The 72,089-nt window shown below is 40.8% G+C and overlaps 3 protein-coding genes across 3 annotated transcripts in view; all 3 read left to right on the forward strand.

Moving 5' to 3' along the window:
- The window catches only part of LOC139458994 (DNA polymerase iota-like), an 18,346-nt gene extending 11,792 nt beyond the window's left edge, over window positions 1-6,554 (forward strand). The window contains exons 8-9 of the mRNA XM_071240438.1: window positions 660-790; window positions 4,618-6,554. Of these exons, the coding sequence (XP_071096539.1) occupies window positions 660-790; window positions 4,618-6,554 (2,068 nt within the window). The remainder of the gene's footprint in view (window positions 1-659; window positions 791-4,617) is intronic.
- A 33,359-nt stretch (window positions 6,555-39,913) lies between these two features.
- On the forward strand, window positions 39,914-46,667 carry LOC139459005 (uncharacterized). The gene is made up of 3 exons (XM_071240449.1): window positions 39,914-40,228; window positions 43,426-43,669; window positions 46,288-46,667. The coding sequence occupies exons 1-3, from the start codon at window positions 39,914-39,916 to the stop codon at window positions 46,665-46,667; spliced, it is 939 nt and encodes a 312-aa protein (XP_071096550.1).
- A 21,912-nt stretch (window positions 46,668-68,579) lies between these two features.
- Window positions 68,580-72,089, forward strand: part of LOC139453884 (uncharacterized) — a 7,836-nt gene continuing 4,326 nt past the window's right edge. The window contains exons 1-3 of the mRNA XM_071235336.1: window positions 68,580-68,722; window positions 68,815-68,914; window positions 71,405-71,488. Of these exons, the coding sequence (XP_071091437.1) occupies window positions 68,580-68,722; window positions 68,815-68,914; window positions 71,405-71,488 (327 nt within the window). The remainder of the gene's footprint in view (window positions 68,723-68,814; window positions 68,915-71,404; window positions 71,489-72,089) is intronic.

The following is a 72,089-nucleotide window of genomic DNA, read 5'->3' on the forward strand; positions in this document are numbered from 1 at the left end:
TGAGTGCGGCGTTGAACAAAAAACCCAACAACATATGATGTCTAAGCAACGGTTCATCATATAGCTGGAATATTGCTGAGTGCGGCGTTGAACAACAAAGAAACAACATATGATGTCTCAGCAACGGTTTATCATATAGCTGGAATATTGCTGATTGCGGCGTTGAACAACAACATTCATTCCAATTTTCAGTTTGCGTAGTTCTGCTGTAGAAGGGGCAGTCGGGTAGCCTGGTGTTTAAAGCGTTCGCTCGTCACGCCGAAGGCCCGGGTTCAATTCCTGACACGGGTACAATGTGTGAAGCCCATTTCTGGTGTCCCCTGCCGTGATATTGCTGGAATATTGCTAAAAGCGGCGTAAAAGTACACTCACTCACTCACTCACTCACTCACTCTGTTGTAGGAGGATTGACTACCGGATTAGTATATACATATCAACTTTTTTATATTGAAATTATTTTTTTTCCATTCTGGGAATGTTTTGTACTAATTGCTTAGACATGATGTCATACATGTAGCAGGCTATTCAGTATTGTCATGGAACTTGCATGTTTTCATTCTCAGTTCTGAAAGTTCCTGCCTGCCAAGGTTTTCCAGTAAAAGTAATCTCCGTCTCCGTACCTGATGTCGAAATGTATGTGCTTTGTATTTGGAGTGTAGGCTGGTAGAGGATGGTCGGACTCCACACACGTTCAGGCTGACAGTGCGGAGAGCAGAGTATTCGAAGTACACCAAAAGAGAGAGCAAGCAATGTCCTGTGCCAGCACACGTCTTCCAGAAAGTGGGAAAGGGTCAGTTTAAGAACAGTTTCTTGTCTTATTCTTTAATCTCATATGCTATCATGACAGAACAGATCCCTTCTTCGTCTGTTTGTCCTGAAAACTGACTACAAGACCACAATAAAGTAATCTTAAGGTTTCATTGATTAATCTACAATGATCCATTAACTGTTTATCATGTTTGGTGCAACACAAGGGTGCTATGAAGCCAAGTTTTTGTTTCAGACACACATTTGCATAACATCTGAAAAGTGAACGTTGTGCGGGAATTTGTTTTATTGAACAGCTTTTCGGAAACTGTGTGCAAACAAAATGCTGCCTAATATGTGAACGTCAAAAATATGTATCAAATGGATTTGTATGCATATGTATTCCCATGTTGCACCAAGCATAAGTGAGTGAGTTGCGTTTAACGCCGTTTTTAACAGTATTCCAGTTATAACACGGCGTGTCAGCTTAATGTGGAAGGAATGCCTGAAGTGATGCAGGTCTCTGACCTTTACTACTTTTGTGAAACCCATGAGCACTGGTATGGTGCTGACAAACCTTGAAACATTATCGGGGCGAACCAGGATTCAAACTCACAATCATAGGTTTCTGGCGTGCCCAAGGGACGCAACTCTGCCCAGCTAATCACAGCACTTTAGATGACTGGGCCACACGTTCCCCCGTACCAAGCATCAGCAGTTATTGGTTCATTGTAGATTAATACCTAGTTTAGCGTTAAATGAGTGTTTATTGAAAGTTGTATACAAAATACATGTACTAATACATGTATTTATGAAAAGGCCCTTGGCCAGTGACGATGCTTAAACGCAACATGTATATACACAATGTGTACACTTTACATTATACATACATGTATATATATACTGTAAAACAGGAAATTAATGCGAGCAGAATATTAATGTGAAAAATGAGAGTGACGGAAAGTTGGGGTCCCGCAAACCAGCGCACTCACACCACAGGTGAGGGCGGCTTTTTGTGTGCTTTGTCCTTATTTGTATTTTGACAATTATGTATTTAATTGTCTTTCGTGTATCCCAACCTTGTGATGCATGCTTACAAATACTGGAATTAGGTCACGCGCCTAATGCATACTTTAAGTAGGCTTGCTCTGGGATATACGGTCTGAATGAAATTAATTTCCCTCTTTTCGACTGTTTAACCTGATCTAAGATTAAGCTCACGCGGATACAGTGTTCTCATCCGCTGCGGCGATGAAATACTTATCCAGTGGGGCCGTTTGGAGTCACCAATCGTTTTGGCAATGACGATTGAGCCTTACGGTATGCGCTTGACAGTGCTTTGGTATTCCTATAGGGTAACGCCTAGCTAGGTGCATGCGCATCGAGTGCTTCCGCCTTGGTGTTTACTTCCGCTGGTCGGAAGGAACGCTAGCAGTCAGGATTCGGGTTGTAGGTGCTCCCCACCGCCTACTGTGGTAGTCAGCCTCGGTATAACAGTGGTAACGTATTACTTAATGTAATTTGTAGAATTTTACTATTCGGAATATTCTATAAGTAATACGTTACCACTGGGCTGCTGCCCGCCCGTCCGACCCCCGAGCACTTGCTCTCGCAAGAGACAAGAGTGAAGGGTGTCACATGGCAGCTAGGTGGCTACGCACGTGCTGCATGAGGTAATTGAGATCTCTGTGTTAGATTTCGCTATAGCAGCAGTTGTGGGAGACAACAGCCTCGGTATAACAGTGGTAACGTATTACTGATAGAATATTCCGAATAGGAAAATTCTACAAAATTTATGCGCATTAATTTTTTCAAATAACAAAGTCACCTACACAAAGTGAAGTTGAGTAGTGGTCAGTTCACATCCTGTAAAGCAGCCCAGATTGGCGCCAGCCACAAATTATCCCATCAGTGTCCTTTACAAGCTTGACAAGAGCAGACTTGAGCCAACATGCATGAATGGGTTTCATGACACTAATCCGCAGGTCAACAGGAGTGTGAGGATTGTCACCTGATCGAAGATTTGATACACTGATCTGTTTTCTACTCCTTTACATCTAACGTATATACTAGTACCAACAGACTGTCAACTAAAACAACACTAACACAATGATAGCTGCAAGGAAACCATTCTCACGCTTGGCCATCAAACATACGGGCAATTAGCTTAAATAATATTAAAAAAAGGAAGGAATCTCACACTGAAAAAACATGGACAGGGGATTTAATGTGCACAGTTATTTTATTTATCTCTGTCTACTCACAGTTCCGGCTCAAAACGTCATTTGAAACAAATGAAGCGATTTCAGGTAAGGCTTTTATTTACGTAGGTTACATTAATTAAAATAACACAGAACATAAATCTGCATAATTTTTAAGGAAAGGGTGTGGGCACTCGCATTTTTAAAATGCGCATTTATGTCTAAAATCAAGAGCTTGCATTATTTACATGTCGCATTAAATTCCTGATTTACAGTATACTGTAAATCTTGAAATTAATGCGAGCGTGAATTAAATGCGAAAAATGCGAGTGGTCTTTGCTCGCATTTTTAAACATCACATTTATATCAACAATAAGACTTTTTCGATAGCAAAAATACCAACTTAGACATGTATTCCACACCACTGTTTATTGAGTAGCACTTGTATATGAAGTATACAAACTGTGTCATTCAAACACTAATTACGTCCTGTGAATTGTCACTGCTGGGGTCAAGACAAGAGTTCTACTCACTTATGTCATCACTGATCACACCTGCAAGTCCAGACAGATGCCACCCTTTGTTCTTTGCGACTGCGTCAAAGGCCTACACGAGCCAGCACGCATGTATTGTTTTTGCGGAAGTACTTTACTCAGCGCTAATAAGCGGTGCTATGTGGTGTGTGATTGGATAAATGTAAGGTTGGATTAAGTTGAGGATTCTAAACCTGACTGAAGACATCTTTAGATAGAAATCCACTGATGCTTGAGAGGAGGGGATGTCGCATTCATATTGAGTCGTATTTTTGGCTAGGGTCTAGTGGTCACATTCTTTTGGAGACTCATTAATTTCACGATTTACAGTATACTGTAAATCATGAAATCAAAGCGAGCATGAATTAACTGCAAAAAATGCGAGTGGTCTTTGCTCACAATAATAAAATCACATTTATATCAACAATAAGACATTTTGGTTAGCAGAAATACCAACTTAGACATACGCTAAAAACAAACAACTATGTATTCCACATCACTGTTTATTGAGCAGCACTTGTAACAAGTATATAAACAATGTCATTCAAGCACTAATTACATCCTGTGAATTGTCAGTGCTGGGTTCAAGACATGAGTTCTACTCATGTACTCTACTCACGCTAATAAGCGGTGCTATTCGGTGTGTGATTGGATTAATGTAAGGTTGGATTAAGGTGAGGATTCTCCTGTAAACCTGACAGAGGACATTTTGTTTAGATATAAATCCACTGATGCTTGAGAGGAGGGGGTGTCGCATTCATAGTGAGTTGCATTTTTGGCTAGGGGTCAGCGGTCACATTCTTTTGGAGACGCATTAATTTCCCGTTTTACAGTATATTTGTGTGTGTGTGTGACGTCAGACGGTGAGTGCATGATGAATGACATAGTACATTGTGCACCTCAGTATGCAGTTATCATATACACAGCAGTAAAAGACGATAAAACTCCGAATGTTTTGCAAATTGCAGCACTATCTGGCATTCTTTATTGTCAACGTCCTTTCGTGCTCACTGGCGTTCTTTATTGTAAACGTCCTTTCATGCTCACTGACGTTCTTTCGTACACATTGTTATTTCTTTTCTTATGACGAATACCTTTGTTGACCAGGTTAAGATATTTTATTGTCATCATTGCAGGTGATGTCTCGTTTGCCCATGAGTTCCTGAGAAAAACATCTATGTCTCTGTTTGAGAAAATTATCAATGTGAAACAACCTTTCCATCTCACTTTGATCAATGTTGCCTTTGCAAAACTGCAGCAAAAATCCAAAAGTGACATCAGTAGCTTTTTCCAACTCCCTCGAGGACATGAGAGGATGGGTGTAGAGAGGGAGGTACCATCCCAGATGGATGTGGATGAGGAACTCTCGCTGGGACCTGTGAAGAACAAGATCAGTGAACACTCTTCAAGGGAGAGTAGTACACTGAATACGGAGATTTGTCATTTGAATGATCAATATGTTGGTCTAGCTGGAAAGAGTTTGGAAAGCCTAGTTATGTCAGATAATGATACTAACATATCACTGAATCAGTCAGATCAACTTAATGCTGTAGTCAAAGATGCTAACAGTTTGTCACCACACGTGAAATCTGACAAGGGTAAAATTGATTTCTTCAAGAGAAAAGGGACTTCAAAAATGGATGGATTTTACAAAGCTTCAGATCTGTTACCTTTGAATACATTTGAAAGTAATGAATGGCCAGGAATACTGTCCACAAGGGAAAAACATTTTAAGGAACTCAGTTCAACTTCTGATTCTAAAGAAGAAACTCATTGTAGTAAGGCTGATGTTCATAGTGTAGAAATCTCATCTCTATCAAGCACCACTGCCTATGAGGACCATGGCCTTTTTCCACCCCCAATGGACCAGACCGTGGGTCGTACTGCATCACTTCCTGATGGTATTGATGCAGACGTGTTTCATCAGCTGCCACCAGACATGCAACAGGATATCCTAGCTGACTGTCGATCAACAAGGTCAGGACTTTACACATCAGATCACTCCACTGGACAAGAAAGAGGAAGAAGACAAATGAAAAGAAGACAAAATAACTCATTACGACCATCTGGACCTGTTAGCTTACCTATGTCTGACATTGCTAGGGATGAGTGTTCCAATGGGTTAAGAACTCCTGAAAAAGGAGCTATTGATTCCACTGATAATGTCAGCCCCTTCAAGAAGAAAAAGAGGCTGTTCAGTCCAAGTAAGTCTTGGGCCACTGCTTTGACAGAAGCTGATGATAATAATAACATGTTTACTGATTCAGAGAACATGAGTAAGGCAGACTGTGCTGCTGCTGCTGCTGCTGCTGCTGATGATGATGATGATGATGATTACGATGACAATATGCTCATACCAACATGTAACAATAGTGATCAGGTTGCCAGTGGAAAGGTCAGTGAACGGAATATTACTCCGGGATCATCATCAGTCATTCTGCCATGGATTGATAGGATTGATTGTGAGAGCACTGTGTATAAGGTAAGTCATGCAGCTGGTGATTCATTATTCAGCAACAGTCACAATTCAGCAGATTTCATTGAAAGTAGAAAGTCAAAGACTCATGTGACAATACCCAAATATTCCTCAGCAACATCAACACAACCACCACCAACTACACCACCGGCAGCAACAATTAAATCAGCTTCAACAACAAAATCAGCATCAACAACACCTTCAGCACCTGCCAGACAATTGGTATCAACAGCACTGCAAAAGTGCATAACAGCAGCAGAATCAACGACAACTTTATCAGCATCTCCTTGTCACAGTCGACGAACATTGGTTGCAGAAGCTGAAGGAGACACCAGTACCTCAGAGCCTGTGTTCAAGATGATGACGGGTCCAGCTCCTTCTGTACCACCCAATACAGATCCTGAAGTGTTCCGATCACTCCCCATTGAGATTCAAGCAGAGTTGGCTCTTCAGTGGGAATTCAAAAATATGAGAAGTGCCACCTCACACATGGGCAGAATTAGAGAATCAAAGAAGAAAAGTCCAAAGAGTTCCAAGAACACAATGCCAAAGTCCACAACATTGTTTAAATTTTTTAGAAGTGGAAATAAAAAATGATTTATTATCAATCTCTTCTCTTTTGATCCTGTTTATCATTAAATCTTTGAAAGGCATTTAGAAGTGATACACATAAGGAAGACAATTTATGGACCAGACAATCCAGAGATTGACATCATGAGCATGACTTGGTTGATGCATGTCATCGATCCCAATTGCGTGGAACGATGCTCATGATATTAATCACGGGACTCGATTATTTACCGACCACCTTCATTAAGCTGGAATATTGCTGAGTGTGGTGTTCAACAACATTCCAGCCAACCAACCAACCAACCAACCACATATGCTTAACCCGAGTGGACCTGAGTGCTGGTGGCTTATTTTCTCAAGTCTTGGTTTCTTGCAGTTCACCATCAGATAGCCAGCCCACTGCTGCGTACAACATCACTCACACTTCGTTACATGTCACTGGGCTTTACCATGTAGGGGCGTTCGGATGGCCTAGTGGTTAAAGCGTTTGCTCGTCATGCCACAGACCCGGGTTCGATTCCCAACATGGGTACAATGTGTGAAGCCCATTTCTGGTGTCCCCCGCCGTGATATTGCTGGAATATTACTAAAAGCAGCGTAAAACCATACTCACTCAATCGCTTTACCATGCATCTTATGGTACTTGCAATATACGAACAATAACAGTTAATACGTTAATGTATCGATTTTATTCCCATTGAAGTACAGAAAAATCCTAATATGACACCATCTGTGTTTTCCGGGAGTTTATCCTTATCAACATACTAGTATGTTGGCTATTACATGATTTGAATCATTTGGACAATATGCAGTTAATGATTCACCATTTCTGGTATGAACGGGCACACGTTGAGCACTGTTAGGCTGAATCGTATTTCGATTAGTTGTGATAAAGCTATTCCAATAGACATACTGAGCAGATAGATTGCTGCATCTGTACGACGGGTTGTGCTCGGATCTCCACCACTCCTGTAATTATCGACTGGTTTGTTCAATGATTTGGTGTCAATAATATTGTTAATGGGTTGTATGATAGATTTATATATACGTGGTATGGCAAACTGTCTGTCATAATGAAGTACGAGCTTCCCCGTGAGGTCCGGATAGTTGTTAAGAAAGTATGGGCCCAAACCGTTGGACATTGAGGCTGCAATCGCTTCCATTTCGAACCCTGATGGACATTGTTCGAAGTACACAAACACAATCAGTGTCAAGAGACTATTGCCGTCACCGGTTATGCCTCTATGCGTGTGCTTAAACCATCCACGGATTACAAAGTCAGATACTGTACTTACGTTGTAAATACCAGTGCGGAAGTCATGAATGTTCAATACATCAGGGTCGAGTATAGGAACTTGTTCTCCAGGTACAATACCTAAAATGATCTCTACTGTGAATGGTATCATGTTAGCTGTCTTACCTTCCCCCTCTATCTTTATAGGACATGTGCTGGTAATAACATCCCCTAATTCACAGACACTCATAGTGGACGTAAGTGGACGCATGTTTAGTGGTGTGAAACCCAACCCCCATGCCTTCATGTCTTGATTCCATATCAAAATACTCATGTCAAACGGATTATAAAAGAATAAGTCCTTTTTCTGATGATCGCCTTCTATCGTGTCAGTGCAAACCCCTGGTGTTGTCAGGTCGTTGTTACACTGGTAGCAATGGATATTGGCGTAAATCTTCAGCGGCTGTGATACAGGTCTGATGTAGGAAGTGTAGGCTAAACATTCCTGTGCGAGTTCAGTAGAACTGGTGTTGGGACATGACTGTATGGCTCCCATCACACAAGGCCGTCCTCCAACATCTGTGGGTCTCTCGACTCTGGTCTCGCATAGGCCAGCTCTTATCTTGGCAACCAATGTATCAAAGACGGCGGGAAAGACTGCACATAACACCCGAGCGTCCCATCCTCTCGGGGATTTCGCACCATTGCATACTGCACAGAAGATGTTCCGATAATTCAAGCCTGAAATCGAAAACTTACGGTAATAAATTACAACCAATCCATGTCATTTAATTGGCTAACCAGGCGAATCGTATCGTTGAATTTAAGTATTAACAATTAAATAAGCCTGTTAAGTTATTATTGTTGACTTAAATATTTATAAGAACTATAGAAGTATAAGATATATGGTTGAACTAATTCTTTATTACAACTAGGAGCGACGTTTCGGTTTGGGTTCTAACACCGTTATCAAGCAAGTGATGTACAGAGTATGGTTGACAAGTACATGTACAGATAGAGTAGATTTAAGATGTACATGTAGTTACACTAGAGTTGAGAAGCTTGTTATGTACACAAAAGGGTAAACATATTGACCGGTGAAGTCAATAACATCGGTAATATAAACACAAGGATGAAGCCAGACATATAAACAAACGGATTATGACTGATTGGGGACTTTGAGTTGAGTTGATGGTACGCCGGGGGTATGTAATAGACTTGGTCACGGTTGATTGATGGCTTCATAGAGTTGTTTTTTTCATTTTGAAGTTTTTGAGGTTGGTGGTGAGGGCTTTGATTTTCTCCCACTGCATGCTGTGGCTGGGGTTATCACGGATATGGTCTGATAGACCTGACTTAGAGTCATGTTTGGAGACTGAGAAACTTCACATGCTTGTTGCCACATAAAGTTGTACAAGAGGTTCAAATATGAAACTAGCGATGACGCCATCAGATGGATCCCCCATGACCCTATGATATCCATCAGATATTGATCCCATCTACGTCAACACAGACGTCAACACAACTGTTTTTAATTACAATTAGTGCACGTAACAGCTCCAGCACAACTCTGAGAGGACCATGGATGAGCGGGCCACAGAGGAGCTGACAGTATTAGGTCCGAGGACTCCAGTGTGATGACAACCCCGGGAACCCAGAGCTATAGGGGTATAGAGACGGTACTTCTGATTTAACCCAAGCAAAGGCACACGACTGTGAGAGGCAATGTGATCACCATTCAAGCACCCGTTTATATAACGAAAACACGTTGCCATGAACACTAAAGAGGATGTGAAAGGTTCCCTCCATCCCTCACTCACTCACTCACTCTAGACGGAGTATGCTGTGCGGACCCGTGAAGATCTGGGGTAAAATAGGACTTCAGCAACCCATTCTTGCCGTAAAGGGCGACTATGATTATCGTAAGAGGCGACTAACGGGATCGGGTGGTCAGGCTTGCTGAATTTTTGGATAGATTCGATTCTTTATTACAGTATAAAGGCCAAAGGCCCATAATACATGCTTGATTTTATTAACATGTACTGCGCTTACGCTTATAAAAAGGAAGATCATGAATAACATAATTATCTGATGACCTAATACTTTTGCAAGAAAGTGTGGTAGATGTTGTTTAACATTATAAATAGTGTGTTTGAATGAACTATAAATATCATTGAACATTATGGTTAAATGAATTATAAATATCTCTCTTCCTTTAAGAATGCAATTCTGTGTTTATAAACTTTATGTAAACACTGACAAGTATCATGAATAACATTATAATTATCTGATGACATAATACTTATAAACGCCTGTAATGAGGCTGATCTAAAGTGCTTAACAATGTACATACTTCTTAAGGTATCATACTGTTTACACACAAGTAATACATGATGTTCATCTTCAATAGATGAAATACCTTCCTTGAGACAAAAAGGGCACAATCGCATTAAGTATTCAATATCATTACAACGTCCCGTTTCTATTGCAAGTCCATAATTACCACATCTTGACATGTCTGTCCTGATAGATAAATGTAGTTTTTAGGATAGATACAATTCAACATTGAGTAATGACCTAAACTGCCTATAATAATATGTCTTTGAAGAACTACCTAGTACTGCAACCCATTTTTGATGGAGATTATCAAACATTCTCTGCTTGAATGTTGAAATAAATGTATCAATATGACCCACATCCTGTGCAACCCAAACAAATCCAAATCCAAATTGAAACAGAATATATTTTATATGTGTGACCCAATTTACTCTTCCACTCTCACCCTGTGATAACATCCTGCTATAACATTGAAATGGTAATCTATTGTCATTTGAATTAATAAGTTTAGTCCAATATTTAACTGCTCTTGTCATATAAATATACTGGAGAGGAATTGTTCCACATTCCCCTAGAACCATATTATTTGTAGTACTACTACCAACTGTAAGTATCCATTTACATAACTTTATCTGTACACTTTCAACTCTCCTACAGTAATTCACACCCCATGTCTCTGCACCATAACAAAGCATGGGTACAACTGTAGCATCAAATATTTTAAACAAATCTTTACATGATAAATTACCAAATTTCCTGGAATATGTATAAATAGCCAATAAATCCTTTTGTGCTTGGGCGGTAAGTGAAAGATGTGCCTTACTCCAAACAAGTTTGGGTTTAAAAAACAGAACCAGATATCTATATGACGATGCAACATCAATCTGTTTTCCCATAAAATACCACTTCTCATATGCACGCAAAGGGCCTCCATTACGAAAAACCATTATCTTTGTTTTATTCAAATTAACTTTCATACCCGTTACATCACAAAAGTGTTGCAAGGCATATATCTTTTTTTGTAACCGTAAACACGAATCTGCCATCGATGACACATCGTAAGCAAAAATCAAAACAAACATCTCTTTAAAGGAAGGTGAAACATAGACACCCCTGCCACCAGTTTCTTGCATGAAGTACATTAACTTGTTTATAAAAATAATAAAAAACTGCGGGCTTAAGGTACATCCCTGCCTCGTACCAATGTTACACCTAAAATAATTTGATAAACCACCAGAGAGTCTTACACAAGCACTTAAATTTGAATACATTGAAACTATTATCTTTAAAAAATTGCCACTAACTCCTACTTCATTTAAGCTTTTTAACAAAACGTCATATTCAATCGAATCAAAGGCCTTTGAAAAGTCTATAAATAAACAATTAAACCTTCCATTTTTCCTATGGGCATATTTTTGGGCAATAGATTGCAAACAGAAAATACTGTCAATAGTGGAGCGATTATCTCTGAAGCCAAACTGTGCTTCATTAATGACATTATGTTCGTCACACCAAAGCTGCAGTCTGGAGTTAAGAGTAGAGCAAAAATATTTACAAATAATATCTGTCAAGGAGATTCCACGATAGTTATCAATACAGTGTTTATCTCCTGACTTAAATAAAGGACATATTATACTTTTCCCCCATTCTTTTGGGAAATCACCATTATCAAATATGTTGTTAAACAATAAGACCAACACAGGTAGAATATAAACTGATAATGCTTTCAGAAATTCAGCAGCAAGGCCATCAGGACCAGGGGATTTATTTAATCCCAACTTATCAATATGAAACAAAACTTCCATCATAGTAATAGGGCCATTTAAGTTAAATATGCCCATCATCGTATCCCAATTGCCTGGATCGATGCTCATGATGTCAATCACTGGATTGTATGGTCCAGACTTGATTATTTACAAGCCGCCGTCATATAGATGGAATATTGCTGATTGCGGCGTTAAGGAAACAAGCAAAAAAAACCAAACGTATATTGTGCGGCGTCAGGCAATAAATACTTACCCTTTTAATGCAAATTGTGTGAATGGCGAATACTACCGCTACGGTAGGACATGATTGCCCTTTTCGCGAACACCTGGTGTCATCACTGATTTTCAGTGGTCCATTCATCAAATGTTCACAGTTAAATTGCCCTTTATATCAAATGGAATCTATTTCGATTGGTAATCTAGAATGGTTATTTTCTTGCACTGATAATTTGATATATGTAGAAGAGTTCAATGACAATGTTTGACCTGAAAGCCAGGCTTACCGGTTGCTTTATCCGTTACAGGGATGCGATCAACAGTGCTGGCAGCGTCCCAGCCAGTGTTGTGGCACTTGTCTCGTATGGTTGCATTCGAGTAGCCTGGCGGACACCTGTTGATGAATCTCTCAAGCCCAGTGTCTGTCTCAAAACAGTCGCTGTCGCGGATCATGGAGAGGGGAAGGGGTTCTGACGACGGGTTACACACGTCCTGTAAGGATAAAAAAACAACTTCATAAGTGGTGGATGGGGTGTTTGGATGGAGAGCTGGGGGTGGTGGTGTGTCATGGGTATCCGCATCTGTACAATGAAGCCTAGATGGAAAGGCGTTAATCTGATGATTAACTCCAGAAGAGATCTCTAAGGATCCCTACGTACACAAACAGAAAAATCAAGGATTCTTTATTGTGTTATAAGGTTAAAAATGCATCTAAAAAACATTAGAAAATGATAACAAATAAAACCATTATAGCTGCAATGAGGAGTTGCATTAGATATAGTTTGTGACAGAACGTTTAGTTTGAAAGGAATCAATAGATAAAAGACATTTCACATTTATCACAAATGTATTCTGGACAGTTCATAATTATCATTGGATTGGTTTCTGGCTATCGTCCATTAGTTAATGAAACAAATAGAGAGTTTCAAGGTATATTTCATTTGGAGCTTCCGGATGCGTGTCACAAAATCAATAGAGAGATCAGCAATATGGCACGTCGGCTTCTGTATTTTTCCGATTACGACACACATGAGTTCATGGTCAGATCTAACTTTTAACGAATCAAAATGAGGTATTGTGACATGTGACAAGGACAGGTCAGGCTCGAACACTATAAAATGATACCTTCAACATTAGGAGAGGAGAGCGCGGTTTGCAATCGATCGAGTGTAATCCCGATCGTTCTAAGCTTCCCCCAGCTAGTGACGAGTCTGGCAGGTCTGATCCTGTCGTGTATTGATGGATGGGCTGAGAGTAAGTAAAACTATGTGAGTATAAACTGGTGTTGCGTTTCTTTATTATGCGTGTGTGAATGCTGATAGAGACAACTTGGAGTAAGTGTCGTTAGACCAATCACTTCTTGACGGAGCCGAGCCGCGGCGGACAAGGCGAGTGGCAATGTCATGGCGTAATTGACCACAAGGACCAGGAACGACAATACATTTATTAACTGTATTAGGGTCGCACTGGGCGCCCGAAAGCAGTTACGACAATTGCAATCGTTCGTGTGTATCTTTATTTTCACGTTCTTCAAACACTAAAAGAACAGCTTACCTTGAAGTCATGACAACAGTCTTCGTACGTCTGGCAATCATCATCACAGGAACACGGGATGTGGACGTCATCACCACAACGGCCGCTGCAGGAGAAGGCTGAGCTGTTACATGGGATGTCTTTGGGGGGACCTCTAGTTGTGATGTCCGGTGTCCCGAAACCGGGTGGAAAGAGGAACCCTATATCCCCACTGCACACCCGCACATACAAACACAGTAAGCCTATTGAAGAAGGGGACAGGAGTCCGACCATCGTCTTTGGAAGCTTCTTGTCTAGTGATGTCTAACTACAGCGTTATTCATTTAAGTCGATGTTTAGTTGACACCACTAGCTGATTAATGCATTAGTTAAACCCGATCCGTTTCCTTTCTTATGAGAAAGCCCCATTAGCCAAACGTGAAAAGGGTAACAGGAGAGAGTTGTTTCCTGTTTGTACGGATTGATGGTAAATAGAAACGAGTCATTTGGCTTAAACACTTTTCTTGTCTTTATAGCGTCCTTTATATGGAATATATATAATTTATATGATGTGTAAGGTGTACACAATATACTGTTGGGAACGCATTAAATCTACGTATTAACTCATTCAGTGTCTTTTTGTCAGTGTCCCCAATTAGCCACAACCTCTTCTCCAATCTTTTAACCCAATACTTTAAACATTCACAATTTCTTAAAAAAACATATATGGTGTCTATCCGTCGACAAGCATTAAAACACGTGAGAAGGAGGAACAGCTGAGTTCACGACACATTGTCAGTGAGTAAGTCAGCATCGTTTCATGCTGTTTTTAGCAACATTCAAGCAATATCACGACGGGGACACCAGAAATGGGCTTCACACATTATACCCATGTGGTAAATCGAAGACGGTTCTTCGGCGTGACGAGCGAACGCTTTAACCATTAGACTATCCCCACCCACCCATCCGCCGAGATACCATGCGCAGTTTAACATTGATACCTTACTTATACATATCATCCTCACTGACAAGGTTACCAGTTCCCGTTACCTGCACCAGGCAGGTAACCAGATGACCTCATTTTAATGCCTTTTGGTATGATGCAGCCAGGGGATCGAACACCGACCTTCCCATCCCGAAAGGAATGAGAGCCGGACTTACAATATGATTCGTGCTCTAATATGGGTCGGGTCTTAAGACAAACTGAGACGGGTCCGACCTCTTAACAGAGGAAACACGGCATGGATATTGTCGTTGTTACTTATTCACATTGCTTTCATATTCATGGGCAATCTACGGGTTGTCCAGTTTGCGTCTATAAGCGACTTGACATATTGTCCGATAGAAGGAATCAAACTTGACGCCAACACAGGTTCGAACCCTTTCTTGATGTCGCCGACCGTGTTGGCCAGAATGACGAAGGTAGCATATAACTCATTACTACTTAAAAAAAGACGCACTTCTCGGTCTCTCGATCGAAAGTTAAGTATGTCAATACCAATCAACCATAGGGATAAGCTTCTGCTACTGAGGAACAAAAGAGATTTTTTTCTCGTGACACGAAAGTAGAACAGTTATCGGCATCAGCGTGGCTATAGCTGGGAGCCAGTTCTATCTTCCAACATTCTCCAATACTCCAGTCGGCCAAACCCGCCCGCAGCATCGCCAGATTGGACGGGGGATATTCACTCAGGCGTGTCTTTATCATTTCAAGAGATTGTACAGCCTTAAGGAGACTTGTCCAGTGATTAAGACATGTTTGTCCATTAGGTCACGACACCTGGGCGTTCACACTTCACAGCACTAGCATCGTTCTTTGTATGCTTATGTTCATGTAACCCTTGCGTGAACATCCAGCGTTCATTATTAATGGCATCTGAATAACGTCCGCGTGTACCGAGCGATTGTATAACGTCTAGCAACCATCATAAGGGCGGATTCAGTTGAAGGGTTTGTGTGAGACTTGCACGGTATACATGGTCCGAGGTCATATAATTATATACCCATCTATGTGTTATCGTTACTTCTCCGAAACATTATTTTAAATATACATGTGTATATTCAATATTGTTTGAACAATAATTAAATTTTCGTTGTGTTCATGGAAATTCCTGCTTTCTGATTAACTGAATCACGTGTTATTGCATTCATTTCCCAATGAATGTAAAAAATTAAGCCACGCCCACCGCGGCGCACTTCTTTTGTTACTGCGGAATGTCGGGGGATCCCAATATTACAGTCGAGGGAATTCCCTTTCTGCTCATGTGTATCGTCATGCAGAGGACATTAAGCGACTTTCATGCATATTCATTGTCCAAACTACCCTTGAATGAATGAAACGGTTACATCCCATTAGTGAGACATCCCATTAGTGAGACACCCATTGTAAGACAGTGGAGTAGGTGGGATTAATTAGCTAACACAGCCAGTCTACCCACTTAACAATGGTCACAGCCCATGACTAGCGGATTAATTAATAAGAGTAGGCCAGTTATTCTGTTTGAATATTCTCAGGAAATAACTTAGTTAGGAGCTAGTAGGAGCTTACTAAAAAGTTGAGATGCATGTTTTGATAAAACTTACTTATTACACATATAAATGCCCCCTAGTCTGTGAACATTTCGCATAACCTATATCTAAACTCAAATAGCCAAATCAAAAAAGTGCTCAACAAACCACTAACCAAACCAAAAATTCTCCATCCATCAAAAGAAATCGACAGAGTAATCACTAAACTCCAAACAGGACACACCAACCTAAATAACCACCTAAAAAAAATTAAAAAACACACTACAGGTAACTGCCCACACTGCAAACAACTAGAAACCCCAGAACACGCACTCATCCACTGCACACACTACCTCACACATCGAACCGCATTACACACCACCCTCAATCTAAGGCTCTCACTCTAGAAGCAATACTAAACCCACAAAATAAACTAGAAAACTTCAAGGCCTTAGGCGTATTCTTAATCAAAACGGAACTAATAAAACACATCTATAAACATAATAACCTACCAAATCAAAATCACATAAACAAACAAACATCCACCATACCCAGCTCCCTTAGTTCTCCTCCCCAACCCCATCGGCATCTATTCCAAATCTCAAAATTCCCAAATTATATATAAGCAACCCCTAAAGCCCCCTCTTGGGTTGCACAGACCACCTTCGCCCCTTTCGGAAACACATTAAATGGCCTGGCCGGGCCCGTGTGCGAAATACGCATCAGTCGGAAAGCGCACGTTAAATCTCCAAAGTAAGTAAGTAAGTAAGTGTGAACATTTCATGCACAATCATGGCAGGTTTGCAGCAGATTGAGTTCATTACCAGTCAAAGAGGTACTCTCCAGGTCCTCTTTCAGGGATATCTCCACTACAAGAACAAAGTAAGACAAACTGGTACTCATTGGCGATGTGCCGTTAAGACCTGCATTGGCAAATGTACAACAGTTGGAAATTTTGTTAGAAATTTCACTGTACACAACCACCCACCAGAAGACACCAGCAGAATCAAGTTCCTTGGCAGCTTAAGAAAGAGAGCAAGAGAAGAACCAACCACTCCTATGCCAGCCCTCTACAACGACGAGGTCTTGAGACATGATCCGGAGGCTGCAGCTATATTTCCCTCCTTCAGCTCAGTCGGCAGCGCCATGTACAGACACCGCAGTCACACCATCCCGAAACTCCCTAAAACCAGAGCTGAAGTCGACATTGTAGCACCCTGGAGAGAGACCCATGATGGTGAGCGGTTTCTGCTTTTTGCCGACGGTGAAGAAGGCAAGATGCTGGTATTTGCAACTGATGATCAGCTTAGAGTCCTCCAGTCAGCTTCCATTGTCTACATGGATGGTACTTTCTCCGCCTGCCCAGATCTTTGGAATCAGCTTTACATACTGCATGCACGGAAAGGAAGCATTACCTATCCCCTAGTCTACGCATTGATGCCTGATCGTCGGACTACAACTTACCAACGCCTCTTTGCTCAGTTGAAGGTCCACATCCAACAACTACTGAACCAACCATTCAACCCAGAGACATTCCAGGTGGACTTTAACTGGATTTTAATGGATTTTAAGGGATGGATGAATTAAAATGTTGAATTAAATAAAGTAAAAGAGGGTATCAAACATCTTGAGTCATTTCTTTTGTCTATAATAAGACAAGTCCATTTTCATGATAGGGGTTAATTACCTGATTAACATGTGCAACCAGGTATGACCTTGTTGTTTTAAGGTGTCTCACAACTGGGCTGTCTTACTAATGGGAGGAGACCATTGAAACAGCAAACGTGCAGGCTCGCTCGCCTGTTTTTTTCCCGCTCGCCCCGTTCTACTTTCATGTCTTCGGGTTTCATTTCTAACTAGCATTTTTCCAACTGTGTTTTACCGTAATTAGGGAAGTAATGTTTGTATCACGCAGTTAATGACCGTGTAATTTGAAACAGCCGCCTTTTCTCGGACATATTTCTTCCGGTTCGTTACAGTCTATCTGTTGCAGTTAATTTCGCCTCTTGCCTTAATTGACAGACAGATAGACAGACAGACAAATGTATTCGGTACTTTAGGCCATACAATGGAAATATACTGTATATATATATATATATATATATATATATATATATATATATATATATATACTGCATACTGGGTAGATTTGATAATGATTTACCGTTCCACACTGTTTCCTTTACATTTTCATGACTTGGGAGAGAAATTTACATAAGCATTTTATAATTTCTTCGTTATCAGCTGACATAAGTCTTATAAAATTCTCAATAGAGGGAGGGGTAACGAGACGCTTGTTAAAAGAGTTTCTTCTTGCTCTAGAATATTGGTCACAAATCATGAGAACATGGAATTCATCTTCTACATGGTTATGTCCCTTTGAAAAACAGAAAGTGTAGACACGTTCATTATATGGGATGTTGTTGTGGCGCCCCAGTTCGTCAGCAAGACTGAAATTATTACAGCGGAACATGGCTATACGTGTACGTTGGTAAGAAGACATATCACAAGTTATATATGATTCCACATTTAGTAATGACCTGAACTGTGAGTAGTAATTGCATTTCGTTGATGATGTCAGGGAGAAGTGCGAATATTGAGTGAGGCAGTCGTAAAATCTTCGTTTAAAATCTGTCATGAAATGTTGAATATTACCAATGTCTTGGCTTAGCCAAACAAAACAAAATCCAAACTGAAATAAAATCATTCTAATATGTGATGCCCATGTATTTTACCATTATCATCAAGAGATTTTAGTATATAATAAGCTTGGGTGGGTAGCCTGTGTTGTTCCATCTGAATTAGTCTGCACCAGTACTTGACTGTTCTTGACATGTAGTTATACTGTAGGGGGATCCTACCACAGTCTCCTGGAACCATGTTGTTGTTGGTGAACTTATTTACTTTCAAAAAGGATTTGCAGAATCTGTTATGGCCACTCTCAATAATGTTACAGTAGCTGGTTCCCCAGATCTCTGATCCATAACATAGGATTGGTGAAATCACAGCATCAAAAATATTAAAAAGATCATGGTGATTAATGTATCCAAATTGTTTTTGATAATTATATATTGATAGAAGTGCTTTCCTTGCCTGGGCTGCTAGACATACTTGGGTCTTGGTCCAAGATAACTTTGGTGAGAAAATAATTCCTAAATATCTGTACATGTTGACAACTTCTATCTGTTGACCATTCAAAAACCACTTTTGACTTGCATCAACCAAGTCAGCGAGCCTAACCACCCGATTCCGTTAGTCGCCTCTTCCGACAAACATAGTCGCCTTTTGCGGCAAGTATGGGTTGCTTGTAATACAAAAAACAACACCAAAGATATGCTACGGTTAACTGCGGAACAGTGAGAGGGAAAGAGCCATAGGTATGGTGCACATGGAAGCTAACCACACCCAGATTGCAACGGTCGTCAGACTGTTTCAACGCTTCATAGAGACTGGCAGGACACAAGACAGGCCAAGATCGGGCAGGCCACGAGTGACAACGCAACAGGAATATCGACACTTGCGCATGTACTATCTGCGCAACAGGTTCGGAAACGGCAGCAACGGCGTTAGGACACCGTATCAGTCGACGGACGGTGCTACGACGTCTACGTGACGCAGGTATAAGATGTCGACGTCGAAGACTGCAATGGGCCAGGACAGTAGGACAGTACTGCAAAAGTGCATAACAGCAGCAGAATCAACGACACCTTTATCAGCATCTCCTTGTCACAGTCGTGGAACATTGGTTGCAGAAGCTGGAGGAGACACCAGTACCTCCGAGCCTGTGTTCAAGATGATGACGGGTCCAGCTCCTTCTGTACCACCCAATACAGATCCTGAAGTGTTCCGATCACTCCCCATTGAGATCCAAGCAGAGTTGGCTCTTCGGTGGGAATTCAAAAATATGAGAAGTACCATCTCACACATGGGCAGAATTAGAGAATCAAAGAAGAAAAGTCCAAAGAGTTCCAAGAATACAATGCCAAAGTCCACAACATTGTTTAATTGTTTTAGAAGTGGAAATAAAAAATGATTTATAATCACTCTCTTCTCTTTTGATCCTGTTTATCATTAGGTCTTTGAAAGGCATTTAGAAGTGATAAACATAAGGAAGACAATTTATAGACCAGACAATCCAGAGATTGACATCATGAGCATGACTTGGTTGATGCATGTCATCGATTGTGTGGATCGATGCTCATGATATTAATCTCAGGACTCGATTATTTACTGACCGCCGTTATAAAGTTGGAATATTGCTGAGTGCGGTGTTAAACAACATTCCAGCCAAACAACCAAACAACCAACCACATATGCTTGACCCGAGTGGACCTGAGTGCTGGTGGCTTGTTTTCTCAAGACTCGGTTCCTTGCAGTTCACCATCAGATAGCCAGCCCACTGCTGCGTACAACACCACGCACACTTCGTTACATGTCACTGGGCTTTACCATGTAGGGGCTGTCGGGTGGCCTGGTGGTTAAAGCGTTTGCTCGTCACGCCAAAGACCCGGGTTCGATTCCGACATGGGTACAATGTGTGAAGCCCATTTCTGGTGTCCCCCGCCGGGATATTGCTGGAATATTACTATATTATATATATATATAAGCAGCTTAAAACCATACTCACCCACTCGCTTTACCATGCATCTTATGGTACTTGCAATATACGAACAATAACAGTTAACACGTTAATGTATCGGTTTTATTCCCATTGAAGTACATAAAAATCCTAATATGACACCATCTGTGTTTTCCGGGAGTTTATCCTTATCAACATACTTGTATGTTGGCTATTACATCATTTGAATCATTTGGACAATATGCTGTTAATGATTCACCATTTCTGGTATGAACGGGCACACGTTGAGCACTGTTAGGCTGAATCGTATTTCGATTAATTGTGATAAAGCTATTCCAATAGACATGCTGAGCAGATAGATTTCTGCATCTGTACGACGGGTTGTGCTCGGAGCACCACCACTCCTGTAATTATCGACTGGTTTGTTCAATGATTCGGTGTCAGTAGAATTGTCAGAATTTATGAATTGTATTATAGATTTATATTTACGTGGTATGCCAAACTGTCTGGCATAATGAAGTGTGGGCATCCCCGTAAATCATTTGGACAATATGCAGTTGTTGTTTTTATTGACTTTTTTTATTCTGTCATAAACACAGGATACAGATGCAGACACAAATTCAAGTATAAAGGTAATTCTCAAAAGGATGTGGTACAGAGGAGGCCTAAGGCATAATCCACAGCATGGTACAGGTGAAGTCATATTATGTATACAATTAAGAAGGTGCGGTATTTATGTGCGTCAAATTATGTTGCAAGCATCATGTGAATAAGTCATTTTACAGTCTGAGTAAACAGAGCCCATTTTCTGTTAAAGGCAGAGAAGTAATTATTTCTACGTGCAATATGATATTCAACGTCATAAATACTTCTTATTGTGTTCTTAAAAGCAACAAAGTCAACATTTTCATTCTTAATACACTGGACAAAGATAAATGTTTTAGCAGCTACAATCAAATGGTTAATTAATACATCAGAGGTACCAAAGAGGAGCTCGATGAATTTTTCTATGCAAAATATGAGTCAAGTGAATGCAGAAATCTGACCAAAAATTCTTAACAACATGACATTCGATATACACATGAAAAACATTTTCTCTGTGAGCATGACACATAGAACACTCATCGTTATCAATAAGTTTCATTCTTAATAACTCACGTTTAGTAAATATTACTTTATGAATAAATCTAAACTGGAAGTCCTTGAGTTTTGTGTCCCTTAACCCATGGCAATATACACTGAATATTTGTCTCCATGGAAAAGAACATCCTAGCTGATTTTCCCATTTCAAACAAGATTTAGGGAGAGGGAGGGAATTCCCTATCAGTTTATTATAAAAAAAACTGTTGTTCCTTTAATAGAACGCGTAAGATCATAAATCCAAGGAGATACAGTGAGGTTAGAGGAGGAATGTAGATTTTTATCAATATTTTGTCTCCAACTTCTTGGAATATTAAAAAACATACAGATATAGTCGAGAAAAGTTCCCTTAAGATCATAAAGTTGTTGTAAACGTGGGGAAGGGATCCATCCGTTTTCATCATACAAGTCTTTTATCGTAACTATACCTTTTTTAAACCAGTCATTAAAAAACAATACTGTATCTCTAAAATAATGGTTTAACCATAAGGGTGGGAAGTAATTTCTGCTTTTTTTAAGTCTTCAATGTCATATGAATGCATAAAGTCAAAGAGTATTTTTCCAGAAAGGATTTACAATTTCCCGATTCTTGTGCAAACTGGCACCTAAAGTGTAGATATGAACTAGCTGAAAACAAGCAAGGTCATCATTAATGTTTTTTTCGCAATATTTTTTAAACATCACATTTTCAGAGATGATATAAATTTGGGTACATCGGTCATTTTTAATCCACCTTGACTATAATTCCTTTTCAAATAATCCCTCTTAATCTTATCTCTTTTGCCACTCCAAATAAAGTTTAAAAGAATTCTATTCAATTGATCAATAAAAGTCTTTGATGGATTTGGGAGAGCCGAAAAAATATGTACAAGTTAAAGTCTTAACAACTGTTATTTTACCCACCAAAGTCAAATTCCGTTTTTTCCCATTTGCTTATAATACCATAGATATTATCCAGGCGTTTTTTAGTGTTGATTACCCAAAGGTCTTTTAGGTCAACATTAAAACTTATGCCCAAAACTTCAAAGTTAGGACAGAATCGGACTTTACTACCACCCATACTGCCTATCCATATTGCTTTGGTTTTTTCAAAGTTCATTTTTAATCCTGAGATTTTGTAGAAGTTTCAAGTGTATCCATGGCTGATTTTAATGATTTTTCCGAGCCATCTAAAAAGAGTTGGGTGTCGTCAGCATATTGGCCCAATGTGTGTTAAATATCGTGTAGAGTATAAGTATACCTTTTATATCTTCATTATTACGAATCACGATGCCAAAAATTTGAGCCACGAAAAGAAACAAATAGGGGGAAATTGGGTCACCCTGTCTGCATCCTCTTTCATTCAAAAAAAATCAGAGAGGTGGCCATTTTGGGCAATACAAGAAGAGGCATTAGATATAAGTATATGTATCCATTTAATCATATTTGGCCCAAAGCCATTTTTTTCCAGAACGAGGAAAATAAAATCTTTATTCATGGTGTCGAATGCTTTCTCAAAATCAGTGAGTATCAACATACCTTTTTTGTCAAGTCTCTTAGTTTCAAAAATGATATCGTAAAGTAATCTATTATTTTCACTTAAACATCTCCCAGGGATAAATCCTGATTGATTACAATGAATTAACTTGTTTAAGGAGTGCTTGATTCTATTAGTAATACACGAGCTTAAAATCTTATATACAGCATTTAATAAAGTAATGGGACGCTATTTTTGTAATCTTTTTCTATCTTTATTTGCTTTTGGAATGCAAGTAATCACGCCCCAGTTCATAGTAAAAGTCAAAGAGTTAGAATGATAAGCGTGATTAAAGTATCTCCATATCCAAACTCTTTCCAGAAAAAATTAAAGAAATCAATTTGGAAGCCTTCAAGACCTGGGCTTTTATTATTGTTCATTGCAAGTGTAGCCTTACCAATTTCATTTAAGGATAACGGCTGTTCAAAAGCCTGTTGCATATCATTCTCTAGTTTTGGAATTGGAATATTGTTTAACATCAGGCTTGGATCAGTATCTACTGAACTATTTTTTTGGTTCAAGTTTCTATAAAATGATTCTTGTTCTTTAATGATGAGAGTTGTATCATTCAGTTCCTCACCATCATTATTGATTAAGGAGGAGATGATATTATTTGTAAAAATTCTATTTTCAAGACGACAAAAAATATTTAGTTGGTTTCTCTCCCTCCTCATACCATTGTAATCTCTTATTAAACGCATTTATCTTGCTTTCTTCTTCTTTAATTATTTCAGAAAATTCACTTAAAGCTTCTTCAGAAATATTTTGAAAATCCTCTCTAATTTTATTTTCATATTGGTTAATATCTTTTTCTAAACCCCCAATTTCTTTCCAAGAATAGGGAATCAGGTATATTCAGTTTTAAATTCAAATCATCAAAAGGAGCAGAATGGTCTGATCTATAAGATGGATCAACATATTCTTGTTTTGTTTCATCCAAAACAGTCGTAACCATATCCACATATTGTTTATTTCTTAAAAGGGAAGTATTAAAAGGGAATATAAAATATCCACGGCCCCTATTATTTATCAGAGGAGACTTTTAGGCATAAAGAGATAGCCGAATGGTCAGATTTATAACCTGGGATAATGTCAGCAGTAGAGGATAGGTTTAAAATATCTTGATTAACCAAAAAGAAGTCTAGCCTAGCTTGCTCTCTGGGTTTATGTTTCCACCATGTAAATTTTCTAACATCTCCATTCTGTTCACGCCAATTAGGTTAAACTGAGATAAATAATCTAAAACCGTTTTTCTAGCTTTTGGGTTGTTAATATTTTTATAGCTTTCCAGATCTAGAGATTGATCAAGAATGAGATTCCAATCCCCACAAATTATAATCGATTCATTATCATGTCCATCAATGGCATTAAAGATATCATGATAAAATTTTGGGAGATCAGAATTCGGCCCATTTATAGTAGCGAAGGTCAGTCTTATTCCTTTAATGGTTATATAAGCAATTATCAAATTTCCACAATCATCTTTCATAACCTTTTGAATAGACATTTCAATGGAATCAAAAAGAATAGCCACAGTCATTCCTAAAAATGTGTACTTGATTTTTATCTATATGGATATTTTGAAGGCAGATGACATCAAAATTTCGTTTGCACCAAATATTAAAAACCTCTTTTCTTTTTAGTTTATCAGCTAAGCCTCTGCAGTTTGCAGATAGCAAGGATAATTTAGATTATACTGACATTGTATATTGGAGTTTTTGTTTTAACAACATAATATACATATCAGGGATACATATCTTGTCTGTGTAATGACTGATTTCTTTGGCTTAACATGAAAATAAAAGGAAAGGAAAGAATAAAAACAAAGAAAGACCGATGTTTGCGGCTGAAGGATTATGGAAATTCCTATATTTTTCCGCATAGTTTGGCAACAAGGCCATATATATATTGATTTATATCAGTAAGTAAACATATGAGGTCATATAAGCATTCATGTCTATAGCAATATGCAGTTAATGATTCACCATTTCTAGTATGAACGGACCCACGTTGAGCACTGTTAGGCTGAATCGCGTTTCGATTAGTTGTGATAAAGCTATTCCAATAGACATGCTGAGCAGATAGATTGCTGCATCTGTACGACGGGTTGTGCTCGGAGCACCACCACTCCTGTAATTATCGACTGGTTTGTTCAATGATTCGGTGTCAATAAAATTGTCAAAATTTATTAATAGTATTATAGATTTATATTTACGTGGTATGGCAAACTGTCTGGCATGTCGAAGTATGAGCCCGGATAGTATGGGCTCAAACCGTTGGACATTATGGACTGATGGACATTGTTTGAAGTACACAAACACAGTCAGTGTCAGGAGACTATTGTCGTCACCGGTTATGCCTCTATGCGTTTGCTGAAACCATCCACGGATTACAAAGTCAGATACTGTACTTACGTTGTAAATACCAGTGCGGAAGTCATGAATGTTCAATACCTCAGGGTCGAGTATAGGAACTTGTTCTCCAGGTACAAAACCTAAAAGGATCTCTACTGTGAATGGTATCATGTTAGCTGTCTTACCTTCCCCCTCTATCTTTATAGGACATGTGCTGGTAATAACATCCCCTAATTCACAGACACTCATAGTGGACGTAAGTGGACGCATGTTTAGTGATGTGAAACCCAACCCCCATGCCTTCATGTCTTGATTCCATATCAAAATACTCATGTCAAACGGATTATAAAAGAATAAGTCCTTTCTCTGATGATCGCCTTCTATCGTGTCAGTGCAAACCCCTGGTGGTGTCAGGTCGTTGTTACACTGGTAGCAATGGATGTTGGCGTAAATCTTCAGCGGCTGTGATACAGGTCTGATGTAGGAAGTGTAGGCTAAACATTCCTGTGCGAGTTCAGTAGAACTGGTGTTGGGACATGACTGTATGGCTCCCATCACACAAGGCCGTCCTCCAACATCTGTGGGTCTCTCGACTCTGGTCTCGCATAGGCCAGCTCTTATCTTGGCAACCAATGTATCAAAGACGGCGGGAAAGACTGCACATAACACCCGAGCGTCCCATCCTCTCGGGGATTTCGCACCATTGCATACTGCACAGAAGATGTTCCGATAATTCAAGCCTGAAATCGATGATTTACGGTAATAAATTACAACCAATCCATGTCATTTAATTGGCTAACCAGGCGAATCATATCGTTGAATTTTAGTATTAACAATTAAATATGCCTGTTAAGTTATTATTATTAAATATTTATAAGAATTCACTTCACTGAAGTTAAGTATAAGATATATGGGTGAAGAAATTCTTTACTACAACTAGGAGCGACGTTTCGGTTTGGGTTCTAACACCGTTATTAAGCAAGTGATGTACAGAGTATGGTTGACAAGTACATGTACAGATAGAGTAGATTTAAGATGTACATGTAGTTACACTAGAGTGGAGAAGCTTGTTATATACACAAAAGATAAACATATTGACCGGTGAAGTCAATAACATCAGTAATGTAAACAAAAGGGTGAAGCCAGTCATATAAACAAAAGGATTATGACTGACTAGGGACTTTGAGTTGAGTTGATGGGACTCCAGGGTATGTAATAGACTTGGTCACGGTTGATTGATGGCTTCATGGAGTTTATTTTTCATTTTGAAGTTTTTGAGGTTGGTGGTGAGGGCTTTGATTTTCTCCCACTGCATGCTGTGGCTGGGGTTATCACGGATATGATCTGATAGACCTGACTTAGAGTCATGTTTGGAGACTGAGAAACTTCACATGCTTGTTGCCACATAATGTTGTACAAGAGGCAATGTGATCACCATTCACCGTTTATATAACGAAAACATGTTGCCATGAACACTAAAGATGATGTTAGAGGTTCCCTCAATCCCTCCCTCACTCACTCACTCACTCACTCATTCACTCTAGACGTAGTATGCTGTGCGGACCCGTGAATATCCGGGGTAAAAAAGGACTTCAGCAACTCATTCTTGCCGTAAAAGGCAACTATGATTATCGTAAGAGGCGACTAACGGGATCGGGTGGTCAGGCTTGCTGAATTTTTGGATAGATTCGATTCTTTATTACAGTATAAAGGCCAAAGGCCCATAATACATGCTTGATTTTATTAACATGTACTGCACTTACGCTAATATAAAGGCAGATGTACAATCATATGCAAGAAAGTGTGGTACATGTTTCAAATGTTACCAACAGTTGTTTAACATTGAGACATTATGTTTCATTGAACTATGAATATAACTCGTCATTTAAGAGTGCAGTTTCGTGTTTATAAACTTATGTAAATACTGACAAGTATCATGAATAACATTATAGTTATCTGATGACATAATACTTATAAACGCCTGTAATGAGGCTGATCTAAAGTGCTTAACAATGTACATACTTCTTAAGGTATCATACTGTTTACACACAAGTAATACATGATGTTCATCTTCAGTAGATGAAATACCTTCCTTGAGACAAAAAGGGCACAATCGTATTAAGTATTCAATATTATTATAACGTCCCATTTCTATTGCAAGTCCATAATTACCCCATCTAAATCTTGACATGGCTGTCCTGATAGATAAAGGTAGATTATAGGATAGATACAATTCAACATTGAGTAATGACCTAAACAGCCTATAATAATATGTCTTTGAAGAACTACCTACTTTTGCAACCCATTTTTGATGGAGATTATCAAACATTCTCTGCTTGAATGTTGAAATAAATGTATCAATATGACCCACATCCTGTGCAACCCAAACAAATCCAAATCCAAATTGAAACAGAATATGTTTTATATGTGTGACCCAATATATTCTTCTACTCTCATCCTGTGATAACATCATGCTATAACATTGAAATGGTAATCTATTGTCATTTTAAATTAATAAGTTTAGTCCAATAATTAACTGCTCTTGTCATATAAATATACTGCAGAGGAATTCTTCCACATTCCCCTAGAACCATATTATTTGTAGTACTGTTACCAACTTTAAGTATCCATTTACATAACTTTATCTGTACACTTTCAGCTCTCCTACAGTAATTCACACCCCATGTCTCTGCACCATAACAAAGCATGGGTACAACTGTAGCATCAAATAGTTTAAACAAATCTTTACATGATAAATTACCAAATTTCCTGGAATATGTATAAATAGCCAATAAATCCCTTTGTACTTAGGCGGTAAGTGGAAGATGTGCCTTACTCCAAACAAGTTTGGGCGTAAAAACCAGACCCAGATATCTATATGACGATACAACATCAATCTGTTTTCCCATAAAATACCACTTCTCATATGCACGCAAAGGGCATCCATTACGAAAAACCATTAACTTTGTTTCATTCAAATTAACTTTCATACCCATTACATCACAAAAGTGTTCCAAGGCATATATCTTTTTTTGTAACTGTAAACACGAATCTGCCATAGATGACACATCGTCAGCAAACATCAAAACAAACATCTCTTTAAAGGAAGGTGAAACATAGACACCCCTGCCACCAGTTTCTTGCATGAAGTACATTAACTTGTTTATAAAAATAATAAAAAACTGCGGGCTTAAGGTACATCCCTGCCTCGTACCAATGTTACACCTAAAATAGTTTGATAAACCACCAGAGAGTCTTACACAAGCACTTAAATTTGAATACATTGAAACTATTATCTTATAAATTTGCCACTAACTCCTACTTCATTTAAGCTTTTTAACAAAACGTTATGTTTAATCGAATCAAAAGCCTTTGAAAAGTCTGTAAATAAACAATAAAATCTTCCATTTTTCCTATTGGCATATTTTTGGGCAATAGATTGCAAACAGAAAATAGTATCAATAGTGGAGCGATTATCTCTGAAGCCAAACTGTGCTTCATTAATGACATTATGTTCGTCACACCAAAGCTGCAGTCTGGAGTTAAGAGTAGAGCAAAAATATTTACAAATAATATCTATCAAGGAGATTCCACGATAATTATCAATACAGTGTTTATCTCCTGACTTAAATAAAGGAGATATTATACTTTTCCCCCATTCTTTTGGGAATTCACCATTATCAAATATGTTGTTAAACAATAAGACCAACACAGGTAGAATATAATCTGATAATGCTTTCAGACATTCAGCAGCAAGGAGTTAATTTGCCCTATATATCAAATGGAATCTATTTCGGTTGGTAATCTAGATTGGTTATTTTCTTGCACTGATAATTTGATATATGTAGAAGAGTTCAAAGACAATGTTTAACCTGAAAGCCAGGCTTACCGGTTGCTTTATCCGTTACAGGGTTGCGATCAACAGTGCTGGCAGCGTCCCAGCCAGTGTTGTGGCACTTGTCTCGTATGGTTGCATTCGAGTAGCCTGGCGGACACCTGTTGATGAATCTCTCAAGCCCAGTGTCTGTCTCAAAACAGTCGCTGTTGCGGATCATGGAGAGAGGAGGGGTTCTGACGACGTGTTACACACGTCCTGGAAGGATAGAAAACCTTCATAAGTGCGGTGTTTGGATGGAGAGATGGGGATGGTGGTTAGCTCCAGAATAGATCTTTCAGGATCCCTACATACACAAACAGAAACATCAAGGATTCTTTATTGCAATTGCTCGTGTGTATCTTTATTTTCACGTTCTTCAAACACTTAAAGAACAGCTTACCTTGAAGTCATGACAACAGTCTTCGTACGTCTGGCAATCGTCATCACAGGAACACGGGATGTGGACGTTATCACCACAACGGCCGCTGCAGGAGAAGGCTGAGCTGTTACATGGGATGTCTTTTGGGGGACCTCTAGTTGTGAAGTCCGGTGTCCCGAAACCGGGTGGAAAGAGGATCCCTATATCCTCACTGCACACCCGCACATACAAACACAGTAAGCCTATTGAAGAAGGGGACAGGAGTCCGACCATCGTCTTTGGAAGCTTCTTGTCTAGTGATGTCTAACTACAGCGTTATTCATTTAAGTCGATGTTTAGTTGACACCACTAGCTGATTAACGCATTACTTAAACCTGATCTGTTTCCTTTCTTATGAGAAAGCCCCATTAGCCAAACGTGAAAAGGGTAACAGGAGTGAGTTGTTTCCTGTTTGTAGGGGTTGATGGTAAATAGAAACGAGTCATTTGGCTTAATCACTTTTCTTGTCTTCTTGTTGGTGAGTAAAGCGAGGAAGAGCCAATATCATATTCTCTTGAGTCAGTGAGTTTCATACGTTTTTAGCAACATTCAAGCAATATCACGAAGGGGACATCAGAAATGGACTTCACACATTATACCCATGTGGTAAATCGAAGACGGTTCTTCGGCGTGACGAGCGAACGCTTTAACCATTAGACTATCCCCACCCATCACCCAGTATAGTGCCCCTCCGCCGAGATACCATGCGCAGTTTAACATTGATACCTTACTTACACATATCATCCTCACTGACAAGGTTACCAGTTCCCGTTACCTGCACCAGGCAGGTAACCAGATGACCTCATTTTAATGCCTTTTGGTATGATGCAGCCAGGGGATCGAACACCGACCTTCCCATCCCGAAAGGAATGAGAGCCGGGCTTCCAATATGATTCGTGCTCTAATATGGGTCGGGTCTTAAGACAAACTGAGACGGGTCCGACCTCTTAACAGAGGAAACACGGCATGGATATTGTCGCTGTTACTTATTCACATCGCCTTCATATTCATGGGCAATCTACGGGTTGTCCAGTTTGCGTCTATAAGCGACTTGACATATTGTCCGATAGAGGGAATCAAACTTGACGCCAACACAGGTTCGAACCCTTTCTTGATGTCGCCGACCGTGTTGGCCAGAATGATGAAGGCAGCATATAACTCATTACTACTTAAAAAAAGACGCACTTCTCGGTCTCTCGATCGAAAGTTAAGTATGTCAATACCAATCAACCAAAGTGATAAGCTGCTGCTACTGAGGAACAAAAGAGATTTTTTTCTCGTGACACGAAAGTAGAACAGTTATCGGCATCAGCGCGGCTATAACTGGGAGCCAGTTCTACCTTCCAACATTCTCCAATACTCCAGTCGGCCAAACCCGCCCGCAGCATCATCAGATTGGACAGGGGGATATTCACTCAGGTAGGCGTGTCTTTATCATTTCAAGAGATTGTACAGCCTTAAGGAGACTTGTCCAGTGATTAAGACATGTATGTCCATTAGGTTACGACACCTGGGCGTTCACACTCCACAGCACTAGCATCGTTCTTTGTATGTTTATGTTCATGTAACCCTTGCGTGAACATCCAGTGTTCATTATTAATGGCATCTGAATAACGTCCGCGTGTACCGAACAATTGTATAACGTCTAGCAACCATCAAATGGGCGGATTCAGTTGAAGAGTTTGTGTGAGACTTGCACGGTATACATGGTCCGAGGTCATATAATTATATACCTATCTATGTGTTATCGTTGCGTTTCCGAAACATTATTTTAAATATACATGTGTATATTCAATATTGTTTGCACGGTATATTAACAGACAAAGCTTATGTGTTTGTAAACTAACCAAACCTCTGCTTGTTATTGAATACTGTTTTGGCAAGATATTTTATATGTTGTAATGGTGATTTTTAATGTTTATCATAACTTGCCTGTACAATTTGAATGTGAAGTTACACGCCTCTACTTTAAGTTCTTGATTTTATTCATGTTCTAGTTAAGTCTTCAAATAATTCACAATTGACCATGAAACAACATTCAAATTTTCCAAAACATTCTATTAAGCACAACGGAGATTGGTGAAATTTTTGCTAGTCTATATTTTCTGTTGGATATTTTGGCTGTCACATATTTACATAAATTCAATACTTTCAGCTAAGGGCATTTGGTCGGGACACATAACAACAATATGTTGACGTGACGGGCTCGTATTTTTTTTATTGAGGTATTTTCATTCATTCTTTCTGTCATTCTTCCGTACGTTCGTTCTTTCCTTCATCCGTTGATCCATTTTTCATACATTTATTGACTTACTGTTGTTCATCGTCTATGCATGTTTTTGTTCTTGAGATTCCTTTTTCCAGTTCTTTAACACCGAAACACTGCAAACTTAAGGTCTCAAAATTATGTATTTGAATCCAATTCGTTTGTTAGCACTGTCTAAACTCATGGGCAAACGTAAGTACAGAAAACTACGGTTATAACGAACTATAAGGGACTACTAATTTTAGTCTGTTATAACCGTAGTTCGTTATAAGTACATATACAGCATGACTACAGCAGGTAGTCAGGACCAAAAAGTAAGTTCGTTATATCCGACAGTTCGTTATAAGCGTGATCGTTATAACCGTAGTTTACTGTATACCCTTTTAAATTGATTTTTTTCCAAAAATTATCAAAGTGAGCAAAATGATATAAGGCTTAAAACAGGTGCCAAAGAACTGCACAAGCAATCTCTAAAACGAAACGCGTTGGCCGAAAAGATGCACGTGCAGTGGCCAAAAGTCACCCAAAAGCTTTTCCAGGTATTCGTAAAATTGCACGTGCCGAATTTGTATTAAATCGTGATGAACCGTTGCTAAGACATCAAATATTGTTTGTTTGTTTGTTGTTTAACGCCGCACTCGGCAATTTTCGAGCTATATGACGGCGGTCTGTAAATACTCGAGACTGTATCAGACCATCCAGTGATTGACATCATGAGCATCGATCCACGCAATTGGGATCGATGACTTGTATCAACCAAGTCAGCGAGCCTGACCACCCGACTTGCAGGACACAAGACAGGCCAAGGTCGGGCAGACTATGAGTGACAACGCAACAAGAAGATCGACACTTGCACATGTACGATCTGCGCAACAGGTTCGTTACGGCGATGGAAACGGCAGTAACGCCGTTAGGACACCGTATCGGCCGACGCACGGCGCTACGACGTCTACGTGACGCAGGTATTAGAGCTCGTCGTCCTTGGAATGGCAAGACCCGGGAACATCGACGTCGAAGACTTCAATGAGCCGGGACAGTGGGACGTTGGTATGTCTGTGATTGGCATAGAGTGCTTTTCTCTGACGAAAGCAGGTTTCAGCTGTTTATCAACGATGGTCGAGCTCGAGTATTCAGACGCAGGTGGAATTTGTGGCAACCAACGGACGAGACATGTCATCATCCGTGGCAACCTCAAAGAGCCAGCGATACCCGTGGTGCTTCCATTTCTTCCCCAACAGCAACAGGGAACACTCCTGCAGCATAACAACGCTAAACCACACACTGCAAGGCTCGTCAAGAACTCTTGAATACGATCAACGTCAACGTTCTTTCGTGGCCAGCACTCTCACCTGACTTGAACCCAATTGAACAGTTGTGGGGTCATCTGATGTGTCAGATCCAAATACGTCCACACCCACGAGCAAACTAGCAACAGCTTGCCGACGCTAAGGAATCGGATTCCCGATTACGTCGTCAGGCGGCTGACAACATCAATGAGGCGGCGAGTCTGGCCGTGCATTGGTGCTCACGATGGTCATACTCGTTACTGGGCGCACAAGGTATCCATTGCAAATCCACAAACGTATCAGTACCTGGCTGACTCTGATCATTCCTGTGAACTGTATTCTGCCTAAGCCCATGTTCATGTAAACGTCATAACACGTCATGTACACGTCATGTACACGTCACCTGTTTTGAGTTCCGCACTGAAATTGTCCATGGACTATCGTATGTGACCCTATAAGCGACTATATCATCACTGAATAACATTATCTTGCTTGTTTTCATTTTATTGACCATCAAACATGGGTGTATACTTTCTTTTGCCCACTGGTTTATATGCTCTCCTCTCTATAGACGGGGAAGTCGGGTAGCCTAGTGGTTAAAGCGATCGCTCGTCACGCCGAAGACCCGGGTTCGATTCCCGACATCGGTACAATGTGTGAAGCCCATTTCTGGTGTCCCCCGCCGTGATATTGCTGGAATATTGCTAAAAGCGTATTAGCGTATCGCCGTGGAATAAATACGTTCCATATACTTTCAGAGCCAATCTAATCGATACTCGTACTCATTTATAGCTCTCATGTTGAATGAATTAGTGAGTTAAATTTAAGAAAAAATAGATCAGTCCCATGTATTGAATAATTCACTTTACGGTTTGTTATTATGCGTGTTTAGAAAGTGTTAGAGAGTGTAAACTCTGGTACCTGAACTCGTTGCCTCCAGGAATCAATATCCACGTGGTGTCACATACCGTATATCGAAAAACATGATAATGGAATCAATACCCACGTGGTGCAACATACCGTATATCGAAACGCATGATAACGGAATCAATGCATTTCCTCCCCTCCGCACTTGTATTATTCAGTGATGTTTATGATGAATGACAAATAAAATTTAGATCCGCAGAATAAGGTATATTTCTGTACTATTTGAGTACTTTATCAATATATTATTCAAAACAATCAGTTCCAAATGTACTCTGATGTAGATGCACCCTGCTTCCGCCCGTCGTCATATAAACGACCACCCAACATAAATGACGGTGGCTTAAATTGAAACAAACGAGACATGGTTATTGATGATGTATTTGTTACGGGCATACTTTAAACGTTTGTAGTTATTCCCACTTACAAGGCCTATTATATCCATTATATGTAAGCATCACTACATTGATTGTTTGACCAAAGAACTTGGTATAAGTGATATCAAATAATACCACATATGAGCCAGTATGTTAACCGAGGAAGACATCCACCCAAAACTAAGCATTAATACTATCAACTTTTGGCTTGACTCAAAACCTGAAGACTTGTCCATTCCCCTTTGTACTGGATTCCAAAGGTCCATAAGACTCCGTACAGGGAGATATAGTGAGGGGTCCAGCAAATGTTCAACCAAATCCCGACGATTAACGATTAACCATAATCCTTATAACAAACAAGGAAGGACTTCCTTTATATGTACAGGACATATTTGAGACCAGCGGAATTAATGTCATGTGGGTTCTAAAAGGAATTTTACAATCTCAGAAAAGAACCATGTTCAATTCTGTCAAAACGAGGTGACCAGAGATATAGTTATACATCTATCTTCAGAGGCTCAGGTCAATTTGTCGAAACTGAAAATAAATGTCATCTGACGTTTACTTAGAAAACAATATGTGAAATACTGGGCTTTCCTATTGATAAAATTTATGTAACATTTGGGGTAAGACATTTAGGCAGGAGTAGGCATACCCATGGGCACCAATTGTACTCCTCTTTTTACTGATCTCTCTCTTTATGAATATGAATCGGAATTTCTACTCGGATTGGCAAAGTTCAAACAACTCATTTACCAAGAAGTTTAACATAAACATCTCATTCTCAATCCTTTAATTATTATGTACATATAAAAATAAAAATGCAGCAAAGAGGGTTTGGGTGATCCTGGCACAGTCAGGCTGGTTGGGCTCATCATCAGCTCATGGCCCTTGCCCCCTCTACACGCAGCCCAGACAGCGAATGGGACTTCTCCCAGGAAGCGCTGCCTTGTCGAACCATCCCAGAGCTTTTCGGAGAATGTGAAGACTCCCCAACTTCTGCATTTCCAAGATTGTCAGAAGGGCTTTTTTCCTGGTAGCAAACCCGGGTACCCACCCAATGTCAGTCAACAGATTAGGAGGTACCAAACCTAAGGCACCAAGAACAATGGGGAGTCGGACAACTTGGTACTTGGGATGCAAGCGTGCAAAGTGTGCATATTTGCCATGTTTTTCCTGAATCTTGTCAATCACATTGGTGTTAAAAGGGACAGAAACTTCAATACTATAAATGATTTCATTGGAGTTATCAAAAAGGACAAGATAAGGTTTGTTGGCCTAGATATGTCTGAGGCTGTATCTACAAATTCCGGGTCGTACCATGGATGGACATCTGCATCAAAACCACGAGCATTGCGAAGACGGTAATAAAATGATCGAGCCACTCCATCATGTCGCTTAAGATTCTATGTTTGTTTTTGTACCAAAGCTGGGTATCCATTAAATTAATTACATAATCTACATTTCATATTTACATTTTGGTGCAAAATCACACATTGACGGTTTCGAGTGGGAAGTGACTGGTCCTGAGCAGCAAACAGAAAGCCTTCTTTTTCACTTTTCAGGCCAGCCGACTTCATCTAAACGAAGGAGTCTGCACTGACCTTCTAAAAACACTGCACATAAACTCGATGCAGTGGTCGCTCAGATAGCCTCTCCTTGAGTCTGGGCCGATTTGATATAGCACATCGCTTGGTTGATACTCATTTCGGTACCGTCCAACAGTACAGAACCATTAACAGAATCTACACTGACATTGAGATTATGTCCTACGTCCTTGGCTCGTTTAAGAAAACTGTAAAATGCCTTGTTTTCATCGTGTGTCTTGAGCCCCTACGTTAATCAAACCACGTCATCCCATTATGATTGGTAAATATAAGCGATTGAGGGAAGGGCGATTGTGGCTTGATCTACTGTCTGACATGATTCTTCGTGTGAGGGTGTCAACACCCTGAAAGGACGGGTACAGTATAAGTATTTGTGGCTTTAACTTTATTGCGAGCGTTTAGCTCTGAACTCCAGAATTTCTTAAGCCTACATTTGTACTCTGCCTGAAGTGTTTCCCTGATGTGGGCATTCTGGAGTTTGTCCCTAATCTGCACCCCAAAGTACGTATAACCCTGACCTTCCGGGAGATGATCAATAACTCCTCCCCCAATTAAACTGACTGATCCACCCTCTTCTACCTTGCCACGTTTCAAATGAAGAATGTTGCATTTGTCGAGTCCAAAATACATGCTGATATCATTAGAAAAGGACTCGACGAGCAGAATCTGGTTTTTTTAAGTATGGATCCTCCAATGGCAATAAGTACAAGGTCACCCATGTAAAGGAGGTGAGTAAGGGGTGTTGGGGATCTGTGCTGAGGAGGTCCCGGATGATAACCTCCCTCTTTGCTGAGCAAAAAGCCTCAACGATTTAGTAACAAACGGAAAAGCAAAGGGCTAAAAGAATCGCCCTGAAATAAACTGAACCGCAAAAGAAACGTCACCATGGATAGAAATATGAGAAACCTTATTTGTCCAAACACTTGTTAACGTACATTGAGACAAAGAGATGAAGAGATTGAAAAAGATGAAACTTGGCAAAACTGATCAAGGTTGAAATTAAAGTGTCAAATGTTCTTAAAGTGAAACACAACAATAGTCTCTGAGAAAATGGCATCACAAGTCAGTATCTCGTGTGTCCGCCATCCATGCGCATTGATGACTGCCGTGCAACGTCGATACATGGAATGGATGAGGTGGTTGATGAATGCCATAGTGAGCCCACACTCTGAGGAACGCCTGACTCAGTTCAGCTGCGGTTGGTTGGACGTCATTCAGCCGTCTGTGAATCTCAAAGGGGTGGGATTTAAATCGGGACTGAGGGCAGGCCACTGCATGGATCTGATGCCATTGTCCTGCAGGAAGTCTCTTTTTGCTCTCGCAGTGTGGGCACGGGCGTTATCATACTGAAACTCGTGGTTGCGGCGACGTGCCAAATGAGTTATGGCGTGTGGTCTCAAGACTTGATCAATGTACCCTGGACCAATGTTCTGGAATGCCACAGGGCCGATCCTCTGTGCAAGACCAATTCCACCCCACACCATGATGCTCGGACAACCCCACGAGTAACGCTCAACAACACAAGCATTCGTATAACGTTCCCCACAGCGTCGCCAGACACTCCGCCATCTGTTGAGATACAGTAACGTCTCTCGTCTGAAAAAGGACTCCTCTCCTGTGCTGGTGGCGCCAATGCTGGTGCTGTGTTGCCCACTGAAAACGGTCCCGGCGATGACGTGGTGTCAGATTGGGTCCTCGGTGTGGCCTGTGACAGTGGAGGTGTCTGCTCGTCAATCGTCGACGCACGGTGTCCGCACGTATGTGTCGCTGGTGTGTCCCCATGGTTTGTCGAGCAGTTTCCGCAGCAGTAACAGCGTGATCTTGAAGATGATGTCGCACAATCTGACGATCCTGACGTCGGGTAGTGACCCTTGGTCTTCCACTACTTGGTCGGCCATCTATAGTGTTGGTGGTCTAGTACAGTTGCTCGAGCCTCTACATGGTCCTTACGCGGACTTGAAATACATTGGCTAATTGCCGGGCGGTTTGTCCAGCTTGCAATCGTCCAAGGACTTGGTGTCGCTGATTTCTTGTCAATCTTGACACGTGGTAGCAATTCAATAACGAATGAATGTTATCCGATCTGGGTGGATTTTTATAGGGCAAGAAATGGGGAAACGCCTGTGCATTTCAATTTGCACAGAACTCACGTGCATCGGCTTACCATGGCCGTTGCCGTTATGCGTTTGTACGATCGGTTTTATTTTCATCTGCTTTGTTTTTTATTATCAAATTTCATTTTTCCGGACAATGCAATGTTCAGTTTTAGAAACTTTGACAAAAATTCCCCAGATATTAAAATGACAACTTTTCAGGCAATGTTACTTGGGGTGACGTTTCATTTGCGGTTCCTTATAGTTATCTTCTAATAGAATTGGGTTCCGAAGTCACCTACTGCCCCTGCTAATACATCTCAAATTGAGTTGACCAGCAATTCATTGAGGACTTGAGTAAAGCAAGTTGTCGCTCGGGGAGGTCAATACATTCCAGTGACCTCAAAATCCATTCGTGAGGTACAGAATCATTAACTTTTCTGTAGTCTATCCAACACAACACAACCAAGGCGGAACACCCCCTGTATCCACAAGAGAATTTAAACAGTGAAGTATTGGTGTTTGGACACAAGGGAACAATTTCCAAATCCGGTTTCGAATACCATCAGGCCCTGGCGCCGTAATAGATTTGGATTTTTTAATGACCTTTGTCAGACAATCGGGTGTAATGAATTACAACAATGTTGACTTTTTTTTGGACATGTACATCATCATTGTTCCCAGACCAGTAGATTCGTTTGCAATCCTGTTATCATTCTCCACTCCATGGGAAGTATACCACACAAGCTGAGGGAGCTAGAGGGTTTCTACGTCATCATCACAATGACTTAGTTTCACACATGATACTTATTACAATATCTAAACCTAAACTGGCCATTGGCGCACAGACTCCCTGTAAACGGACCGCCTTCGTGGTCTAGTGGTAGAGCGTCCGCCAGGAGAGCGGAAAGACGTTAAAAGATGGTACTTATTGTTACCCTGTCTGGCGCTCGGCATTAAGGGGCTAAAACAAGGACTGGTCGGCTCAGAGTCAGTATACTGTGTCTGAGTGGGGTATTCATGTTAAACTGCGGCATGGTATCTCAGTGGGCTAGCACTATAAATCGGCATCAGTCCGGACTAGTACAAGCAGCCACACAAACACACACGTACATGCACGTCGCTATATAGGTGCAACAATCTTGGACGCGACGTTAAACCCCATTTCACCTCACCTCACGCTTTAAACGTCGTATCGGAACGTGTCATGACATAACGCGCCGTTTTAACATTATATTTCTTCATGAACTGTTTTGACAATTTTGAGTTTGAACTGGGTTATTTCAGTAGAGTCAAAATCAGCACACACCACCAGGTGGCTGGTAGGTGAAAAATGATGCCATGTACGATCTTTTTATTTGCAGACGAAATAGAAGATGAAACATCTGTCTACAAGACCACCTGGTGTCTTGGTGTTTATGCTGCTGCTGGAAACCGCTAACTGCGTTGGTATGTACGTTCGTATAATGGACGACAGTATGGAGTACCAGAACCAGTCCAGCATCCTCTGCACCTTCGGAGCCGGGAGTCCAATAGAATGTGGAGTTGAATGTGACAGGGTTCCCACATGTGTCTCATTCAACGTGAAGACTGAGCCAGACAACAGCTACGTGTGTGTCCTCCTCGACTCCATTCCCATGTCACCTAATCAGGACTTGGTGCTTGCGAAACACACGGACTACTATGAGAAGGTCAGATTTTGTCTCAAAGGCATTGGAATAGACCTGCACAAGTCTCTAAGACAATAATTATTTGTTTAAATCAAAATGTCTACATTATGTAAATAATAAGAACACGTTGTCCCTATAAGGAGTGAGTGAGTGAGTATGGTTTTACGCCGCTTTTAGCAATATTCTAGCAATATCACGGCGGGGGACACCAGAAATGGGCTTCACACATTGTACCCATGTCGGGAAATCGAACCCGTGTCTTCGGCGTGACGAGCGAACGCTTTAACCACTAGGCTACCCGACCGCCCTGTCCCTATAAGGGACTGAAGTCCTTTGCCATAATGTCCACATATCTAGACTTGCCTATTAGGATGATAGTATTACTTCACATCTATGGACTATTCTTTCAGTTTAGGCCCGGAGAAAGGCTAGCATTAGAATTAGAAACTGAAATAACTATCACAGTAGTTCCTGGTGTAATGTAGTGGGTTGGTATGATGTTTGACCAATAGTACATAATTAACCTTACCATGGCAGCACGGGTCTTTGTTGTGAACGGAAGACCCGATATTTTAGTCCCCGCTGTCGCGAACACCTGGAACGCCTGGAATAATCACTATTTGGTAGTGATCAATAGAGAAACCGTCACTGCGGGAGAATATGCGTGTATCTGTCGAAGCAGCTCCCACTGGGCGTAAAAGGCAAACTAGTGGTGAAAGTTATATGAATAGATGGACGGTTTTAATGTCTCTGCCCAAACGTTTCTTTGTAGTTGACTCAGCACCATTGGTAAATGCTCTTAACTTATGATAAAACTCGGGGACAATCAACCGGCAGAAACAGCGGCCCATGTTAACACTTGCTTATGAAACAGTCGGAATCGTACACTTTAATCTGCTTTTCACTGCAATAGGTGAGGTGAAATGGGGTTTAACGTCGCGTCCAAGATTATTGCACTTATATAGCCAAGCGTGTGTGTGTGTGTGTGTGTGTGTGTGTGTGTGTGTGTGTGTGTGTGTGTGTGTGTGTGTGTGTGTGTGTGCTGAGATACCATGCCGCAGTTTAACATGAATACCCCACTCACACACAGTATACTGACTCCGAGGCGACCAGTCCTTGTTTTATCCCCTTCATGCCGAGCGCCAGACAGGGTAACAACAAGTACCATCTTTTAACGTCTTTTAGCATGACGCGGTCGGGGATCGAACCACGGAGGCGGTCTCACTGCAATATGGCACCAGGTAGCAAATACTTATTTTTTTATGCAAATGGTGTGTGTGGTGGGTGGTACCGGTAGGGCAGGACATGCTTGCCCTTTTCGCGAAGAACTTGTGAGTCATCACTGATTTTCAGTGATCCAAGCATATGATTTTCACCTCTATTTTGCCCTTTAGGTTAATGAATCTGTTTCGGCGAAAGGCTTTTCTCTGGCGTTACTGTTTTATATGTTATGATTGTGGAAAAGATTTCGTTTTTATCAACACATGTTATGTCTGATATGTATTCCAAACCGATCTTCAATGTTTGGATCTACGTTCATCTAATAGTGGGTGAGGGAGTTATGGGTTTATGCCGCTTTTAGCAATATGTATGAGTGAGTATATCACGACGGAGGACGCCTGAAATGGGCTTCACGCGTTGTACACATTTGGGGATTCGAACCCGGGTCTTCGGCCTGACAAGCGAACGTTTTAACCACTGTCCCACTGCTCCCATTCATCTTAGGAAGAAAATCATCACATGAGAGCTTGGATGTTGGATCGCGCCATGGCCAACAATGGTCCAATTTTCTATCTATATATTTACCTACATTTTGAGCATATCGTACTTAAAAACACCGCACCATTTGCGAAAATACTTTATCACCAATCCTTGTCCTTCCTTAGGTAGATCATTGCTCTGTCGATATGAAGACAGTAAATATTATTCAAACATCTTAATGTACATGTATTTTTGCTAACACACTTTTATTTGGACACATGGGACTTAATGGAGGCTATAGTATCTGTCGTAGCCATACTTAGCCTAATGCATGATCATTCTCCTTTGAACATCCGGGTCCCCCGGCGCATGCCCTTCTGAGAAACCACCTCTTGCTTAATTAGAGAATAAGAGCGTGCGTTAGGGGAATAACAATACCATCCATTAACTCATTGTTTCATGTCGCCTACAAGAAGAAAATGTAATTGGCGTAAAATCAATAATAATAATATGCCTTTTAAACAAACGGTTCTTTCTTCTGTCTTTCAAGACTTTTACGAATGTACTCTGATGTTAAAGAGTCAGTGGAATTGTTCCGTACAGGGTGCTAGTAGTTGTATAAGTAATTCTTCAATATAAATTGAGACTGGGGTGGCAATAGGACGCATATGGTTGCATTGCCAAACGTTTCCTATTTACAGTGTATATAAACGATATAGGTGATTGACAATTTATGTTATATCACGTTCTGTCTAATGTGAGATAAACAATCATGATCACCGGATCCAGGCATAGCTAAGGGAAGTAATACTGCATAGCAATCGACGTCGCCTTCTGTTCCCCCTACACAAAATGATGTGTGGATGACTTTACATATATCAAATACTATAATAGCGTTATTTTAGTTTTCGTCAAAGTACAAGACGGATAATTAAGTCTCAATTATAATACCAACATTGACTCCTTCCTATTATGGTTTATGGTGATGAAACCAATGTGAATGTATTCTACCATTTGTCACCGCCTGAAATCGTTGCTATGTTAACCTGTTTTAGTTGTTTAGAAATGTTGTTCTTGGCAATAAGCATTGCCTATTTAGAACAGATGGACATCAGCATTTAACATTCACATTTTAACCTTTGTATCTAAATATGGTCTTTTTAAGGTCTAAATAATTTATAAAATTAGTTTAGTTTTATCTACAGCTTCTTTTTAAAACCATTTGATAAAATGATAACATTCACCTTTTACAGTATTTAGTTATAAACTATTTTATGACGAAGTCGAAATGTGCCTGAATATATATGATGCTCAGGAGAAGACAGACACTTTATTGCATAAATAAATGAATAGTACGTGTTCCTCAAATGACACATGTGTAAGCATTCATGGTAAACAATAATAACTTTTTATAAATATTTGGATAATACAAAACCCCACTATAGTCCCTGCTGTAACATATTTGCAAAATATAAAGGGAAATCTCTCTCATTCTATTGGTTTTTTTTAATTTTCAGACCTGTCAGCCTGGTGTTCGCGTAATGGGCACGAAGGATTTGAATATGACGACGCCAGCTGTGTACGTGGTGGCGGACATGGGCACTTCCGGTTACATGCTCCAGTTCGAGACTAACTTTGATCAGAAATCCTTCAGTTTCATTAACACAGTCCATGCCTTGTCTAGAGGACAGTACCAGATCATCAGCGGCGCAGAGGATTTGTTCTCGGCCGAGTACCAGAAAACCGTGGTCGTTGTGTCAGGTATGGGGCTGTTGGTGGATACAAAGGACTCCTCCTCAATTTACAAGTGTGTTATATATACTCGGTTCTTCTTTGATAAATACCATGCACCTTGCGCCCATTTACCACCACGTTGTGGTTCCGTTTCGAATGAAAGGCCTCAAAGAAATAACAGGTTTTTTTTCTTTGAATGGCCTTTTTAAGCCGTCCAATCAAATTAACCTGTTCTCTCTGGTTTGAAACAAGCGTCCATATCAGTACTCGGTTGTTGCATATCGTCTCAAATGCAAATAGGAAAGCCTGTGACATAGGTGCTCCCTCATCAAAATACACAGGAAAACATGTTCCATACCAAAAGGACTTCTGATTTGATTAAATATATGGTTGATTCGATTACGCGTTTTTAATTAGATCTATGCCGTACTCACTTTCTCGCGGTGATTCCGATTGGTGGTTTAGCTTTGGAGCGCATGCGCAAGAGATTGTGACGTCACTAAACGTTTTGGTGCAAGGTGTATATCATGATAAACTAAGGGACAATATAAACTTTCCACAAGTTTGAATTCCGATGAAAGAATACGAAAACGAATACCAAACTTAAGTTATTATGTATGTCACCATAACTGGTATTGGATGCACACACGCAAATGGTTCAATACAGTGAACACGTTCAAATGGCTCCTGACTTCATGGGATCCAGATGTTTCACTATGCCTCTGGAAATATGCGTTGGTAGTACAGCTGAAGGTATTCACGTGTGTGTTGTCCCAGCTGACTAATAACATGCATGCCCGCCACCTGCATTAATGCACTGTTGCACATCGTCTCACTAATGAGATGAAGACAGTCACCTGACAAAGCCATATTCTTCGCCGTTCCTCCTGAGGAGCTTTGTTCATAGGCTGATCCAGGGGGTCCGTAGGCAGTAAAATGAACTGAGAGAGGATTTTGATATTTTGGACCCCTCCCTTTTAATAAAGCTGGATCCTCCCTTGTTTTTCAAGTTGAATGCTGTTGGCTGGGGACGGTTGTTGGGCGAATGTTTCTGTCCAAGCAGTCTCATTAATGCTCAGTAGGATCCACATCCGGTGAACATATTGAACATGGCAGGACGTGAACATTATTGTTGCTGGTCAATTGAACAATTGGCGCTGTGAGGCCTTGCGTTGTCATGTTGAGGCAGTATTCCTGGGGCTTGCCACGCTCAGATGGTAACGCAACTGGCTGGAGAATTAAACCCCTTATTCTTGAATGTTGATATTGTCATTTGTGATCACCGGGTTTGTTTTCCGGTCATCGCAAATGCCTCCCCGTCCTCTTTATCTGTGACCTCTTGAATCCAGGTATTGAGGTCAACTCTAGTCCATAAATAGTAGTATCTGCCAGTTACGTCGCTGCCAACGTCGTACGATTCTTGCCCACTATAATCTGAGACGTCGATTGGGTCACTACCATTCCACGGAAGGTGCGATATGCTGTAATATCTGCAGCACGAGGACGTCGTATGATGGTGCTACGACTGATACTGTGTCCAAGCGATGATGATGCCGTCAGGGGCCACATGAGGAGGTGGCTAGTCATCTTCTCGAGGCAAGGGCGTTAACTGTCTATAACAGTCCAGTTTCCACCCTTGCCGAACGAGGCTCGATCGTAGCGCCACTGGTGGCTATTACGAGTTATGTCCCTTCTATGTCCCTCCCATTGACCAATCAGATTCCACCTATCATATCACTTGCATTTGCTTCAAACAAAACGTCGGCGCCCAGTCAAGACGATCTGATCGATAGCCAATATCTCTTTTGTAATAAAACAGTTCTTAACTCGCGAAGTCCGGAATTCCAACCAAGATCGGTAAGGGTCGGTAAGGGTGGAAACTGGACTTCTATAGTCAGTTTACCCCCTTAACTGGCTAGCAGGAATATGACGGTCTTCCTGTTGTGCTGTGACAAGTCCAAGGCCAGTCATGTGTTCTTCTTGACTTTCTGTGACGTTGGAAAAAAATCTTTTTGCCCCTTTTGCAACTCATACATTGTCCTTGCATAAATACTTGATTGATGCACAGATAAAGTGATAGGTGGTACTAGTACAACGACGTGAATCAGCCGTGATCAGAATGTCAATATGCATCATTGTCATTTCCATAATTCCTCAAGTTGTTGTTTGTTGTTTAACACCGCACTCAGCAGTATTCCATCAATATGACGACGGTCTGTAAATAATCGAGTCTGGACCAGACAATCCAGTAATTGAGATCATGAGCATCAACCCACACACATGGGATACGATGACATGCATCCACCAAGTCAGCGAGCCTGACCACCCGATCACGTCAATATTTACAGACAATATTACTCTTTATTCGCAGGTAAATGTAAGTGTGATGATGCATCTGTCTGTAACAACTCCGCCCTAAACTTACGGTTAAGGATATTCAATAATTTAATCACTGATTTTTCCAACAAGATAATCACAATATTCAAAATATATCAAATTCCATGGAAAGGTCATTAACTCGATGTTTAATTACCACAACAGTATATTATTACAGGCAATTATATGGATAAAAAATTCTAATGGGACCATACAGTCTAATATTTCCAATGAATGATGTTCACAGTTTGGTTCACTGTTTGTTCCAGAGGGTCGTTTCTTTTGTGAACGAAATCATCTGAACGCCACCAACCTCCCTTGCTTCACCAGCGACTACGTCCCTCTGAAAGACATCTTCAATACCCAGGATGTTAATGCTGTCATGGCCGACGCTAGCGGATATGCTCTGTTTGGATTCACTGAGAATCAGGTCATCACGGTCAAAGCACCTGCCAATGGGCCTTGGACTGTGGACAGTGTCCTTGACCTTCCTGGTCCCTCTGGGGGTCAATTCCAACACTTCCCCCGGGGAATCAGGGGCGCAGCAAACCTGCCCAACCAGAACAAAACCATTCTGTTTACCCAATTTTATTACATGATACTTGATGATACAAACGCTGTTCTGAAGAGAAGCCAGGTTTGTCTTTAGAACAATGGTGAGGTGAAGTGATATGGGGTTTAACATCGCGTCCAAGATTATTGCACTTATATAGCGATGTGCATGTACGTGTGTGTATGTGTATGTGTATGTGGCTGCTTGTACTAGTCCGGACTGATGCCGATTTATAGTGCTAGCTCATTGAGATACCATCTTGCAGTTGAACATAAATACCCCACTCAGACACAGTATACTGACTCCGAGCCGACCAGCCATTGTTTTAGCCCTTTAATGCCGAGCGCCAGACAGGGTAACAACAAGTACCATCGTTAAACGTCTTTTGGTATGACGCGGCCGGGGATCGAACACCGGACCTCTACCACTAGACCACGACGGCGGTCTGTAGAACAATGGTGTCATCGTCTTTGAATATGAAGACACAGAATAGTATGCATCTTCATATTTGTATTTTAAGAAAACCACATAGGATAAGTTGATTAGATGAAGGTTCTACATGCATCGTGGGTGTATACTATTGTATATTAAGCGACAAAACCCTTTCCATATCCAATAGATAAGCATGTGATTATGAATCACTATCATATAGTGGGTGTTCGCGAGAAGGTGAGCTTATCCTGCCCCACCAGTGGCACCCGTCACAAACACATGCAAAGGCATGTCAATTGTTCACCTTAAAAAACATGGGAACATCTGGTACAAGTCAAAATAGGGAATAGCATCGGACATCATTTTTGTCCCTGATGCGTCAAATTAGGATATGTCCTCCATGTGTCTACTATGACACTTTTTGAAAGCTTTACTGAGGCCTTGAATGTTGTAACCGTGATCGGTTCGATCCCGGGCCGCGTCATACAAAAAGACGTTAAAAGATGGTACTTGTTCTTACCCTGTCTGGCGCTCGGCATTAAGGGGCTAAAACAAGGACTGGTCGGCTCGGGGTCAGTATACTGTGTCTGAGTGGGGTATTCATGTTAAACTGCGGCATGGTATCTCAGTGAGCTAGCACTATAAATCGGCATCAGTCCGGACTAGTACAAGCAGCCACACACACACATACACGTGCATGCACGTCGCTATATAAGTGCAATAATCTTGGACGCGACGTTAAACCCCATTTCACCTCACCTGTAACCGTGATCAAACAACTTCCGAGCAACCAGGTATAGCATGTATAGTTGTCAGCGTGTTCCAAAATGACCGTTCTTATACTGCATATAACTGTGTGTTTCTTCCTTTCTGTCAGATTTAGCTTAGCTTTGTTGTTTATTTTGCTTCTCTGCCGCTGCAGCCAATTTAACTGAATTCATATACTCTTTTTAATGATTTTACAACTTTTATCCATAAAGAATCAGACGTCGTCGTCAGTGGTGTGGTGGTGATTAAGAGTTTTTCAGTGTTGCAACCAGAGGCTATAACGTACAGTGTGGCCTCGTTGAGTGTGACACATCTACATATCTTAATTAAAAATATTAGTTTCCAGAATACCTTGTTCGCAATCCTTTTCAATATTAAGAGCAAATAAAGTCAACACAACAACTTTGCAAATGTTGATACTTTAGGGCATACTTAATCGCAAATGCTTGACCAAAATTAAATCTGGATAATGGATATAGTGTAAAACAGACCATTTAAAGAAAAGACGAAACCAAACGCCGCTGATCGAGGAGATTGGATTTACTGGGGTTTAAACGGGTTCCCGGTGTATGACGCGCTGCGCAATTTCAACGGTCATGACGATTGGATCGACGCCAAGTCTGCTTGCTTCTGCATGGATGTTTAATACATCACATCTTTTTTCCTTTTGTTCATTCATTTGATTACCGTGTCAACAACTTATGTCACGTATTAGAAATAACACAAGAAGATGCCTTAAATTGTTTATTCAGGGTATTATTCCCTGAAAGACAACTTGAGGCATCCTCTATCTTGTTACTAGTTCTTTGAATGATAAGTTGTGGACCCGCTTATCAAATGGATGAGCAGACAGTATATCCCAATAATGCCTTTAAAAAATCCGAGGTGGAAGCGGACAGACTGGTCGCCGGACCGATCTTTGAAATTACGCAGTGCGACAAACATCGGAAACCCGCTATCACCCGTTTGGGTGATGATTTAGCCTATGTTTTTTGTTTGTTTTGTTTTGGTTCCGTATTTCAAATTTCAAGCATTTGTGATGAAGTGTACCCTAAAGAATTCTCAATTCCCCAAAACAAAACGCACACTCAAAGTATGGACGTCGACACCAGAGTATTCCTGCTGATGCATCTGTCTGGCCGTAGTTGACGCTGGGAGGTAACGTTGACGCAAGTGACAACGGGCGATAATCCTATCTTGACGTAACGACGTTACACGAAGATCCGCCCCTTGGGCAATCCTGCGCAGTCAATAAGACGGTTGATCTCAGTGGGGGAGCCTGTAGATCTCTCCCTACCCGTGTTGCCGTCATACCAGCTTCTATCATACCCAATATGGCAGCATATCGGAATAAAATAAATTGTCCAGGTAAATGCATGAAAAAATAATAATTATGCTTCAGACTCTTGAATAAAATAGAAATTGTCTGCCACAATAAATACATCGTTGCAAGATGTTTCCTTTAAAGAAATGTTTAGCCTCATAGTTTTAATAGTTTATAAATATCTGGTTTGGATGCTGTACCTGAAAAAATATCTCGTCTTCAAACGAAATAAAACAGTAGACGTACATGCAGCAAGAAGAAAATGGTCTCTCTTTTGGTCTACTAAAAGGTAACATTATACATGTAGATATATATTGCGATCACATGATGTCTTTATTCCCATGGAGTAGGGTCTATAACTATACCCTCTGCTGCATCACCGACGTACCGTCAGAAACCACACGCAAAAAACACAATCCGCAAAATGTTCTATACTGGTGAATAATCGCTTCCAACTTGAGCATTGTTTAATTACTATAGATTTTCACGTACATTATCGACATGTTCGATCGAATTGGGTAGGTATTGAGCAGCGCAGTGAAAGTATCGGTACACTTTACAGTTATTGGTGTTCAACTGTAGATCAATGGATTGGGAATGAGTGAGTGACTATTGTTTTACGCCGCTTTTAGCAATATTCCAGCAATATCACGGCGGGGGACACAAGAAATGGGCTTCACACATTGTACCCATGTCGGGAATCGAACCCGGGTCTTCGGCGTAACGAGCGATCGCTTTAACCACTAGGCTACCCGACCGCCCGGATTGGGAATGATAAGGTTCAAGAGTACAATGTACTTCTGTGGCGTTCACATGGGGTGCCGCCCATATTGACTGAAAGATGTCATAGGCTCAAAATAATCACCACCGACTTTCACGTTAGTCTAAAGAGTCTATGTTCTTACAGCGCCATTGTACAATCAGCGATGCAGATGTATAAATAACCATGCGGCATATAGGCTTGGATGTCAGGAATTCGTAAATGTTACATAACCTGATTATGATGGTTGGTTGTTGTTGTTTGTTGTTTAACGCCGCACTCAGCAATATTCCAGCTATATGACGGCGGTCTATAAATAATCAAGTCTGGACCAAGTAATCCTGTGATTTGCATCATGAGCCTCGATCCTCGCTATTGGGACACGATGACATGCATCAACCAAGTCAGCGAGCCAGACCTACCGATCCCGTTAGTCGCCTCTTACGACAAGCACAGTCGCTTTTTACGGAAAGCATGGGCTGCTGAAGACCTATTCTACCCCGGATCTATATGAGGTTTATTAAGCACCTCCACTTGTTATTGTAGCCTGACATTGCGTATTTTATACATTAAAATTCATTTATGTTTATATGTCGGATAAGACACGCAGCTTCAATGCTTCAAAATGTACATAGTGTCCAAAGGACTTCAATGCTTCTAGATATACGCAGTGTTCAAAGGACTTCAATGCTTCAAAATGTACGCACTGAGCACAGGAGAATGCTTCATAATGTTCGCATGGGGCACGAGACTACAATGCTTCATTTTGTTCACATGGGCCCAGGGACTTCAATGCTTCATAATGTTCGGACGGGCCACAGGACCTCAATAATTACTAATGTACGATGTATCAGGTTTATTACTTGTGTCAACTTTTAAGATACCTTCTTGAACAATAATCATTTTACGACCGTAAGTTGAACTTTCTTGAAAACCTATTCCACAATATACAATATGAGACCCATGTTTGACAACAAGGTCAAAGGAACAAAAAATGAAACCAAATTTACCCTAGTATAGCGGGCATTAGCATGACTAAGTTATGGACGTGTTGTTTTTTACCTGTTTCACTTCTGTATAGAGACAATACGTTACAAGATACATATATGGCTGTAAGGCGTGAATGCATGGTTTCTGTACCAAGTAACGCCAATCAATGCACACAGAACAATGTTCTCTCTGTGTGGAACGTTGACAGTACCATAGACAGACGTGTAACAAGAGACTCATTTCTTAATACATATACCGCCCTAGGAAGTGGTACATGTACTTAATGCTGTTTGCCACTTTCTTGAGGACAAATGAACACAAGACAACAATACCGTTAAAACCTGTGGCATATGATACTTGGCAAATTAGTGTCCGTCTGTTTAGGTTTTACCATGCTACGCTCAAATTACAGAGGCTCTTGCAAGGTTCAATACCTTATTTCCACATAGCTACATTGGCACTACAGTTTAAGTCTTTGTTAAAATGTGGGCGTTGTAATATAGTCCTTGGTACTTGTAGGTCGTTTGTACTTGTCCAACTGCAACTGGGGGGAAATATGTGATTACTGAAGCATATATTTGCTCAAATGTTCTATATACAACACTAAATGTCTTTCGGTTTGCACTGTGTAGGACCTTTGATCAAATTCACCATAAATACTATGAGACTATGTAAAAGACCTGAATGTTGATTTACTCCGCAATCAGCAATATTCATCTTTATTATATACTTCAGTGTGAAAGTTGAAGTAAGTAATAAAAACATAATAATCCACTCGACACATGCAATATCCTCTACAAACCGCTGAAGTCTGAATAATCGAGTTGGGTTTTGGTAAACCAGTGGTCGACAGTAAGAGCAACGCTCAACACTCTCGTAGTTCGCTGACATACAATTGCCAAGGTCATGCTTAGTCATATTTTGGATCATAATGGAGGCATAAGGCTATATATTTTTAATGAAGTTCAAGTTCTGCATCTGGTATACTCTCTTTACGTTGATCAGGAAATTACAATTCGTGAATAAATTTAAATAACATGAATGAAACCAGACATCTTTAAAACCTATGACACCTCTGTATATAAACATTATGTGTTTGTTTTTATATTTATATTATGTGGCAATGTGTAAAAGTATGTGAGGAAATAAAATACTCTTTGTTTTCAGAAGGTTTGGATTTGTTATTGCATATTGCATATTGATTGTTTTGTTTGTTACAGATGTATTGTGCAAAAATGACAAAACATCAGGATTAAAAGAAAAATATATATTTATTTGGATTAGTCATGATGCAAAGAGACACTTTTTGCGCTATTTGGTAACCTGTTGGTGCTTTGATGATTAAATGGTAGAGAAACAAGTCGCATATCATGAGCTGAAACGTATCCTGGTATTTAAAGAGCTCGATATGAACAACGACGTTGATATCGTTATTCCCCCACTGGGCGTTGGTACATACCCACATGAACTTTATTATACAGCCACCTGGCTGATTCGAATACCTGCGGTGTTACATATTGTTTGTTTTATTTGTTTGTTGTTTAATGCTGCACTCAGCAATATTCGATCTATATGTGACGGCGGTTTGTAAATATCCGAGTCTGGACCAGACAATCCAGTGATGGATATCATGTTCATCGTTCCTCACATTTGGGATACGATGACAAGCATCAACCAAGTCAGCGAGCCTGAGCACCCGATCCCGTAAGTCGCCTCTTACGACGAGTATAATCGTCCTTTATGACAAGCATGCATGAGCTGCTGAAGACCTATTCTACCCGGATCTTCACGGGTCGCATTCGGTTGTAAAGATGCACTGTGTGTGGTATTGATTCGCTGTATCGCTCTCAGTCACCTCTCTCTGTACAGGTGCATTATTAGATTGTGTACCTGAGTTCCACAGACAATTGTTGGAGCATGAATCTCTCCCTACTCCCGCCATGAAGTGTTCATGTCGTCTCGCTGAATGTACCTAGGTTACAATAACAATACAACTATAAAAGATTCATATATCTTTTCGCAATTACTCATACTTTCGTGTCAATGGACTATTGATCTATAGTTGAAACAAAGTATAGACTCAAATTGCTGAAACGTCGCATCACAATAATCACCTTTTCGTTCGGGCAATCTCGGGGGGGGGGGGGGGGGGGGGGTAGATTACGCCATTTGAACAATGTCTCGGTTGTATCATAGAGCGTCATATGTCATGGCGCTTCATTTGGGAGGAAAGTGATGCAGGTTTACCGCTTTTGTGACCATGAAACCCACGACGATAGGTATGGTGCAGACAAACTATGCTGTAAGGAGGTGGTATTGACAGACAGGGATTCGAACCTATACCATTGTAGGAATATGCATGGGCGGACACAGAGGGGGGCGCACACACACACACACATCCCCCCCTTTTTTTTTTTATTTCGAAAGAAATCTTTATTTCTGTATATATTACCACCAAAGACAATAAATAGATCTTCGGCAAACGCTTTAACCGCTTTCGGCTACCCCAAACAATTATTGATATTACAACATTATGTAAAGACTGCAGTATATATATATAGGGCATCTCACGGACTATCATTTAGTGAATATCTTGTCTTTTTTACCAACTACTGCTTCCAATCCTAGTTATATTGTATAGGAAAATATTATGATAGCCGCACATTTTGTGCTTGCTTGAATTTCAGATACTTTCCAGGTATTAACAATTATTATGGTAAATCAATAGAAGTGATTAAGGTGGAAGAGTTTCCATGCAAACAAGAACATTTGTTTTTGTTTTATCTATTTTTCACCTACATGACATCCTTGTACATCACATATATGGTGTGTATCAAGGGACAACTTTACAAATAAAGCAGAGTTCAAATACAACATGTTGATTCCTAATTATAATCGATTGGAATGTTTGGGTGTGTTTATTAAATTATTTACTTTTTGGCATTTATAAAATTAAGTATTCCAAAAATTGGCATACTGTTAAAAGGCGGTGTAAAATGAGGTGTAGCCACGTGCATACACGTGTGTGTGTGTGTGTGTGTGTGTGTGTGTGCTAGCCCACTGAGATACCATACCGCAGTTTAACACAAATACCAACTCAAACACAATATGTACAGAATCCTAGCCGACCAGTCCTTGTTTTATTCCCTTATGCCGAGCGCCAGGCAGGGTAACAAACAGTACAATCTTTAAACGTATTTCGGCATGACACGGCCAGGGATCGAACCTTCAGACTTTCCGCTATCTCGGTAGACGCCCGACCACTAGACCACGGTGTCGGTCCATACTGTTTAAGCGGCGTTGAACCCAACTCACTTATCCAATCCAAATGTTTCTTTATCACTTGAAAAACATAACATTGCCACATTTCACTAATCTTATACTGATTTGTACATGACTGCAATTGTGAAGCACATTTCTGGTGCCACGCCGAGACATGGTTTGAAAGCTGCTAGCAGCCTAAAGCTACTGTCACTTGCAATATGTATAAGGGGTGGCAGATGTAATACAATATAGTTAGTGATACGTTCGATGAGTTTCTATATATTATGCGACAATGTATTGAGCGAAAGCTCAATAACTCAAACACCATTAACCATCAACTGGCTTCAGGCGAGGAGCTGCATTAGGCATGTGAGGCCCATTTCCTGATGCAGGATTAAATACGATTCGGTCTTCCTTAGGCACTCAGAAATGAGAACTCTGTATGAGGCTGTGTCGTGCTGGCGCTGTGAGGAGCGGTTAGGTCAAATTTGTGGAACGTGTTTACTTGGTGGATGTGAAAGCGCAGAAATATGGTATATGAGCCTGTAAGCTGTTAGTGAATCATCACATTGACACGAGGTATTTGTTTCAAACAGTACACGTTCACAGTTTCCATCTATGTATTCTTAGAATTGCTTGGTGTACAGAATAAAAACACCCTTACTGTATTCAACAGCTCACGAACAACACCTTAGCGGTAAATTCAAAATATGGATATTGACCCACAGGCGAAAGACTACGGGCGAGTAGTCAGTGCTCTAGTTCAGCGACATGTGTCAAAACTTGTATAAGATCACTAGCCTACTGACATCGGTATAAATTTACATCCAAACTGCGTTGCCGGGCATTTAATGACATTAGCTATGACCATATCGCCGAATATGGCCACACTTAATTTTCGACTGGATATTTTTCAATGGGCTATCTAGCTCTACTAGTACTAGATCTAGACTAGGTTACTAGGGTTACCAATTTTGAAAACAAAATATTATACATGCTAAATTATGATATTTTGGATAACTCGTCTGCGACTTTGTCATTATCAGCTACAGGGTCCTGTGGTCAGTGTTATCATGGGCCCTAAATCGTATTAAGTGCCCATGGTGTTATAGAGTATGACACCCTGACTCCAAGTCAGAGAAGGATGTACATATTGCATGGATATCTATATGTAATTTGCTGGTCCTGCTGTGGATAAGTATTAGTAGTCTAGTCTTCATATCCAACATGACAGGGTAAAACTGTTGTAGATCTAGCGTTCGCTCGTCACGCCGAAGACCCGGGTTCGATTCCCGACATGGGTACAATGTGTGAAGCCCATTTCTGGTGTCCCCCGCCGTGATATTGCTGGAATATTGCTAAAAGCGGCGTAAAACTATACTCACTCACTCACTGTTGTAGATCTAGTCTAGAGTTTCCGTCCCTGCACAGGTCATGTACATGTGTATACCGGTCACATATTTGACAACTAAGTAATCATATTTGACAACTAAGTAATCATATTTGACAACTAAGTAATCATATTTGACAACTAAGTAATCATATTTGACAACTAAGTAATCATATTTGACAAGCTTATACATTATTCTTACAGTACAGGAGATCCGTGGTAGAATAGGTCTTCAGCAACCCATGCTTGTTGTATGATATGACTAACGGGATCGGTTGGTCAACCTCACTCACTTAGTTGATGCTTGTCATCATATCCCAATTGCTTTGATGGATGCTCATGATGTCAATCACTTGACTGTCTGGTCCGAAGTCGATTATCTACAGACCGCCGTCATAAAGCTGGAATATTGCTGAGAGCAGCGTTTAACAACAAACAAACAAACAAACCATACAGGGCCCTGTTCCACGAAGCGATCGCAGCATGACAACAGTTGTAAGTCTATATGTATGGGAGTTACGATAACCATAGCGCTATGATAGCTTTGTGGAATGGACTCCAGGCCCGTGTTTGAAATAGCTGCTTGCCTGCTAGGCCTACAACAGTGTGCAGGTGTTTTATAGTGTATTTCATATGTCAGTTTATTTAGTAAAATGTATGGAATAGAACAAGTTTTACACACTAGTAGATCTATGTTAAGAAAGCAACAGATAGGCTGCGTATTTGCATCCCCCCCCTCCTAAATATTAAAAAAACAACTACTTTCAATTAATTTGGGGAGCAGAAACACATGCATGAAATGAAAATACTCAAGTGTATAAAAACAATTGCGTAAATACCCAATGAAGCTTTTACAGCATACGTACAATGGAGCTAATTTCACAATTACAAGCTAATTTACTTCCCGAGTCAAGTCTATATTTAGGACCGTCTTAAACATGTTTCTAATTTTTGGAAAAACCCAATAGTGATGAATAGATCAGTGAAAAACCTTTGGTTACCCAATGAAAAACGTAATAACACATTTTAAATAGAAACACCTTTGTGTAAAGACTCAATTGCTGAAAAAGTTATCTGGAGCTCTGGTTAAGTATGGTCATTGGCAGTTATACGTATGACCCAAAGATCATTTACTGGAAAGGGCTATGCAGGTGTGTTCTTGGGCCCACATACGTTTACCATGTTGACTCATCTTCCATAGATAGCTCAAGAGTCCAAGTCTATACATCATCCGTATAATACATGCCAATCCATCAATCAAACAAGATTTGCTCTTAACCTATGAGTACGAATCAATATGATAACGTACATTGGACCTGGCTTTTAAGAATATTCTTGATGTGTTTACAACTGTTGCTTTGGGCTGTTTTGAAAATCTAATGAATAAAGTCAGTAAAAGTTTCTGCCATACACTGTTTCATTTGATTAATATTAGGAATTGGTGAGATCATGCTGGTTTGTTCATACATAATTCCTTGAGTCTTGTGTTTTTACATCCACATCAGTACTATTGATATACAATAGAACTACAAATCATAATCAATATTTTTCACAAATAACTGAATCATGAAATACCTCCATGGTTTTGTATTAATGCAGTCGAAATAAAAAATTATGTTTGATGTCGGAAAAACACCCTAATTCCTTAAGTTTATAGACATACCCCCAATCCCCTAAAATAGATTAATTCCGAAAATATTGAATTCCTGAGTTTTGTTATCTCTTTTGTCATGCAATCTCGTGTTTTGCACTGGTTTTTCAGAATGTTTATCGTCCAAACTTTATTAGCTCCATGTTGAAAGTCATTTGTAAGGTTTTTATAGATGAATCTGCCATTCTATATTTCTTATCACTCGTGCCAGACTAATCACTAGAGCCGGCAATGACAAAATCCTACCTCGTGGAAAGACCAGATGTATTTAATGACAAGTCCTAACAGCATATGAATAAAAATAAGACAGCCCAAATAGGATCATGGTATTTTCTCAGTTTAGTTGCTATATAAAACTTGGAGAAATCAGGTAATTTCATTTTGTCAGATGGAAAACTTGCACGACCTTTTAAAAAAACAAAAAAACAATACTAAAACCAGGAATATAGACTTTAACCGACATCAAACTTTTGAACTGGTCCCTAAGGATTTGCTAATGATGACATGAAGATCCGGGTTAGAAATGGTCTTCAGCAACCAATGCTTGTTGTAAAAGACGACTAACAGGACCTGTTGGTCAGACTTGATGACTTGGCTAACGTCTCCCAGTTGCGTAGGTCAAAGTATATGATCTCAATCTCAGGACTGTCTGGTGCAGACTTGATACAGACCACCGTAATATGACTGGAATATTGCGGTGCTATTAAAGTGTTTGTTTACCACACCTGGCACAGACCTGGGTGTATAACCTGATTAACCACATGCATAGGTACAGTGAGCAGGGCCTTTACCCACAGTGCTCTTTGGTGACATTTGGATTAGTGCTGGAAGTAGCATCAATCTACTGAGATTTTGAACATTTGAAAGGCAGACATTGGCCTTTTGGAACATATACTACGTAATTATTCTCTATCAATAAGTCATTGTAAGCTTAGTGTCAATTAAAAATGACTTCAATGTGCTTGATTTTGTACTGAAGGAGACTTATTACATATGTTATGATAAAATGCAGTTTTAGCAAAGGGAGGTAACTACAGAGCCATGTCTTAAGTTGTCTGATTAACAATTTCCTCCTCTACCAAAAAATCATTTCAAATCTGTAACTAAAGGTAACTGTAAGGAAATAATAGTGTCAAAAAATATATTTACAGTTATTTTAATATTTTGATTCTCAGATCAAGTTAAATCAATGAGTGATCAGCTACCATTCACATATGCAATAATCTATTATTATAGGTCTTCATAATTGTGATGAAAAGTATATCTGCATAATATCTAATGTTTCAAATGTTAAATCTCAATTTTCCAACCTGATATAAGACACGTATCATTAATCTCAACTAATCAGGTTCTTTTAATAATTATCAAATTTATCCAACTTAAAATCATCATTCAAACAAGAACTTTTGACATGCTGTAACGTAAATTCCTAACAACATACTAGATATTAGGAAACAGCATGGTTATGATCAATGTTTGATTAGATGACGCAAACAGGTAATAATTAATGCTTGATAAGGAAATCCAATCATTTCCAACGTTTATGAAGTTATCTAAATATTTTTCCACAGCTACACTTTCTAAGCCCAAGGAAAACATCCCTGAAACAAGATGGCTGCTGTGTCCAATGTCATGACAACAGTTGAAGCTAGCGCTGTGCTACAGATCAAGTAGGTTCATTAGAAACTGACTAGTTAGTAACCCAGACATGGACCAAGGTTCCAGAAAAGGAGGGGAGCATTTCATGATCACAAGATTTAAGTGTTGTATTATGTTAACACTTGATATACCCGATCACCTATAAACAGTGACCAAAATAGCTGTGTGCTCGCTATCCCATACCGTAAAACAATTCTGTCTGGATAGGTGTAATTGATTCAGATCTGCCGGGCTGTCTTGTAGATATTTTCCTTGGTACTGACACTAGGGGTGAAACAACACAGGAAGGTCATGATACGATGCGTATTGTGATACACATATTTTCCTCAAATCTGGGAACTTCTTCACAATCAATATTTCAGAGCAGATTTAAAAAGAAAGGCTAGCTGTAGACACATGTTCGTAGCTGCTACTTTAAGTTGTGAACTTGAAACGCTAATTACATCACATTTTGCAGTACTGTAAATCTTGAAATTAACGCGAGCGTGAATTAAATGCGACACACGCAACTGGCCATGGTTCGCATTATTAAACATCGCATTTATATCAACAATAAGACATTTTGGATAGCAAAAATACCAAGTTAGACATAGATGATATGCTTACTTACTTACTTACTTACTTTGGAGATTTAACGTGCGCTTTCCGACTGATGCGTATTTCGCACACGGGCCCGGCCAGGCCATTTAATGTGTTTCCGAAAGGGGCGAAGGTGGTCTGTGCAACCCAAGAGGGGGGTTTTAGGGGTTGCTTATATAGAATTTGGGAATTTTGAGATTTGGAATAGATGCCGATGGGATTGGGGAGGAGAACTATGCTAAGAATAAACAACTATGTATTCCACATTACTGTTCATTGAGCAGCACTTGTAACAAGTATATAAACAATGTCATTCAAGCACTAATTACATCCTGTAAATTGTCACTGCTGGGGTCAAGACAAGAGTTCTACTCACTAATGTCATCACTGATCACACCTGAAACACAGTGTCTTTGTCCTTTGCGACTGCATCAAAGGCCAACACGAGGCAGCGAGCATGTATTGTTTTAGTGGAAGTACTCCACTCAGTGCTAATAAGCAGTGCATGGTGTGTGATTGGATTAATGTAAGGTTGGATTAAGGTGAGGACTCTCCTGTAAACCTGACAGAGGTTATTTTCTTTAGCTGATCCACTGATGCTTGAGAGGAGGGGGCCCTAGGAAAATAGATAATTAAAACAAATCTTGTTAACCAAATATAACCCCCCAAAAATCAAAACAAAACAAATTCTAAAAAACAACATAATAATTAATAAATAAACCAAACAACTCACATGTCCCTTAGTCTATCTCCCCCCCCCCCCCCCCCCCCCCCCCCCCTTGGCATTCACTCCAAATTTAAAAACTCCTATATAAGCAAAACCCCTAAAAGCCCTTCCTAGAATTATCCCTGGGGGTCATTTAATGAGTAAATAATTTATTTTAGCAAGTGTATCGTCTTGTATCAATACAGCAAAAAAATGTATCATGTATCATTTATCATATAGGCACTTGTGTGCTGATGCATCATGTCACCCCTAACTGATACTGACTATTTGGAATCAGACATTGACATGTGACTCACTTACCGGAAAGCAAGAGCTATACCTTTGTGATTATAAAAAACATGTGTGTTGAAAGCGCTGAGTAAAGTAAATCTGAGAAAATTGATAATGATTATCTACTGCAGCATGTAGGTACAAATGCAGGCCTGCAACTTTTAAGACAGGCTGGTAACATAAGTAAGTCACCAGCCACCTGTCTTGTTGGGAGTAAACCTTTCAATAATTACATTATGTCATTGTGAATTCTTCAGAAAGTGGGAGTGCGCACCTCCTTCACCGTCGATGAGCTGCTGATATGGATGTGACCATTGTCTTAGTTCGGTAGTTCTTAGAAATGGCTGCATTACTTTAGGTGTTGATGATTACTTAAACTTACAGGTGCCTTGCATCAGTGCTACTTTATTTCTTGTGTATTCTTGTGGGTTTTGATTGCAGTCAGTTTAGATTTAATTTTGTTTTGTACATGTATTTCAGGGACAAATTGCCCAATGGATTCCTCATCAACCTTGTTGGTAAAATAACAGCGGTCAGTGAAATCTTCAGGTATGATAGCATGGTTTTGCTTTGTCTATGTCATGTTTTTATACCAATAATGTAGGGCTGGGACGAGTCCAAATTTACTACCCAGGTACCCATCCCCCTATTCCCCGACCCTACCCGGGTACCCACCACCCTGTTACCCGACCCTACCCGGGTACCCACTGGATGTGTCAGGCGATGTCTCAAAATGTCCGATTGGGAACATTTTTAGCATAGCCCTGGCAAAACGTATGTAGATACATGTATTAAACAATCTGGTCATTCATACGCTTAAGTTGAATTAAGTTATATCTTTATTCAACCATATGAAAAATCAGAAGTCGTGCAGATGTGTGCTTAGTCGGGAAGAAATGCAAACATTACACTTGTAGTGACTTGTAGTATAACCATAGAGTGCTAGATAATTTTTGTCATGAAACAATATATCACGTGACTAACCAGGGGTCCGGGTAGTCCTGTGGGTACCCGGGTCCTACTCAGTACCCACCTGACCCGGGTACCCGTGTTACCCATCCCAGCCCTACAATAATGATCACATGATGTCAGCACCTGCTGGTGAGATATAGATTTGAAAGTATATGTGTACTGTGTTCACTGAAACTTGCCTTCGTTATTGTTTTCACTAACCCTCATTATGAACATGGTCACTGATCTCATCTGACATCACCAGCAAACACTACAGAGATTAACTCTGTAATCTGATGTATTCCATGCTGAAAACAATGCTGAAGGATTATCTTAGATGCTCGACATTTCTTTACTTGTCCTTCAATTCGGTGAGTTGGGCAGGATATTTCTGATATTGTGAATGTTGTTTGACATAGTTGTAGGAGTTTTAGCTGCTTATTTTGATTCCTTTATTTTTCAGAGTGAAGAAGGATTTGATATTCTTGATTGAGTTAGAGAACAGAATCAAGATTGTTGTGAAGGTAGCCATGTTTATGAACATTAGTATCAAGTATTTACACAGTTTTCACTTTATCAGTATTTGACTATCAAAGTGGGTTTGCTAGTATATCAATAAGTTGATGCTGTTTTTCGAGCCTTGGCATCAAAATATACTTTATATCCAATTGTGCTGACGACACACATGTTTTCAAATCTGATACTAGAGTGATGGTGACGTGGATTAACTGAATACACGTCCACACACCTCACCAGGTCCATTATAAAGGTTCAGTGTCGTAGCAGGAGAAATAGTCACTGCTCCTGTAGACCGTGGTAGACCACACTGTACAACGAACAGCTGTCCATGTGCCTGTTTAGTGAAAGAAAGGGACATCATCATCATCATCATAACAACAACAACAACAACAATAAACATAATGTAGTCATTCAAAACAATATAAGTCAGATATGTTTCAGATTTTTTTTATCTGTTCTGAATTTAGTGTTATAGTATGGACTATCATAGTATGGACTATGATTAGCTGAGCTTACTTGACCAAACAGAATTTTACTCAGAATTTACAAGTGGCTCATGCCACATGCTGTGATCTTTAAGAGAGAACATTGTGCTGGCCCCAGGTAATACTTTTGTAGTTGCCCCTATCCACCGCTCATGCCTAACATGACACACTAATTGCCCTGGTAGTGATAACATATAAGGACAGCCCTTATATTCCTGCTATAAGCCCTCCAGATACACTCAGTTTGTGTCCAGGGGGCACGGGGGACCAAGTCGTCTAATGCGCCGTGATTCGCTGTGCAGAGTTGCGTCCCCTGGGCACTCCAGAAACCTATGATTGTGGGTTCGATTCCCGGTTCGTCCTGATTATGTTTCTAGGTTTGTCAGCACCATACCCGTGCTCGTGGGTTTCACCGAAGTGGTTAACGTCTGAGACCTACATCACTTTGGGCTTTCCTTCCACATTAAGCTGACACGCCGTGATATAACTGGAATAATGTTAAAAGCCGCATTAAACCCAACTCACTCACTCAGTTTGTGTCCTAGTCTGTCATACAGACCCTGAAACAAATAAATCCAATACAGCCCATGCACATCTATACTAATTGAAAGTATAGATAACTGCAGTATCTGAAAATGAATGTCTCTGGGCTCCTTTTTTTAAAATTTTTTTAACTATAATTTAACAACAGTTTTCTTTTTCTGTAAAAAAATTCAGAGACTAGATGTAATTCTATTTGTGTCCCTGTCTTGCTTGTACACTGTTTGAACATGTGTTATGTACTGCTGACTGTGTAATGATAAATCAACAGGACTCTCAATAATCAATCCCCTTTCAGTTTAGCAAAACTACAATTCATCTTTTATGATATTTGGGGTGTCATGTATTGCTGTTTGATGTAATTATTGAATGTCTGCACAGCTTCAGTTCTTCATCACAAACTTTAAGGAGGGTGAGTTCAGTTGTTGTTTTGGTCTCAAATGGCCTGAGGCTGTGAAGGAAGAAAGCCCATTCCAGGGAGAGTTGTAACTTTGATGTTGACACAGTTTTAATCTTTAGTTCACCAGACTGAAATGTCATGACATGCTTGTGCCTTGTGAGCATGTTCTGACTAAGGAAGACATCAGGACTTGTTTTAAATATGGCTGCCACAGTATTGGTTGCAGTGATAGAAATTAGCACTAGACCATCTCGGTAAATGTTAAAGGTATTCTAAGGGCTACTAGAATTTCAAACATTTTTGTACATTATCACTGTTCATGACAAGATAGACACAATTTTTATGGATAACAACTTCTTTAATACTGTGAAAAGCGACGTTTCGGTATAGATCCTTATACCGTTGTCAAGCAAGACTGAATGAGGGACATTGACAACGGTATAAGGATCTATACCGAAACGTCGCTTTTCACAGTATAAAAGAAGTTGTTATCCATAAAAATTGTGTCTATCTTGTCATCCGTCAACTTCTAAGTAATGCCTATCAAACAATTTATCACTGTTCATGGTAGTAGACTTTCTTGGTTATTTTGGGGGGGTTACATTTTATAAAAGATTGTTCAGGTATTTATTGTTATGCTTGATAAATTCCTTCTCTTGGATGAAGCACTTTTTTTAAAGGGTTTTGGTTAAGATTTGTGAAATGTCAAGATCAACATTCAGTTTTTTGTAAAACATGGTTATGTTATCAGTTTCTGAGGCATGGAACGTTGTCATTACCTGGTTGTTAACAAATCCTACCACATCACAAGTCGGGTGTATTTATGTCAAAGGTCAAGGTCTCCTTTAAGGTAATTGTGAATGGAATGGATATCAGTAATGTTCACATTTGCAGACAATTCTATACGACATTTGATTTTCATAAAGATGGACACAGTCTTTATCTCACGTACATGATATTTTCAGCAAAAGCAGTATCTTGTCTGGCAGGAGCAGATAACTCCGGAAGTTGAGTACATCGTTACAAACTTGAGAGCTACAACACTGCAGAAGGTAGCACATTTCTCAATATTTACAGACTATTCAGCTTGTGGACATCAGACTGTGATGTCAAATGATTAAATGTTTTCAAACTACCACTCTAAATGCTGCATGAGAAAGTACATTGATGCTCTTGTTGAGGTCCACTGACGCTTTTGAGTGCATGGTATTACATTACTTCAATGGTCAGAATCAGAATGACTTTTGAAGTTATGATCCTCCACACGAAGTGGAAGGGATAAAGGAATGGGTGCTGTCCTTCCGTAGGTCTGTCTGTCCGCCATGTTTCGTTTCCGGAGCAGAGCTAAAAATACGTAAGAGATATCGTAACAACTTATCACATAGATAGGTCTATTGGAGAACTGGTGCCTTTTGATAGTTTGGGATTTTTGAAGAAATTATTTTTCACTTTTCCATGGCAATGACTTTGACTGAAAATGGCAGTATTGGTGGGGAATATGAGTATTTCATGCTTGTTTTGTTTTGTCTTATGTCTGGGCATATTCTGATAAGGAAATATTCTGTATAAACACATCCGTAGGGACTTTGAGTTGGAGTAGGTCCCTGCAGCCTATGCTGGTGGTGTGGTGTGACTTGTGTGGTCAGGCTTTCCTGACGGCGCGGGATATTGCTCATCATATCGGTTCAGATTTTGTCTTTACTGCCATTATATGGCTGGAATAATGCTGAGTGGCACATTAAACACAAAACATTTAACAAGCAGAAAACATAATCTCCAAACTGTTTGCATTGATACCCTGTTATGAACTGATTCTTAAATGGAGCATTTTGATATATTATGGCTTGTTCCAAGTAGTCTTTACAATGAGACAGCTTCCTAATATATTGAGACAATTGTTTTTTAATTCCATACTTAAAATAGATGATACCTTTGCTGGGAGTGCCCATTTCTCTCCTATCATCAAACGGTGCAGGATGATATGACAGATTTTAAGATTTGCTTTCCTGTATAGTGTAGGACTCTGATGAGAACTTGTAATTCTTATGTTGAACCTTTAGATAGAAGATCACATATGGGTGCTTTTATGTGTTCATTCGTATGTATTTCCTCTGTAGGGTTCGACTTCCCAGGTGAGGGTGTTCGTACCTTGGAGTAGAAGCTGCCTGTATCTTGCTGAGGCCATGGAGTACTGCCCAGTCACCCTCCAGGTACTGACAGACCCCTCCATCTCTCCCCAGTTGACCTCCAGGCACTGACAGACCCCTCCATCACTCCCCAGTCACCCTCCAGGCACTGACAGACCCCTCCATCTCTCCAGTCACCCTCCAGGCACTGACAGACCCCTCCATCTCTCCTGTCACCCTCCAGGCACTGACAGACCCCTCCATCCCTCACGTCACCCTCCAGGCACTGACAGACCCCTCCATCTCTTCTGTCACCCTCCAGGCACTGACAGACCCCTCCATCCCTCACGTCACCCTCCAGGCACTGACAGACCCCTCCATCACTCCCGTCACCCTCCAGGCACTGACAGACCCCTCCATCCCTCACGTCACCCTCCAGGCACTGACAGACCCCTCCATCACTCCCGTCACCCTCCAGGCACTGACAGACCCCTCCATCCCTCACGTCACCCTCCAGGCACTGACAGACCCCTCCATCCCTCACGTCACCCTCCAGGCACTGACAGACCCCTCCATCTCTCCCGTCACCCTCCAGGCACTGACAGACCCCTCCATCTCTCCCCAGTCCCTCTCCAGGCACTGACAGACCCCTCCATCTCTCCAGTCACTCTCCAGGCACTGACAGACCCCTCCATCTCTCCAGTCACCCTCCAGGCACTGACAGACCCCTCCATCTCTCCTGTCACCCTCCAAGTACTGACAGACCCCTCCATCTCTCCAGTCACCCTCCAGGCACTGACAGACCCCCCCCTCCATCACTCCCATCACCCTCCATCTCTCCTGTCACCCTCCAGGTACTGACAGACCCCTCCATCTCTCCAGTCACCCTCCAGGCACTGACAGACCCCCCCCTCCATCACTAACCAGTCACCCTCCATCTCTCCCGTCACCCTCCAGGTACTGACAGACCCCTCCATCTCTCCAGTCACCCTCCAGGCACTGACAGACCCCCCCCCTCCATCACTCCCATCACCCTCCATCTCTCCAGTCACCCTCTAGGTACTGACAGACCCCTCCATCTCTCCAGTCACCCTCCAGGCACTGACAGACCCCCCCCTCCATCACTAACCAGTCACCCTCCATCACTCCCCAGTCACCCTGCCATCTCTCCCCAGTCACTCCCTGACGGACCCCTCTAATTCCAGGTAATCAAGCCCCTTCATGAGTGAAATACTGTTAAAAGTGATGTTGATCTAATTTCATTCACTCACTTTCTAGTTTGTTTTATACTGAATATATGGCCACAGAAGGCTCTATTTTGTATTGAAATGATGGAAGATGTATGAGTGTTGAAGCTTTCTGAGATTTGCATTTGTTACTTCTCCCTTGATCACACTTATCATACTCATCACTGAAATGAACCTAATATGACACAGATTGTATTGTATGGCTACTACAGATGCCATAGGATAGATACTACATGGTGCTGTATATGGCTCACATCTCCAGTGCCATTTTATATATCCGGTACATCTCATTTGCATTGATGTTGGTTTTTATGAAACTGATTTTGTTGCTTATCAAGGACTGGCTTCACAGCAGGAGCATCATACTGCCAGAACCAATTCCAGCTGAGACGTCGACCGGCGTCTCACCAGCAGGGGACAACTTTGTGGCATATCAGGTGGGCTGTCATACACACCCTGATACAACTATATCCAATAAAGCCCAAGTCTATCATGTTTGGGAAGTCTAGATTACTGCAGTATCAGGGTATCTGAAATGGAAGAGAGTTCCTGGGCTCCCTTTTATTTTATTTATATTTAGATAATTTAACAACTGTTTTTTTTTCTGAAATATATGTTCATTTCAGAGACTAGATGTTAGTCTAGCTTTAACTCGGACAAGAGCCTGACTAAGATGCGACTAGACTGCAGTGATCCTTGGCACTGCTCCGCACATTTGCCGCCGTGGTAGGACATACATGTATTGCCTCTGAACTGGAAAATGTTTGTCAATGTATATCATTTATGGTTTACAGCAATAAGTGGTCTGTGCAACAAAACCCTGAGATTCTTGTGTTGTATATTTCCATTTGTTGCTGAGCATACTAGACCAAGTCCAATATTTCGGGACTTGTGCTACACTGAAATCTTGTTTACTGAAGATTCTGAGGATTGTCTCACATATATATGTTATCCTTTGTATGAAACAAGTAGTGTGTCAGTGTTGGCAGTGTTTAAAATACAAATTAATTCCAGCCAGTCTGGCAAGGCTGTCTCTGCAGTGGGGCAGACACATAGTTTAAACCTGTTGATGGTAGGCATATAGGCATGACTACCAATAAAGATTCGGCCGAAACCATCATATTACATTGTTGTAAATAATATATATTGAGTTAATGGCATTCACCATGTTCCCTAGTTCATGGCATTCCCCATGTTCCCTTGTTCATGGCATTCACCATGTTCCCTAGTTGATGGCATTCACCATAATAACTGTGTTAAATACCAGTGAAACTTGGCCTTGGTTTGAAGACTATGTTAGATACCAGTGAAACTTGGCCTTGGTTTGAAGACTATGTTAGATATCAGTGAAACTTGGCCTTGGTTTGAAGACTATGTTAGATACCAGTGAAACTTGCCTTGGTTTGAAGGCTATGTTAGATACCAGTGAAACTTGCCTTGGTTTGAAGACTATGTTAGATACCAGTGAAACTTGGCCTTGGTTTGAAGACTGTTAGATACCAGTGAAACTTGGCCTTGGTTTAAAGACTATGTTAGATACCAGTGAAACTTGGCCTTGGTTTGAAGACCATGTTAGATACCAGTGAAACTTGGCCTTGGTTTGAAGACTGTTAGATACCAGTGAAACTTGGCCTTGGTATGAAGACTATGTTAGATATCAGTGAAACTTGGCTTTGGTTTGAAGACTATGTTAGATACCAGTGAAACTTGGCCTTGGTTTGAAGACCATGTTAGATATCAGTGAAACTTGGCCTTGGTTTGAAGACCATGTTAGATATCAGTGAAACTTGGCCTTGGTTTGAAGACCATGTTAGATACCAGTGAAACTTGGCCTTGGTTTGAAGACCATGTTAGATATCAGTGAAACTTGGCCTTGGTTTGAAGACTATGTTAGATACCAGTGAAACTTGCCTTGGTTTGAAGACTATGTTAGATACCAGTGAAACTTGGATTTGGTTTGAAGACTATGTTAGATACCTAGATATAGTTGAAGGTTGTGTGTTCCAGGGAGTTGTGACCAGCTGTGATCGGTCTAATGTGGGGATATTTGAACTGGACCACCGAGTCAGGTGAGTGTCTCCAGTGTAGCACCTGTATGTAATAGTTTTTGGGATATAAATGTTTTCATGACACAAGCTATACTCACCCACTGTTTGTCTAGCCTGTACGTGACGTGTGTGCCGGCCTCTCATCGGTTCACAGCCCTCACCCTCGGTTCAAAGATCATCGTCTACAATGCTCACAGGAAAGGCTTTGCAAAGGTAAAGCCAATTCTTTATTAGGTATCAGTCATTGGGTATCACTCATTAATATACTGGTGACCATGGAGACTAAGTAAAGTTCTGTGTGTAACCAAAGGCATACTTTGGTGTTACATTAACAACAACATTTTGAAAAACCATCTATGTGCTGTAAGATTTGTTATGAGACTAATTCTTCTCAATGTCATTAAGGGGTGGTCCGGTAGCCTTGTGGTTACAGCACGTCACGCCAAAGATCCAGGTTTGATTCCCGACATAGGTACAATGTGTGAACCCCATTTCTGGTGTCCCCCTACCGTGATGTTGCTGGAATATTGCTAAAAGCGGAGTAAAACCAAACTCACTCACTCATTCACTCAATGTCATTAAAATCAGATCATTTACTCCAATATGACATCTCTCTACAGGACACCTCGTCGAGTCACATGAAATTGCTGATTAGCCAATTGCTATCAAGGCTTCTAGATTCCTTGTACAAATAAACGAACCATTCAGATCAGCATATCTGATTTCTGTACTTCATAAAAGAGTTAAAAACCTTTCCCAAATGTACTTAATGCTATATTTTTGTAAAAATTGACCACCCTGTCATTCCTGAGCTCTGCAGTGTCTGCACCCAAAAGGGAGCTCCGTCAAAGGCATATTTGTGTCCTGCATGAAATTTGGTGGGAAAGAAATGCAGCTTGATCTTTGCTGACGTCTGATTGGCTCAAGCATCCTTTCAGCCTGAAATTAGACCATTCGTTCATGGTTCACCTGACGGGACTATCTGTGGAGGTGTCCTTAAATCTTGGCGCAGAGATGTATATTTTCTTACCGTATTTCATGCTATGTGTTCTTCACATCAAATCTAAATATCTTATTGGCCAGTCACTGTCTTGTACAACCATATGCAAGATGGTTCGCTAGCCAGCTAGACATCATGATAGCGCAGTGGTTGATGATATGCCACTTGCCTGTTCTGTTGTATGGCCAGCTGTATCTGACTGACAATGTTGTATGCTCTACCCAGGCCCCCAAGATCCACCTGTTCTGTTGTATGGCCAGCTGTATCTGACTGACAATGTTGTATGCTCTACCCAGGCCCCCAAGATCCGCCTGTTCTGTTGTATTGCCAGCTGTATCTGACTGACAATGTTGTATGCTCTACCCAGGCCCCCAAGATCTGCCTGTTCTGTTGTATTGCCAGCTGTATCTGACTGACAATGTTGTATGCTCTACCCAGGCCCCCAAGATCCGCCTGTTCTTTTGTATGGCCAGCTGTATCTGACTGACAATGTTGTATGCTCTACCCAGGCCCCCAAGATCCGCCTGTTCTGTTGTATGGCCAGCTGTATCTGACTGACAATGTTGTATGCTCTACCCAGGCCCCCAAGATCCACCTGTTCTGTTGTATGGCCAGCTGTGTCTGACTGACAATGTTGTATGCTCTACCCAGGCCCCCAAGATCTGCCTGTTCTGTTGTATGGCCAGCTGTATCTGACTGACAATGTTGTATGCTCTACCCAGGCCCCCAAGATCCGCCTGTTCTGTTGTATTGCCAGCTGTATCTGACTGACAATGTTGTATGCTCTACCCAGGCCCCCAAGATCTGCCTGTTCTGTTGTATTGCCAGCTGTATCTGACTGACAATGTTGTATGCTCTACCCAGGCCCCCAAGATCCGCCTGTTCTTTTGTATGGCCAGCTGTATCTGACTGACAATGTTGTATGCTCTACCCAGGCCCCCAAGATCCGCCTGTTCTGTTGTATGGCCAGTTGTATCTGACTGACAATGTTGTATGCTCTACCCAGGCCCTCAAGATCTGCCTGTTCTGTTGTATGGCCAGCTGTATCTGACTGACAATGTTGTATGCTCTACCCAGGCCCCAAAGATCCGCCTGTTCTGTTGTATGGCCAGCTGTATCTGACTGACAATGTTGTATGCTCTACCCAGGCCTGTTCTGTTGTATGGCCAGCTGTATCTGACTGACAATGTTGTATGCTCTACCCAAGCCCCCAAGATCCGCCTGTTCTGTTGTATGGCCAGCTGTATCTGACTGACAATGTTGTATGCTCTACCCAGGCCCCCAAGATCCGCCTGTTCTGTTGTATGGCCAGCTGTATCTGACTGACAATGTTGTATGCTCTACCCAAGCCCCCAAGATCCGCCTGTTCTGTTGTATGGCCAGCTGTATCTGACTGACAATGTTGTATGCTCTACCCAGGCCCCCAAGATACGCCTGTTCTGTTGTATGGCCAGCTGTATCTGACTGACAATGTTGTATGCTCTACCCAAGCCCCCAAGATCCGCCTGTTCTTTTGTATGGCCAGCTGTATCTGACTGACAATGTTGTATGCTCTACCCAGGCCCCCAAGATCTGCCTGTTCTGTTGTATGGCCAGCTGTATCTGACTGACAATGTTGTATGCTCTACCCAGGCCCCCAAGATCCTCCTGTTCTGTTGTATTGCCAGCTGTATCTGACTGACAATGTTGTATGCTCTACCCAGGCCCCCAAGATCCGTCTGTTCTGTTGTATGGCCAGCTGTATCCGAGTTGTGGACGCAGGGAAGGAACAATCTTCCAACAAGCAGGTGAGTGGTCCACAGGTGATTGACAGCTATAAGTAGGTTGCAGCACCTGATGTGTGTGTTTGTGTTCTAGTTCTCCGCCAACAGTCTGGCAGCACCTGATGGTGTGTCTGTGTTCTAGTTCTCCACCAACAGTCTGGCAGCACCTGATGTGTATCTGTGTTCTAGTTCTCCACCAACAGTCCGGCAGCACCTGATGTTTGTGTTTAAGTTCTAGTTCTCCGCCAACAGTCAGGCAGCATCTGATGTGTGTGTCTGTGTTCTAGTTCTCCGCCAACAGTATGGCAGCACCTGATGTGTGTGTTTGTGTTCTAGTTCTCCACCAACAGTCTGGCAGCACCTGATGTGTGTGTTTGTGTTCTAGTTCTCCGCCAACAGTCCGGCAGCACCTGATGTGTGTGTTTGTGTTCTAGTTCTCCGCCAACAGTCCGGCAGCATCTGATGTGTGTGTTTGTGTTCTAGTTCTCCGCCAACAGTCTGGCAGCACCTGATGTGTGTCTGTGTTCTAGTTCTCCGCCAACAGTCTGGCAGCACCTGATGTGTGTGTTTGTGTTCTAGTTCTCCGCCAACAGTCCGGCAGCATCTGATGTGTGTGTTTGTGTTC

The sequence above is a fragment of the Haliotis cracherodii genome, unplaced genomic scaffold, assembly GCF_022045235.1.
Source record: "Haliotis cracherodii isolate W230 unplaced genomic scaffold, xgHalCrac1.p SCAF_1, whole genome shotgun sequence".
Lineage (NCBI taxonomy): Eukaryota > Metazoa > Mollusca > Gastropoda > Lepetellida > Haliotidae > Haliotis > Haliotis cracherodii.

Coding starts and splice junctions, on each gene's coding strand:
- LOC139459005 (XM_071240449.1), top strand. CDS start 39,914: ATGAAACATCTGTCTACAAGACCACCTGGTGTCTTGGTGTTTATGCTG. Junction 40,229..43,425: donor ACACGGACTACTATGAGAAG/GTCAGATTTTGT, acceptor TTTAATTTTCAG/ACCTGTCAGCCTGGTGTTCG. Junction 43,670..46,287: donor AACCGTGGTCGTTGTGTCAG/GTATGGGGCTGT, acceptor TGTTTGTTCCAG/AGGGTCGTTTCTTTTGTGAA.